Consider the following 72,089-nt stretch of genomic DNA (forward strand, 5'->3'; position numbering starts at 1 on the left):
GAACAATGAATGAGCTAAAAGTTTTATTTTTTAAATATTCAACATATGGGCAAGGGCCATTGTTTGTAATGGACTAAATATCCATGATTTTCTCTTTTCAATTGTAAACTTTACCTAGGGGCTTCTAATGTATACTCTTTGTGTATTTGAGTTTTGCCTATTTTTGTGAATAAAACTTCTTGATTACCTATATAAAAAAAAATTACTATATATGAGTTTAGGAAATACAAATCACACCCTCATCCCATTATGATGAGGTGGCATTGCCCATTAACTTTTAAATTTCTTCTTTACAAAAAAGAAAAGATAATCTAAGGGTGATAAAAGTGTCAATATTTTGTATAGTAAAATGAGAGTGGGATGAGAGTGTGGCTTGTAGTGTTACTTATAAATTTATTAGATATGGTCTATGATGACCACAAAAAATATTATTTATATATATATAGTAATGTTAGATACAATCATGAGTTGTGCAAGTAATGTGCACTCCTTTTAAAAAAGAGTGGAGTCCGTTGTTAAAAAATTAATTTTTTTATATGAGCCTCATATTTACTTATTCTTTTCAAAAGAAGTGCATAGCGCTTGGCACTATATGACTGCAAATATCATTATATATATATATATATATATATATATATATATATGCGTGTGCGGATATGTAGCATACTACTAACATATATGTTTGAAATGTGATTTGTACATAAGGGGATGCTAGGGGAATAAGATGATATGAGAAATCTGTGAACAGTAATGAAATGATTTGAAAATAGTAGTTAAATAGTTTGAATAATGATGTTTTATGAAATTTTGGAAAATGAGAAAAAATTGAATAAAAATATTATAAAATTAAAATATTGTTAGAATATAATTTTTTAATATGATATTTATTTTGAAATTTGAAAAAATTGAATTATTTTTTGTATTTTATTTGAAAGTTTAGAAAAATTATAATGATTATTTCGAAAGTATTCGTGTTTGAATGACGTTTACGAAGGAAGTGAAATGAGATTAAAAAAAATTAAAAAACAATAAAATTAAAAAAAGAAGAAGAAGAAGAAGAAGATTACCAAGAGCCCGAGCATGCAGGTTAGCAAGAACTTCAAATCCTATTTATTACGGGGGTGTTTGAACCTTATCTTTGGAATGCAACATGGATCCTATTTTGTAGCTATTATGAGGAAATCATCATGTTGTGTTGTTGCTTTGATGAGCTTCTGATCTCTAATTCTCATGTCCCAAGCCCAATGGTTCCACCGCTACTCATGTGGGATTGGTAGGACCCCAAGAAGAGAAGGGACAACATAGCCCACCCATGGGCTCATGCATGCCATGGGTCAACTCGACCCATGCCAACTATGTTATTTCTTATTATTTATTTTAATTTAATTATTTATTTTACAAGTGACCTATTGGGGGTTTCCAAGTTGTAATCCTAATAAATAGAACCCTTAGTCTTTACATTTTCATTTTTTGACAAATTTCCTAGAGGATGATTATTTTATTTTGGAGATCAACAATCGATGCTAGGCATTTGGGATTTTTGGATACAATTCGTGAATCCCAAAGAGAGGATCACACCTTACAATTCGTGAATAGACGTGATTCATTTATCTTGATCTTGCAACTTAGTGCAATTCCTGAATCCAAGTTATTATTATCCTTGTTTTTATTAAGTTATCAATTCATGAGGTTTATTTTAACTATTGTGCAATTCATGAATTATTAGTTGATTTGTTATCTTTTGTTAATTCAAATTCGTAAGTATTTTACTTCGTTCTTAAGTGTTCATTATTTTGTTCTTGGTATTCATTCTTCTATTGCCCATTTGATCATTCCATACCCTCATTCTCGACCGCTAAAGTGTTTGCCAATTTCCATAAATTCTTCCTATCATTCCATACACATCTCTTGCCTTAGTTGGCAACTCTAGCCTCCCTTCATCTAATCTCACAAACCCTAGCCGAAACTACCTAGATTCCCACAAGGTAATTCCTACATTTTAGAAATCCTTATCTCATCATCCAAATCTCATCCTATCCCTTCATCTCCATCTTCGGCCAACCACTTTTCCAAATTCAAACTCAAATTCAAATTCTAACATTTTAGGAAATCTAATCCCTAAACTCACTCAATTTCTAGAATTACTCAAGTCGACCAAGACCCTCTCCACTTGCCAAAACCAAAACCCTATCTTTCCTTGATAGATTCCTACAATTTAGAAATTCTCCCTCAATCATCTCCATCTTTTCAAATCCTATCAAAGATCCTCATCCGCTTGTCATATTTAAATCATATCATCTCAAAATCCCTAAACTCTAGGAACAACTCTAGACTTATTCAAACATCATCCAACCTCATCCTCTTACCATATCCAAATACTACTTTTCTCATCTTACCTTAGCCAATCCCTAAAGTTAAGGAACAATCTATCCTACACTCTAACCCTAATCCATCACTTCCCAATTTCGTAATCCTACTTAACCACCACCCAAAACTCTAGCTACACTTCACCATACCCACCCTAAGTATTATCCAAGTGGCGCCAACATCAAGAACAACCATCAAGTCATTCCACATTGCATCAAACACACCAAATCATCATTTAGATTACCCTACTACTACATCATCATCATCTTCGTCATTTCGTCACCCAAACACTAACCATTTGTGGAAGGCCAAGCAAGTTGGCAAGGTCACTCGATCATCATCCTCACCAAGGCAAGCTCATGGTCCTTACTGTTAGGGACAAGACCGGGGTCCCTAATATTAATTTATGCTTTCATTGAGAGGGCTACCTTGCTTGTGAGCGTGCTGATGGGTTGCTGGACATTCTGATGGTGCTGGGCATGCTGGTGGCCCATGGGGCTGTCAAGGCATGTCAGTGACAGTGTCAAGGCCATGCCTGTGGGGCTGTCAGGGGATGCCAACAGCCGTGTCAATGGGCTATCAAAACTGAACTATGGCTTAGTCAAATGGAAATATGTGAACTATCTTCCAATTGACCCGTGCCACTCCCGCAATCTCCCTAGGGTCTACACTGGACTCCTAGAGGAGTCCTCCAAAGTTAGGCTCGACCCCATATGTGACCCAATATCCGATATCCATGCATGTCTAGGACCATGTCCTAGGGCGATTTTTGTTGGGGTCTCGATAGGGACCTTCCCCTCACTATGCTTCAATCACCATGTCCATCCTTTCCCAACTCGCTCATAGCGTCAACATTTTTGTTTTTATTTTTTTGTTAATATTGCATTTAGCTAGTGAAATGATTTTAAATATTTTTGTAAATAATAGTAAAAAAAATAAAAAAAATATTAAATAATAATAATAAATAATAGTAAAGCGTTGTCAGCTTCTTTGATTACCTTGGGTGGCATATTTTTTTCCCTTATTTTTTTGTCATTTCTCAGTTGTCCATTTTCTTTCACTTCTCAATTTTCATTCTTTCTTAAAATTTCGGACTAGATTTTCTCTTTTTTTTTTTGGTTATTCCAAGAGGACCAATCACTTGTGAATAGATAATACATTGACTAATAAATTATGATTCCATCCCATTGTCACAAGCATGCAAATAAGTGGTAACTAATAAATTATGATTCTATCACATTTTCACAACCAAGCAAATAAATAGTAACAAGTAACCTGAGTGTTGCCACCAAGAAAAGAGGGTGATTTGACTTGTTTTAAAAAATTAACAATTATAAATCAAATAAATAATATAAATTCTGCTTTAAAAAAATATAAATCATAAATAAAATATTAAACAACAGTAAATAAAAGAGTAAGGGGGAAAAAGATGCAATCTCAATATTTTAACGAGATTTAGCCCCATTGTTTACGTATTCACTTGAAGCTATCCCTTAAAAATTTTCAAATTCACTATTTAACATCTTTTTGGTATATATAGAAATTTATTACACATTTAAATAATATCGCTTCAAAGAATCTTTATAGAACACTTTCTACACTTACAATCACATTATAAGTGGTGATTAAGTTATTTCTTGTGCATAACTCATACTATACTCACAAGGGTTACACAGACACTTTTATTGTTTGTGCGAAAGTTGATAATGAGTAGGTTATTAAAGTACACTCCTCCATGAGTGAAATGAACAGTACAACGTAAACTATATCTTTATCAAAATGAACAAATGTTAAAGTTTAAAACTTAGAGATTGACTTTGCTATTTAAGAAAAACTCTCATGTTGAATTATGTATCTTTGAATCTATTATTATTAATTTTTTTTCTAAAATTAATTTTTTTTTTTATATTTGCAATTAGTATTCACTATAAATTCCATCATTTAACATGTGCTCAAAAACATCATTTTTTCACTATTGTGAGAGAGAGAGTGGGAGGAGAGAGAAGACTTCAATAAAATAAAATTTAGAGAGTGAGTAGTACATCTGCAAAGATATAATGTTACTGTTTATAACTGTCCATAAATTTATATATGCATAATTCGATATATTCAATTTAATGATATATTTATTCAAATATGTGTTTACATATGTATATAAATAAGAAAAAAGCCACTATGCCCCCTAAGAGTTACTGCTCTAGTTGACTGCTCAACAATTTATTTATTTATTTTTAACTTAGTAATTAATGAAATGATTTTAAGTATATTGATGTATTTTTTTATTTTTAAAAATATTAAAAATATATATGAATACGCTAGTGGTCAGTACTACCCAGGCAGAGTAGCCCACTCCTATAAATAAACCAATGCCAATTAAGGATTCCGCAAGGAAAAAGGACAAGTTGTAGGGATCTTCGAATATTGGAGTTCTGTTAGAACCCCTAGGAAAGTAGCCTCGGGCCATGCCTTAACACGACCACTAACATGTCTTGTCAGCCCAACTAACGCGCCAAAAGCATGCCATAGCAATTGGCATGCCCATGCTGCAATTAGCCAGCACGCAATAGTAAGCCAGCAACACGGTCAGCATGCCAACAAAGTTGTTGGCCTAGCCCACGTGCAGCATAGCGTGCATTAGCAAGCTGGTGAGGTTAATGGCCACGCAGGCCAGCCTAGGGAGCATGCATGAGCAGGCCAGCCTACACAGCGCGTAGGCCAACAACTTGACCAGCACGCAGCCCATGCCTACCATACTTGCTGCCCACCAGCCATACAACCAAGCGAGCCACGCCAATGACCCATGGCATGGGCCATTTCAACTTAAGGCTAGCCATGTGACCCATGGATTTAATCAATTTATTTATTATTTTATTTAATTTATTTATTTTAAGTATTTCATTATTTATGGGACCTATTTAAGGTTTACACTTTGTAAACCGATAAATAGGACATTAGCTTTTATTTTTACATATTTTGGCAAATTCCTTTGTGGATGGATTATTTGTTTGTGAGATCTCTTGTCGGTGTTTAGCACTTGGGCTATTTGGGTGCAACCTATGTAAATCTCAAATAGAGGATCTTTACCTTGATGTTTGTGGATGGGTGTTGATTCGTTTATCAATCTTATTATCAGTTTTGTTTTGTTTTTTCATTGTTGAGTTACTTTCTTTGTTATTTACTGTTTGCATCATTATTTCTTGCAAATTCATCATTCGTCACGTCATTCTCCATTCCATTGGTTCATTCATTCATCTAGCACACTAGATCTACTTTTCCAAGTAGTTATAGCCGTGTTGGCCAATTCCATACACTTTCTTACTCACCAAACACTATTTTGGCCTCCATTCATTCATATTCCATTTTAGATCCATTCCATAAAATCAATAAACCCTAGATCTAACTTAGATCTAGTGCTTCCAAAAATCCTAGATATAAACTCTAGATTCATAAGGATTTCCTATATTTTAAGAAACCCTAAACCCTAACCTCACTCCCATATTTACCATATTACCCTAGGTAAGTGAGATCCCACAATCAGTCCATTTCATTCCTTACACCAAATTCATTCCATAGATCTTTCAATACAATCCATCCATATACACCAAACAGCATTACTCAAGTTTCATATTCACATAAAGGCAAGCAAGAAAAATAGGCACTTCGGTTATAGTTGAAAGAAGCAAAGCTAAAAGACCTTAATATTTAAAAATGGACGATGCTAGAACCACCACTAATAGCTCCCGTTGGGGCCACCGCTAGACTTAAAAAAACTTTTTTTTAGTTTTTTTTTTAAATCATTTTTTAATACTTTTAAATATATAAAAAATTTATAATAATATTAAATAATTTTTTCTTAATTATTAAGAAAAAGACAAAAAAAAAAAAAAAAAAAGCCAACGATGGCCCCACTAGCTGTGACCAAAGCATTTTCCTTTAGACCGAAGTTCCTAAAACTTCACCCGCGTTGAAAAGCAAAAGCAACAAATGCCTAATTTCTCTTACCTTTTTATTTTTTCCGTCTATTTTGCGACCATAAAACTACAACGTCCTGCGCTGCGTGTATCATTGTCTATTTTGGTTACATGTGAGCAAGAACCTCGTGTTGGCCAGACCTCACACTTGGGAAGGGTGTTTTTTGTTTTTTGTTTTTTGTTTTCTTATAAAATAAAAAAGATTATAAATATAATTTTATTTATTTTTCAAAACGCACGAGGGATATTTATGAATTTTTTAAATAAAAAATAAATCTAACATATCACATGAAGATACATTAATTTATAAATTTATTTTAATAAAATCTTTTTATAAATATAACATTTATTTTTTGATTAAATTTTATTATTTACAAATCTAGTTTGCCAATATAGTGAACTTAAAACCTTTTTTTATCGTTATAGAATCCATGGTGGTAATGTTTTGTGTATATTAAAAAAGCATACATTCTTTTTTCTCATTTTTCACAGCTACTCATAAGAGTTTCAATTTATTTTATGAAAAATAATATTTACAGTCTTAAAATATATAAGTTTCACATTTTCTTTAAAAAACAAATAATTTTTTTTAAATACATAAAATTTACACACAATAAGACTGTATAACATTATTGTTATTTGATTGTATCACACTTTACACTCTATTCAGGCATGGAATGTGATATTGGATGTTGCGTATTGAGAGGAGGAGTAAGGACTAGTTTGGTTTCATAAATATTTCAAATCATCTCATCATTTTTTCTTTCATTTTATATCATCTTAACATTTAATTACTATTCAAAAATACAAATATTTTTTATTTTCAAATTTTTTATCTAATTATTATAATTTTTTAAATTTATAAATAAAATATAAAAAATAATTTAATATTTTCAAATCTCAAAATCAAAATAATATTAAAAAATTACATTTTAATTCTTATTTTATAATTTTTTCTTTAATTTTCTCTCCCTTTAAAAAAAAATCATAAAAATTCTAATTCAAATGATTTGACTAGATTTTTGAATTTTTCTAAACAAAGTGGCCCAAGCATCAGTATTTCAAAGCAACGGAATTTTATCTATAAGAGGAATCCTCCCTAAGCGCCTCAAGGCCGACTTTTTTCATTTTTAGCCCTCTCTTTCTTGGTCTGTTTCTTTCAGTCAAAGCACAAACAGTTGCATAGAGAACAATTCCGCAGAGGACTTTTTAATTTGTTTAATCAGAAGAAGCAGCGGCCCGCGAAGAAGACGAAGAAAGAAGAATCGGATGCCGATGGCGGTGTCCATACAGGCAGTTGAGGAGGCGTTTAGCCTTTGGGATGGCGTGCTGGAGTTGACCAAGTCGGCGCAGGACCAGAACAGCGACGCCGTGCTCTGGGCGATGCGGCTCAGCACCAACCTTAGCTCGGCTGGCGTGGCCTTGCCCTCCGTCGAGCTTGCCCACATACTCGTCTCCCATATCTGCTTCGCCAATCACGTGCCCATCACCTGGAAGTTCCTCGAGAGGGCCATGACCGTCAAGATCGCTCCCCCCATGCTTGTTCTCTCTCTCCTCTCCACCAGGTTCCCTTACTGCCACTCCTTAAATTTTTTTCTTACTTTTTCTGTATTTTTTTTCTAGTTTTCTTGTTCTTATGCTTAAGGTATTGGGCTAGATAAATACGCCTATTTTTATATGCATGTGTGTAAGTATGGTGTCTATATTTCCGGTACATATTACGTGTATGTCTGGTATTTTTTTTAGATGTTATATACTCGAAGTGTGTGGGCATGTGAAGCCACTTGGGATATTTGGTAGAGTAATTTGAGTTTCTGGGGCTATTTAAGGATGATCTATTCTTCAGTTAGTTTTTCTTTGCTTTAAGGAATTTCCGTTATAATTTTGTGTAGTTTATAAATCATCGGTATGGGTCATGAGCCAAACCCGACGGCTATGGCACTAATATTCCCAAAAGTTGCAGATTATAATAAATAGTAACCTGAACATCATCCTAACCCAAAATAACCATTTGTATCAACGTCCAGTTTCATAAAATTAAAATAAATTATCTTTATACATATCAGCTCAGATAACCCACATTATGAAGAAAAACACATAAGGAACAAATATTCGAACTAATTTTAACACCTCAAACATTCACCAAGTTATAGCTCATCAACTGTATACAATAAGTAGAGTTGCTGTTCTTGGATACCTAGTGCCAATAAAAAAAAATATAATAAGTAGAGTAACTAAAAACACCACAAGCCCTTGTTCCACCAAAAAACTTAGAACCTTCTGAAAATTCTATCTAGAATAGTCTCCATGCTATCTGGAACTTATGATAAGGCTTAATGAGTCATCACAGTAAATAAAAAAATTAATATAAGTGTGAAGTTGAGCATAGAGAACTTATGTATTTCCTTTATCAAACAAAAAATTGGCAAGCTTATCAAATGTGATATTTAATAACATGAAAATATATCACGATGCAAATAGATAATATTTTACTGTGAGTAACACAATTATTCTGTCATTCTCTTTGTGGTCTATTACAGGGTCATTCCAAATCGGCAGCACCAGCCTGGGGCGTATAGGCTATATATGGAACTCCTCAAGCGACATGCATTCTCATTTACATCTCAAATCCACAGTCCCAGTTATCAAAAGTAAGGATCATTTTTTTTCCTATTTTGTCTAGCTGATGGTCTCTTTTGTTAGTGTGACAAATCAAGATGTTCTGTCACCAAACCTTTTATATGTGTCAACGTCCAATGAGAGTTCAGCTGGCTTAAAAGCTAAACATAGAAAATTTCTTACGATGACATTGTTGGTTTCCCTAAAGCGGCAGTGGCAGCTTTCAAATGTCAATTAACGTTGAATAATATGTGTTTGATGTAAACCTTTCCAAGCCTAATTCGATTCCAATAACCTATTAACTTGAATATATAAAATATTGCTATAAATTATGCATCATGACTATCAGAGCATTTTTACAGTATGATTGCCGGTACTTGGTTAGATATTTGTTTATGCTAACTAAGCTTGTATATAAAATAGAAAGACAATGGTAGTTGGGTGTATCCTTTTTGTTTACTTGCTGTGTATTAGGGTTGCACTCCTATACACAATTAATAAAATTGCTTTTTTTTTTTTTTTTTTTTTTTTTTTTTTTTTTTTTTTTAAAAAGGAGAATATTTCTACCCTGTGCATTCAGTGCTACTGTACTGACAACCCGAAGGTATCTCTGATTGATGATGAACAATCATGTCCATGCTCTAGATTTTGTTCTTGATAATATTATGTTAAAAGATATTTTAATTTGGAGAGTTTCATCCCTCGGAATCAGCCTCCTGCCCCCCACAAGAAAGGTAAAAATAAAAAGAAATGCCAAAGCCAAAGCCAAACAAAAGAGAGGCCCTTTGTTTTCCTCTTAACCTTTCTCTGTTTGAAAAATTGTTTCATGTTAGAGAAGTTCATTTTAACATAAACCCTGATCTTATTTCTGGCACTTGTTACCTATCGAAAAAAAAAAAAAAATTCTGGCACTTCTTGCTGGAGGTAATCTTCCTTTTGAGGTTTTTCAAAAGTTTTTTTTTTTTTTTCCCCTTCTCTCATTTTTTAATCTTTCTCTATCTATTTCATCTTTACTTTATCCATGTGGTGTGGGGGCATTATGTGGAGTTTACGGGTGGACACCAAGCTGTTTGTTTTCTCTGTTGAGGACTAGGGGCTTTTTAAAATCAATGAGAAGGGTAAACGAGTGACAAAGTCCATTTTTTTTAGAAATTTGTTGGTGGTTTGGCTGGTCAAAACAGTGGATGCATGCATTTTGATGGGAGGCCAAAGGGAATTTCTCAAAACCACTCGGGAAGGTAACCGTATCTTCTTAGTTTAGTGTCATGCTAACTCTTTTGGTCGCTTCTTGTCATTTGAGGTTTATGGAGGTGATGTTAGACGTAGTTTTATGGTTCTACTTGAGGGAACCCAAGGTAGAGGGTGGGTTTGTTTTGCAAGAACACATAGGGATTTCTGTCGCCTACCTCCCTTTGCTATGGTGAATGGTAACAAAGGAGTCAAATCATCCTTCGGAGGGCTTGCCGAAGGGAGGGGAGCAATCCCAATTCAAGAGGTTGTTGTCTAGCTCTTCCTTGGGTCCAGTGGTGTTGTATAAGGCTGCGCCGGTTTAGCCAGTGCCTTCTAAGGTGATTGTCGTTGTTGTGGTGGTTTAGGGAGGAGTGGTGAGTCTTTTGGTACTGGGTTTGGTTTACCAGTCACTCAAGCCACACGCTCTTGTTCTGGTTCACGCAACGATTGGCGGTGCTCTCCTACCCTAGGGAGCTGTGTCAGAAAATCCTAAGAAGAGTATTTTGCTAGCAATGAAAACTGAGTTGCTCGATGTGAAGGGAAGATCAACCGTCTCCTTTTCATAGTGGATTCAAGTCTAGGATTGCCTATGGGCTCAGCCCTTTCTAATCTGAGCCATATGTTTTTATCTAGGCCAAATTCATTGGGCCTCTCTTCTGGGCCTTCTGTAAAGGGACCCATTGGTGGTAGGAAAGAGAAGGATTTGATAGGGACCTATTGGTGGTCCACAATCATCGAGACCGATCCAGAATCAGCAGATGAGTGCTTTTGATCATTTTCCCATAGTTGTCCCGCCAGTGAACGAGATTTTAGAGAAGGTGTTGCGGGAATCTTCTCCCTCGTTTGGTAACGACCTTGCTGCCCTTTATGTTGTTGCCGTTCAAGGTAGGCAATAATATGCAGAGACATGATTTTCTTTCAAGATTTGGGCCTTAGAGCATATTGCGGTAGGAGGAGACTGCAATTGTGCTTCAGGGTTCAATTGGCTCTAGGAGCGTTGATGTTGACTCACCCCTGTAGGTTTTGCTCATTCTTAGTGATAATTCTATTATCACTGCTAGGCCCTTGTTTGTGGTTGCCCTTTTGTAGGACACCTTGGTGTTGGGTTGTAGGGAGTATTTATGCTCTTTTGTTTCGAAAGCTACGGTGGACAACAGTGCTAACCCAGTGGACATTTAGCTTGTCCAAGTTGTTGAGGTGTTGAGATTGGGCTGGGGGATTATGGGGAGGAGTCAGTGCCTTTGTGCACTTCGCCTGCAATATAGGAGGATGGTCGCAATTTATAGTTGGTGCCTAGTGAGGATGTTGTGGATCCAATGCTGTTATGCACTTTGTCACCTTGGCCTTCAATGGGTGGCTTACCCTCGGATTGGGTGATTCAGAAAGTGAAGGAAATTCATAATTGTGTGGGGATCTCATGCGAGGAGGGGTTTGAGGAGTAATTGAGGGCATTACTCATTGTTATTGAGGCAGGTCATATTCTCTCCCCCAAAGCTTCTTCTAGAAAAGATAGAGAGCTTAAGCATCTTACTTGTTCTATTAATTATGATACTCGGAAGGGAATGCCAGTCGAGGAAGATCTAAGGAAAGGGTGGCATCTCTCCATGAAACCTAAAATCCTTTCTTGGAATGTTTGGGGTCTTAATGATCCCAATAGGCAACTTCAGGTTAAGAATCTTCTCAATCATTAGAAAGTGGGCATTGTTTGTTTGTAGGAAACTAAGCTTGAGTCTATTGATTGAAGCATCGTTGGTAGCTCATGGGGTTGTCTGTATGTTGGTTGGGTGTTGCTTGCTTCCAATGGAGTGTCTGAGGGTATTCTTATTATGTGGGATACGAGGGTGGTTGAGTCTATTGAGAAGTGTATAGGGAATCATACGGTGGCTTGTTCTTTTAAGAATGTGGAGGATGTGTTTATTTGGGCTTTTGTTGGAGTATACGTGCCAAATGTGGACAATAATAGGAAGGATTCGATAAATACTTCCAATTTCTTGAGTATGAGTAAAGGATCCATAGATAAACAAAGAATGCCACAAAGATAGCCAACTCTATTATCGATTAGCTGTGAGAAGCGGACAAACCATAAAAAAAAAAAAAAAAAGACAATTGTTCGTGAAGAGGGTTAGACGAGTGGGATGAGGGAAAGCGGCTCAATTGACCAAAAAAGAAGAGTAGCCCCCCTAACTATGGGATGAGTTGGTTTGTGCAGTTGGTGGAACTTACCTTGGTGTATTTGGCGTTGATTTTAATATCACTCGGTTCCCAAGTGAAAGATCGGGAGAAGCTCGGCAAAGTCTTGCAATAAGAGAATTTTCTGAATTCAATTTTGATATGGACTTAGTGAATTTACCTCTAGTAGATGGTATGCACACATGGTCCAATAATCGGGCCTGGTCTCGTTTGGACAGATTTTGTTGTCTCCCTCATGAGAGGCTCATTATCCTATATTGCTCCAGAAAAGATTACCTAGGGTCTGTTCGGACCATTTTCTATTGTGTTGGATTGTGGGTGCATTCATGAGGGTAATAGATACTTCAAGTTTGAAAGTTTAGGGCTTTGTGGAGAAGGTGAGCTTATGGCGGACCTTGTATCTCTTGGAGGGCTCACCAAGTTTTATTTTGGCTAGTAAACTCAAAGCCTTGGAGAAGGCTTTGAAGATGTGGAATGTAGATGTCTCTGGACATATTGATTGTCAAAAACGGACCCTCTTTGAGGATTTGCAGGTTTTGGGGAGAAGGGAGGTGATTGTTCCTCTTTTTGTGGAGTCTCGCAGGAAAATATCTATCACCACAGAGTTTGAGAAGTTACTTTTATTGGAAGAAATCTTGTGGAGACAGAAATTGGGAGCCCTTTGGTTGAAAGAAGGGGATAGATGTACTAAATTCTTCCATCAAGTGGCTAATTCTTATCATAGGAATAAGGCTATCAAGATGCTTTAGGTTGATGGCCAGGTTTGTTCAGATCATGATGTTATTAAGAGCAATATTGTCAATTATTATGTTGGTCTCCTCTGGAACAATTCCCTTGGAGGTCTAATCTTGATGGCTTGCTTTCGAGGCCATTGATCAGTTGAGTTCTATTTGGTTGGAGAGACCTTTTGAGGTGGATGAGGTTTATCGGGTGATTGGTGGGATGGCTAAGGATAAAGCTCTTGGTCCGGATGGGTTTCTACTGCTTTCTTCCATGACTGTTGGGGGGTTGTTCAAATGATGCCTTACATTTTCGCGAGCCGGATCGTGGTCATATTCAATATTCGAGGGCTTTATTGCTTTGTTTTGAAGTTGTCTTGATATTGAAGGTGAATCTATTGATATCTAAAATGGTTCCTATAGACGAGATTTGATGAAATATTACTTTGTTCTATTATTCACAGTGTACACACAAGTATATATATATACCCTAAATACAAGAGACCCATATACCCTTATACAAACAAATTATAGACAATATATTCTAACACTCCCCCTCAAGCTGGGGCATATACATCATATAAACCTAGCTTGAAACAAATAGATTTTAATCGACTCCAACACAAGGATTTAGTAAACACATCTGTGAGTTGATCTGCGGACTTCACAAAAGGTGTAGCAATGTCACCACTTAGTATCTTATCTCGAATGAAGTGACAATCAATCTCTATATGTTTAGTCCTCTCATGAAACACAGGGTTAGAGGCAATATGCAGTGCAGCTTGATTATCACAAAATAGCTGGAGAGGGATAGGAGCTGGAAATCCAATCTCTTGAAAAAAACGTTGTAACCATGTCAGCTCACTAGTAGTATGTGCCATTGCCCTGTATTCAGCTTCCGCACTAGAACGAGCTACTACTATTTGTTTCTTACTCTTCTATGTAACCAAGTTACCTCCTACAAAGGTACAATATCTCGTAGTAGATCTTTTAAGGAGATCCTGCCCAATCAGCATCTGAAAATGCTTCAACCCTAAGATGTCCATTTGGTCGATATAGTATTCCAAGGCCAGGTGCTCGCTTGAGATAATGAAGAATATGAATTACAGCATCCCAATGTGAGATCCTAGGCGTTTGTAAAAATTGACTCAGTACACACACTGCATAAGAGATGTCTGGTCTAGTGATGGTGAGATAGTTCAATTTCCCAACAAGTCTTTGATACATACCTGGATCTCTAAACAGCTCCCCTTCCTCTTTCAAGAATTTACGATTGGGATCCATAGGGGTGTCAATAGGTCGTGCACACAACATGCCGGTTTCTTCCAAAAGATCAAGTACATATTTCCTCTGAGATAGGTTGATGCCCTCTTTAGATCTACTGACTTCAATTCCAAGGAAATATCTAAGCTTGCCCAAGTCTTTCGTCTGAAACTAATCATGTAAAAATTGTTTTAGTCTAATAATTCCAGTAGAGTCATTCCCAATAATTACAATATCATCCATGTATACAACCAACAAAATGTGACTTGCATCACTATGCAAGTGAAATACCGAGTGATTTGTTTGGCATCTGTGAAAACCAAATGTCAATACAGCATCAAAGAACCTTCCAAACCATGCTCGAGGAGATTGTTTCAAACCGTATAATGCCTTTTTCAACCTGCATACAGTACCTCGATACTCCCCCTGAGCAACAAACCTAGGTGGTTGCTCCATATAAACTTCCTCATGCAAGTCGCCATAGAGGAATGCATTTTTTACATCCAGCTGAAATAAGGGCCAGTCTAAATTAGCAGCAAAAGAGATTAGCACTCGAATAGAAGAGATTTTGGCAACTGGAGAGAATGTCTCTTCGTATTCAATGCCATAGATTTGAGCGTAGCCCTTTGCAACCAAGCGGGCTTTTAGACATTCTACAGAACCATTAGGATGAAATTTGATAGTGTATACCCATTTACAGCCAACAAGTTGTTTACTAGGTAGTAGTGGAACAAGATCCCATGTGCCGTTATGATGAAGAGCATCCATTTCATTTTTCATAGCTGTCCTCCATCCCGGATCAGATAATGCATCCTGAAGTGTCTTAGGAATAGAGAGTTTTGAAACTTGAGATGTAAAACATGAGAATGAAGGGGATAAGGCATGATATGAAACAAATTGACTAATAGGATGTTGAGTAACACAAGAACGATTACTTTTGCGAAGAGCAATAGGTAGAGAGTCTGAAGTACTGGGCAACTCAGGATCTGAAGATGGAGGCACGACTGGCTGGGGCATGGGAGCTGGCGGCCGCAAGCGACGTGAGTAAACCTGTAAAGGAACTGGGGAAGGTTGGGTAAGGTTGGGTGAGTGTGAGGGAGATAATGTAAAAGTAGGTAATGGTAGAGGATCACACTCAACACTTGAAGATGTATTTGAAAAATAGGGTATGGACTCAAAGAAGGTAACATCAGCACTTGTGAAATAGCGTCTAAGAGCAGAACTATAACAGCGATATCCTTTTTTAGTCCGGGAATAACCAACAAAGAGACACTTGGTAGAACGGGGGTCAAGTTTATCAAAGCCTGGACCAAGGTTATGAACAAAGCAAACACATCCAAAGATTTTTTGCTGAAGAGAAAAAAGTGAAGATGATGGAAACAAGACGGAGAAGGAAGAGGAACCATTAAGAACTGATGAAAGCATATGATTAATAAGATGACAAGCAGTAAGAACACCATCACTCCAAAACCGTTTAGAAACATGCATAAGTAGCAATAGTGCTCGGGTTACATCTAACAAATGCCGGTTTTTGCTTTCAGCCACCCCATTCTGTTGGGGTGTATATGAACATGATGTTTGATGAACAATTCCTTTGTCACTTAGTAAGTAGCAAAGGTACTAGATAGATATTCTCTAGCATTATCAAAACTCAAAATCTGAACCTTTTTGTTAAATTGAGTTTTAATTTGTTTCCGAAACACTTGAAATATGGAAAGAAGTTCAGATCTGGCCTTCATAAAAAACAACCATGTCTAATGAGAGTAGTCATCAACAAATGTAACAAAATATTGAAACTTGTTTGATTCAATGTTGATTGGTCCTCATATATCAGAGTGAACCAATTCAAAAGGATTCGATACTCGTTTATCAATACGAGGAACAAAAGACACACGATGGTGTTTACTAAGTTGACACGCTTCACAAGAAAAGGGAGACACACTTCCCAAGTTCCTAATTTGACACTTCAAAAGAGAAAGTGAGGGTTGACCTAGGCGACAGTGCCATTCAAAAGCAGATGATGAGGGGGTTGTAAGGGCTCGAGTGGGTGACTGTTGAACATCAAGGTAATACAGACCACCAGCTTGATGCCCCGTACCAATCTTGTTCCCCGTCTTGAGATCCTGAAAAACACATTAAGAGGGATTAAAAAATCACTGAACATTGTAGATTTTGAGTAATCTTACTAATAGACAACAAACTAAAAGGAAAACTCGGAGCATGTAGGACAGATGACAAGGATATGGAGTCAGTGAGTTTAGTGGATTCAATGCCATAGATTTGAGTGTAGCCCTTTGCAACCAAGCGGGCTTTCAGACGTTCTACAGAACCATTAGGATGAAATTTGATAGTGTATACCCATTTACAGCCAATAAGTTGTTTACTAGGTGGTAGTGGAACAAGATCCCATGTGCCGTTATGATGAAGAGCATCCATTTCATTTTCCTGGCTCTGATACCATGTAGGGAGATTTGATGAAATATAACTCTGTTCTATTATTCATAGTGTACACACAAGTGTATATATATACCCTAAATACAAGAGACCCATATACCCTTATACAAACAAATTATAGACAATATATTCTAACAGTTCCTATGAGTTCAATGAATCATGTTCAGTACTTGGCTAATATTATGGGCTGTAAGGTTTCTTAGCTTCCCTTGAAATATCTTGGTCTTCCATTGGAGACTGCTTTTAAGGCGAAAACTATTTGCGAGGGTGTGTTAGAAAAAATTGAAAGAAGATAACTCCAAGGGGTTAGCCGAAGTGGTGAAGGCCTTGGTCTTGGGGTATCACTCCCTTCAAGGTCCAAGGCTCGACACCTCATGGGTGCAAACAATCCTTTTGGGCCACACCCCCTAGTGAAAAGCTAGCGATTTAACCTGTTTCTAGAGAAATTTCCTAGGGTGCGATGCACGAGACCGGGGTTTATTCTGCAGGGTGGGTCTGAAGGGTCTTGTCTTGGAGAGGTTCCCTAACATATAAAAAAAAAAAAATGGAAGAAGATTGGCTAGGAAGGGGAGTCTTTGTGGAGAGTAGTTATAGATTCAAGATATGGGAGTAAGAGGAGGGAAAAAGGGGGGGGGGGGGGTCTCATGTTCTAATGAAGTTAGGGGGGGCATATGGTGTGGGGTTGTGGAAATATATTTGTTTAGGATGGGAGAGGTTTACCAACTTTTTCAGATTTGAGGTTGAGAGGGGCCATGGTGTTTATTTTTGGCATGATGTTTGGTGTGGTGAAAAGACTCTTAAGTATGTTTTTCCCACTCTTCACCAGATTTCAAGTGACAGAGGCTATGGTGGCTGACTTGTTGGTTTGTTCCAACGTCTCTATCCATTGGAATGCCAATTTTTTTTATTGGCTCAAGGGAACTTGGAACATTTGCTGATTTCTTCAGTTCATTGTATGCTATGACTTTGGTAATGTGCTAGAGGACGTGATGATTTGGACTTCTGGTGGGAGTAAAAGATTTTCGGCGCATTCCTATTATAAGGCCCTTTATGGATTTTCTAATGATCATTGCATTCCTTGGAAATGTAAGGTTCCTTCCAAGATTGCTTTCTTTGTTTGGACTGCGCCACTTGGGAGAATCCTTGCCACTGACAATTTGAGGAAACGGGGTCTCATCATTATGGATTGGTGCTTCTTGTGTAAGAAAACCAGGGGATCCGTGGATCATTTATTGTTACATTGTGAGGTGGCTAGGTTTTTGGGATGAGATCCTAACTGGACTTGTGTGGCATGGGTTATGCTTGGAAGAGTTATGGATATTTTTAAATGTTGGACAAGTATTAGGGGTAATGTTCACATTGCCACTATGTGGAAAATGATCCCTCATTGTATTATGTGGTGTTTGTGGATGGAGAGAAATAATAGGTGTTTTGAAGACTGGGAGCGCTCCTTGGACGAGCTGAAGAGATTCTTTTTTAACATACTATTTTCCTCGGCTTTGGTCATTATTTGTAATGGGGACAACTTCCATAATTTGCTTGTATCCATCATTAGTGCTTAGTGGTAATTAGGTGTATTTTGTGTATACTTTATGTGGACTTGGGCTAGAACTTTTTCTATAATAAAGTTCTACTTTTACTTTTTTTTTTTTTTTTAAGAAAAACATAAACCTTGAGACAACTATCGAAAGGCATATGTTGACCTTGCTTTTTTTTTTTTGTTAAAACAGAACATTGTTATTCATAATAATAGAATCAATAACAAAGTTAATACCATACAATTACAAATTAGCATCTAGCAAGACTCTTGACTGAATAAAATCTGGACATCGATGCCACCACTGAACATTGTCATCCACAAAACAAGCGTGCCTTGCAAGTAAGTGAGCTGCTTCATTTTTTTGCCTACCAACATGAAGTACATCATACACTGCAAAATAGGAAAGAAGACTTTGAATTTCAGAGATCATATTTCCTTGCCTTGAATAATTAGGTTCCTTGGAAACAATAGCTTCAATAACAGCTTCCAATAGCAAACTGGAAAAACCTAAATTCAAGATCATCTGAAGACCCCTCAAAGCCTCCAAAGCCTCAATTTCATCTACTTCAACTAGCCCAAATTCCTTCCGACTCAGTAAATAAAACATCACCTTCATCATCCCTTAAAATAACCGCAATGCCCACAAAGTTAAAAGATCGAAACAAAGCACCATCAAAATTAAGCTTAACCATACCTTGGTTAGGAGGTTTCCAAGAAAGCAAAATCTCCTTATGTACAACCAGCTGGTGCATTTTAATGGTAGCGTATCTCTCAATATATGCTAAGCAAATTATCAACGACATCTTGAAGCACACAATTATAATTCTGAAATAACTTCATATTCCTAAACTTCCATACACCCCACGAAATAGTAATGAAAATAGGAACTAAAGTTAAATCAAACTGCATCAAGTCCCAAACCAAATCAATAAAATGACCAGCAGCGTCCAGCAAAGGTAAAACTGGAGGACAACATACAGCCAACACCTTTTTCACATCTGGACAGCCCCAAAAAACATGACAGTAATCCTCCACAGCCAACTGACAAAGAGGACAACCCGCATTGGAAAGAATATCCCTCTTCAGCAAATTCAGTTTTGTAGGGAGGCTATCCTTGCAAACACACCACCCAAAATTCTTAACTTTATTCGGAATATTCAAATTCCAGAATTGATGCCAAAAGATTGAAGGACCACAGGAATGAGAACTTTCAGCTCCAACTGCAGAGTCAAACAATGTCAATGCTAAATGATACCCAGACTTGACTGAGTACAAACCATTCAGTTTATCTTCACACTCACTTGAAAGTAGAGGAAGTTGTAGGACTGCATTAGCAACAAAAGCAGGAAAAACAGATTATACCAAATCCACATCCCAAGTGCCATTATCCAGATTCATAAGCAAGTTAACCGTAGAATCAGCTTGAATAACATAATTAGAGGGGAATGTGTGAGGTAACCAAAAGATTGGAACCCATTTATCTTGAACTATCCAGACTTGCTCGCCTTTCTCTGTCCGCCAAATACACCCATTCTGCAAAAGAGGTTTAGCAGCACAAATACTTCGCCACACATAAGAGGGCTTCCTACCCAAATTTGATTGTAAAAAATCTGTAGTAGGAAAATGCTTAGCTTTAAAAACCCGATAAAGCAATGAATGAGGATTTTGAATCAACCACCAACCTTGTTTAGCAAGCATAGCCAAATTAAAAGGCTCAAGATTCTTAAAACCCATACCCCCTCACATCTTTGAAGAACACAATTTTGGCCAACTAATCCAATGCATCTTCCGTTCAGTCCGGCATTGTCCCCCCCAGAATTTTGCAAATAATCCTTCCAACTCCATACAAAAGGATTTGGGTAACAAAAAACAGCTCATGGTGTAGGTTGGCAATGCTGGCACAACCGCATTGATCAATACTACTTTACCGGCTTGTGAAAGCAATTGTTCCTTCCAACCTTTAACTTTTGTCAAACCCTATATTTTAACTCCTTAAAAGTATTACATTTAGAATGTCCAACCGAAGAAGGAAGACCCAAATACTGATCATGATGTTGGAGAGAATGCACGTCCCATATGGCCATAATTGCATCAATTTCCTCTGCTCCAGTGTTTGGACTAATCAGAAGTTTGGATTTATTCATGTTAATCTGCTCTCCCGAAGCCAACCCATAAACATGTAAAAACTGCTCCAAGTTTTCATTTTGAGGGAGAGTAGCTTGACAAAATAATAGGATGTCATCTGCAACAAACAATTGAGTAACGTCAGGAGCTCTAGGACTTCACACCCTTTATCAATTTTCTTTTTGCATGTTTTTATGGTAGTTTTTGCTGTTAGAGCATTGGCAATGGATTCTTTATCTTCATATGTAAAATTACATGTTTTGAAGATTGATTTTGAATATGAAGAAAAATTCCTACATTGAATTATGTATTTTTTGATCAAATAATAATAAAATAATAAAGAGAGAGGAGAAAAAAGAAAAGAGAGAAAAAGAGAGAAGATAGAGTTGGGAGGAGAGAGAGAAAATAATAAAATATAGTTTGAAGAATGAAAAGGTGGTCTTTATATTTGAATAATAACTGTAGCAAGTAATTTAAAATTTTACATATGAATAAGCCAATGTAGATGATTTTAAGGGCATATTCTTCAAATTTAAAAATAAAAATGAAGATGAAGAATCCATTGCCAATGCTCTTAAGTGGTTTTTTTGCATGTTTTTTATGGTAGTGTTTTTCCCATAGATTAAATTACTAAATCACATTTTGGATGAAATTACAGGATCATGAAATCCATTGATGACGTTCTTCATCTATCCCAGATCTATGGCCTTCAAGTGGGTGAACCTGGGGTGATTCTTGTTGAATTTGTGTTTTCAATTGTATGGCAGTTACTTGACGCATCTTTAGATGACGAAGGATTGCTGGAACTTACCCCGGAAAAGAAGTCTAGATGGCCTACCAGACCTCAAGATATGGAAATAGACGGTCATAATAGCTTTAGTGAGATGATAATAGAGCAGAATGAAGGGCTGCAGAAAGTAAATACTGCAATGGCTATTGAGATGATTGCAGAGTTTTTGCAGAATAAAGTGACTTCACGGATTCTTTTCTTGGCACGTCGAAACATGTAAGATATTATATTCATTATTGAATTCCTTTTTCAATTCTGTATGTTAATGGTAATGTGTTGTGTTTGTGGGAGATAAGTAAAAGGCAAGCAGTTTATTGAGTGAATTGTCATTTCAAGCTACGTCAATATCTCACATCGGTGCAGTAATGTGACTAAATTAAGCAAAAAGTATCCAGTTAAAATTCAGAAGTCCAGTGAACAGAAGGTACTTGAGAGAAATCATTTTCAAACTTGAATGTCACATTGCTCTCTCTCTGGTCTTCGATGGACTAGTACAATTTTTTGCAGTAATTTTGTTCTGCTTTTTTGACGGGAAAATCTGGTAATCTGAGAATGGGTATTTTTAGCTGTCTGAGCATTGGAGCCAAGTTATTTTGAGTTTTGGGCAGAGGAAGGAGTCTCTATATTGCACATAGTGGAAAGAATTAGAGTTAAGGTCTGTGCTGTCTCACTTGGAAAAATCACTGTGGAGAGTTTCTTGGAGATGGTGGTAGCTCTGGTCCAGCCATGAGAATTGAAGGGGTCTATAAATCATCTAGGGTTGGCAACACTATCTTTATCACTAAATGTTGTTACAACCGCTATGGTAGGTTCTTGGTGTTGATGGAGTAGGGCAGAGGTGGATGAAGAGGCTTCATTAATATTCCGGTGAATTGCAATGGTTAGGGATGGAAAGGCTATCTGATGAGCTTCGATGAGTGGTGACATGTTTCCAGACTTGATTTGCCTAGGGGTCTCTCCGGAAGCAGCAAGATGGAGTCATATGGCAGAGAAATATTAGTGACTTGAATGAGAAGGTGACGATATGTATGATGGTGGGTAAACCATTGCATGTAGTAGTGTTAGTGGTGCTGGGGAAGAAAGTGGTCGTTAATCCTTGTAATGGAGTGGTTGGGTAGGCTTAGATGAGGCCCAAAATCTAGCTGGCGCAGGACCACTTTGCAAGAAGCCAACAGAGGAAGAAGTTGCAAATTTAAAACAAGAAGTGGATTAGTGCATTGAGTAGATGGATTCAGGTATGGGCTGGCCTAAATTTCATGTATCCCAACTCCATATCAAAGAGAAGGCATCGGACTTGGAAAGCATGGATCTTGATTTGGGCCTTGTGAGTAAAGGAAATGGGTGGCTAGTGGTCCATTAGCAGACCAATAAGGGGAATGCTTGGCCATTTGGCCCAAGCCCAAACCCAGGATCTTTCAGTGGAGGATCTGACATGGCTTCCACTTCATGTACAAAAGCAGATACAGGTTTGAGCACCTCAGACGATGGAGCTCTCTTCTTATCAAAGTATGAGAGGCTTGCCATTGTTATTGCCCTTGCTCGAGCTCTTTGAACCACCCAATTCAACATAAACGGGATTGAGGTGTTTCAAACTAGAGTTCTACGTTTGGAGGCATCTTCAACTGAGCTATTAGTTGAGAAGGCCTTCAGCTGTCGGTGAGGGTGAATTGGGAATTGTTGGCTATTGGGGGGAAAGTTAGTCTAACTAGGGAGCTTTGAAAGTCCCTAGAGAAAACCCTCCAAGCCAAGGGGAATACACAAGGGAGTGTGGCATTAAAACTTAACATGCTAAGCAGAAAAGTGGAGTTGAATAGGGGATTCTTTCATCAAACATGATTCTACATTTTGGGGAGGATTCTAAGCATGAGCTATCGAGAAGGATTGAGGTTTCTAGCGAGTTGGGCCCAAGCATACGGGACATATACAAGAGCATCGCCTTAGCGTGCTAGTTTAGGGATACAAGAAATAAACATGTTGGAGATGGAAATCAATTATAACCAACCAATGAATTAAACTATTGTAAAACAATTTTCTAAGCTCTTCCATTGATCGCTCTCAATCTTCGAAGGTTTTGTTATTCCTTTCCCTCCAAATGCACCACCATAAGCATATTGGGACCATCTTCCATATTGCTGCAATACGAGAGTTACCCTGAAGGCTTTCCAAGAAACTAAGAGATCGATCACCCTTCTTGGCATCACCCAAGTTAGTCCCACTCAAGTGAAGAAGTTGTTCCATAATGTCGTGGCAATCTTACAATGAAGTAATAAATGATCAACTGACTCCCCACTCTTTTTGCACATACAACACCACTCCATGACAATGAATCAACGTTTCCTTAGGTTGTCGAGTGTGAGTATCTTCCCCAATGAAGCTGTCCATACAAAAGAAGAGCACCTTTAAGGGTGCCCTTGTCTTCCAAATGCTTTTCCATGGGAATGGGTTGGTTGCATGTGTGTGCATGGCTTGATAGAAAGAGATGACAAGGAACTTCCCTTTCTTGGAGTGACGCTAGAAAATCTTGTCATCAACTTCCCTTATGCGAGTGGAATATATGAGATCATAAAACTCCAATACTGTATCGACTTCCCAATCATGTGCATTTCTAAAAAAAGTGACATTCCATTGAGGAATCCCATCCTCTTCTTATGTGCTTTCAAAGCCCCACCCCATATGGCCTACTTATCTCATTTGACTACCAACCTCCCCACTAGTTTATGATATTTCTCCACAGGTCCCCGTTCTTAGTGGTTTCTCCACAACCATTTGCCCAACATAACCTTATTAAAAACCTGTAAAGTCTTGATAGTTGATACCCAAACCTCCTTCTAATATGGAGAAGTATACTGTGGCCCATTAGATTCAATCTTGTTAGGGGAGCATATTGTGGCTCATTTTAGCAAGTGAAACTTAAACTCGTCATTCACCCCACCCCCCTGCGCGCGCGGGGGGCCCCCCGGGGCCGATATTTTGTTGAAGTTTCTCCATGTGTTGGGCCATCGTGTTAGAAAAGAGGGAGTAATGACAAAATATAAGTCGGCAAGTTCGATAGAGTACTTCTCCATTTTCTCTAATATATCATCTAGAGCTATAAAAAAAAGATCAGGAAACGGGTGAACCAGTCTGATACCAGTTCTTACTTAGCAAAACCGGTGGAAAATTGGTCCGGTTCCGGTTTTGAATTTTAGAACACCGGTTCGAACTGAACTAGACCAATACATGTGAATATATTATATTTCATTTTTATTTTATATATAAATATTTTTTTATATTATATCTCTAATATATATAAATATATATTTTTTATATTTATGTTATGTCATAATCAAACATTATATTTTTTATATTATATATAATGTTTTATATTATATTATATTAGATATATTATATGTTAAATTGCTAATTAATATAACGTGAAATTTTAAAATCTTATAACATAAAATTAATCTTATAAATCTTAATATAACATTTGATTATGACATAACATAAATTAATCTTATAATTTTTAATATAACATTTGAATTTTGATATAACATAGAAATTTTAATTTTATAACATAAAATTAATATAACATAAAATGAGGGATATGGGTCAATCACTTGTTAAAGTTTTGTTGGATTATGATTTTGTTTATCCGTAAAACCGGAAAAACTAGATCGGACCGGACCATAACTGGAAAAATCGGAAGTTCCGGTTTCAATGGTGAATTGGTTTGGTATCGGTTCTTAAATTTTCAAAACTGGTGAATACTGGTTCAGTTCTAAAAAATATCCAAAATCGAACCAGTTACACTCCTAACATCATCCCAAATTGATTTTAGTTTGAATGGTGCACCCAAGGGGAGGCCAAGATATTTCATCAGCAAATGAGATATCTTACATCCCAAGATAGAGGCCAAGCTGTCCATATTAGTAATATCTCCCATTGGAACTACTTCTGATTTGGTCAAGTTCATCTTCAATCATGAAGTAGCTTCAAAGCAAAGAAAAAAAGCCCTCAAAACTAGACTATGATCATTCTTGGCTCCACAAAATGTTAAAGAGTGTCGTTGGAAAATAATACATGAGATATACTTGCCTCCGCCGCTGAAAATCCACCAAGGAAACTACCCTCCACAACTCCTAAGATCATCTTGCTAAAGGCTTCCATTACAAAAACAAATAGTAATGGAGAAAGAGAATCACCTTGTCTTAAGCCCTGTGAACTTTAAAGGAATCCCATGGGGGTGCCATTCATCAAGATAGAGAAACAAGTTGTTGAAATGCAATGAGTAATCCATGAAAACTGTTTTGAACCGAAGCCACAATGCCTGAGCATGTAGAGCAAAAAGCTCCAATTGACCCAGTCATAAGCCTTTTCCATATCTAGTTTGCATAAAATTCCCGGCTCTCCCAACTTAAGTCTACTATCCAAACATTTGTTCACAATAACTACCGAGTCAAGAATTTGCCTTCCTTTAACAAAGGCATGTTGGGGCTTGGTTATTAGCTTATCCATCACCAAGCTCAATCTATTTGCCAACACCTTCGACATGATCTTGTCCATCCCACTGACCAAGCTAATAGGTTGAGGTCTTCATATCACACACATAAGTTAGGGACCATGTCAATTTTAAACTCTATGTATTCTAAACAGTTTCTTTGGAGATCTCCAAGTTGGATGATCTTAGATTTGATTCTATTGTTGAAGAGAAGATTGTGTGGCTAGAGTGAGGCTTTGAAGAGGTTGAGGTATTTGAGGTGGTGAAGGCTATTAATGGTGCCCTTATGGTTGCAAGGTTAAAGACAACCTATTGAATGTTTTCCATTAGTTTCGTGCTCAAGGCAAGTTGGAGAGGAGCCTCAATGTTACTTTTTTATTCCAAGATTAAGGACTTTCGCCAAAGTTTTTGTTAATAGGCTGAAGGCAGTGTTGGTGATGATTATATCAAGCTTATGGAATGTTTTCATCAAGGGATGATAAATTTTAAACTCTCTTCTTAATTATGTCTCGTTGGCACTATTACTTATCAAAAAAAGTTTTTAACTCTGTTCTTTTAGTAGACAAATGCCTTGATAGCAAACTTAGATTTGAGATTCTAAGCGTGCTATGAAAATGAGTAAGTATTACATGCTCTTGGGGTGTGATCACGTTGTACTTCCATCCTTTCATGAGATGTCATGTCATTAAAAACTAGTACCTATGTAAGCAAATTTTATGGCATAACATTTTGTGATAGGATAAGAGTACTACATTATTTTATTTACTAAAGAGATGCAGAAAGTTGGTGACAATGGATAGCATATTATATCTACTGTGTTTTTTTCAGTCTTCATAAACGAGGCACCCCCTCTACTCTTTGTTAGTGGTAGTGGAGGCATTGAGTGAATCCTATTAAACGCAGTGAATATGGTGTTCTTGTCAGGTTTTTGGTGACCTACTGAGAGAATAAGAGTTTATTTTGTCACATCTATTGTTAGCTGATAATTAGGGGTGTAAGTTTACTGGTCCGAACCAGAAAACCTGATTGGATCGAATGGTTCGGTCTGGACCAATAAGCATGTTGGTCGGTTTCGGTCCATATAAACTTAAAATTTCGGTTTTCGGTCTGGTCCCGGGGTGTGGTTTTTTTGGACCTGGCCGACCGAAGTATATATATAGTTTTTCAAAATATTTTTTGTATATATTATTTTATATGTAGTTGTATAAGTTAATTATGTAATTTTTATTTGACCTATCACCATTTTTCAATTTCATTTTCTCTATTTTTTGTTTTAAACTTCTTTATGATGATTGCTAATTCTCATGGATGGATATGGATAATTTTGATAATTTTTCCAATTTTTCTGGGCTATTTTCAAGTACAAAATGTGCAAATAAAGTTAAATAGTTGATATTCAAAAATGTATAAATTGTGGGCTTTTTTGTATAATTGGGCCAAAAATACACATTAGAAGTGATTTTGAGATTTTTGTATGTTTGGCTCAATTCACATTGGCTTGAACCGAATTGGACCGACCAGACCGATGGCTAACAATCCGGTCTGGTCTATAGGGGTAATCGGTCCGGTCCCAAAAACCCCCTATGGACCGAACCGAACCAAACCGATTACACCCCAACTGATGATACTCATCTTTTGTGAGGCAATCAAGGAATATATCCTTCATTTATGTAGTCTATTCCTATGTTTTGAAGTTGTCTCAAGGTTGGCAATAAACTTACCGTTAGAGCCAGTACCCGTTGGAGCAGTGTATAATATTGGTGGTTTGGCATACATCCTTGGCTGTAGTGCCATCTTTAGCCATGAATTATCCAGGTCTTATGTTGGGGGCTCTGTTCAAGGCAAAGTTATTTGGGACAGAGCTTTGAAAAAAGATGGAACACCACTTAAATGCAGGGAAGAGAGGCTATAATTATCCAAAGATGCGCTGGTCTCCTTGATTAAAACTACTCTCTCTAATCTACCAACCTGCTTAACTTTATCTCTGGAAAAAGATGGGCTGGTTAAGTGTACCACATATCCATGTTGGCATAGCCGAACGCCTCCTTCACCTGGTTAAGTGGTCTAAGATTTGCACCCAAATCTTATCCAATTGCTTGGTTCTTAGTAATTTTCTTTTGGTTAGTAGTTATTAGAATTTTTTTTTACTCAACAAATCTCTCTTGGGGAAACAGTTTTGGTAGTACACCACTAAGAGGGAAGCCTTGTGGCGGTTGGTAGTGAAAGCCAAATATGGTTGCACTTGGGGGAGTTTGGTGTTCTAATGAGGTTAGTGGGGTCCTTTTGGGGTCTGGGTGGGGAAAACATCAGGAAGGTTTGGGGGATTTCTTTCATTTTTCTAGAGTTGGGTGGGATGGAAAGATACAATGGAGTTGATGAGGAGGTACGGGACTACTTGTTGGTGCCTTGCATGGAAGAAAGTCCAGAATTGGGAATGCAATTGGTTAATGTTTTTGAGGATAATGTTGCTCCCCTGGTCTCTTTTCCTCCGATAGCGGATTGGATTCTGCCTAAAGTTAACAAGATTCTGCCTTTTGTGGGGATTTCACATGGAGGATGCGAAGACCAGTTCAATGAACTAATCACCGCGATAGAGGCAAGCCATGGACTTGAAACCAAAAGTTTCAAGAAAAATAGGGAGTTACAGCGTCTTTATTGCGCAATTAACTACGACACTAAGGGAGGTAGCTCAGTTAGAGGGAAGTCTAAAGGAAGGGCAATGTGAAGACAGGAAACACAAGGGGTTGGGGTTGGGGTTTGGCTTGAGTATTAGTTATACAGGAAACAAGGGGTTGAGGTTCAGTGTAATTTTTTGGGTATTTTGGGTAGTTTTGGGATTAGTGTATTTTGGGTTGTTTTTCACGGGCTTTTTTGAGTCATTAGGGGCGCTTTATTATGGGCTAGGTGTTTTCTTGTATACGTTTAGTGTACTTAGTTACTCCTTTTGATATATAAAATATTTTTATTTATCAAATCAAAAAAAGATTTGTGGTGGGTAATTGGTCTGAAATAAGATTTTGGTAGGATATTTGGTGCGGGCACTAGCCCTTGCAGACAATCTACATGGAGTTGTTTCACTTATCCCTTAGGAAGGAGGTTTTGGTTTCAGAACACTGGCAGCTTTCAAATAATATGCCCCAATGAAATGTTATTCTATTAGATCAGCTCATGGTTGGGAGATGGAGTTGTTCTCTTCTTTTTTTAAACTGGTTATGTTCTTTTAGGTAGGTAAGAGGCAGAGATTATCATATGCTAGATATCCTAGAGTTGAAACTTCGTGGTAAATTCCCTTTTCAAAGCACTCATCCCTCTAGTGGGCTATTCATTTTCCTGGGAATGCATTTGGAGAAATAAGGTGTCTTCAATGGTAGCTTTCTTTGTTTGAATGGCTGCCCTAGGCAAGATTTAAGTGTTGGATAATTTCCATAAGAGGCATATTTCGGTATGAGAGTGATGATGTATGTACAAACTAAATGGGGTGAATATTGATCATCTTCTGTTACATTGTTAATTGGCTTGGAGCTCATGGGAGGTAATATTGAACACTTTTGAGGTTGAGTCTGTTATGTCTCAGAGGATGGTAGAGTTATTGGCATGTTGGCACTTTTGAGGTAATATGCTTGTTGTGCTTAATATGGTGCATTTGGCAAAAATGCAATGCCTGAACTTTTGAAGGCCGTGAGAGGACAGTGTCAAAATTAAAAGCAATAATTGACTTTTGAGGAACTTTGTTGTTTTTCTTTGTCTCTGTAGTTGGATGTATCTTTTGTATACTTCCTGTGGACTTGGGTTTCACTTCTTTGCACTCTTAATAAAATTTGCATTACTTGTCAGAAAAAAGAAGTTACTTGAAATGTAAGCAGTTTCCCCTTTGTAGGCCATCACATTGGGGAGGTTTCATTCTGCGACTGCAACTGCTTGCAGCAAAATCAGCAGTCTTGAGGGATTTAAAACATGTAACTGCACAGACCCTTCTGCAGTTGACATCTGATGCACGTCAAGTTATGTCTCGAGAATGCAAAACAATGTCGGGGCGAGAGTTTCATGCTGTCGTTGCTTCTGGATCTCTGACATCTCAATCTCAGGGAATTGGTTGGTCTGCACTTTGGCTTCCTATCGATCTGTATCTGGAAGACTCTCTGGATGGATCCAACGTGACAGCAAATAGTTCTGTTGAAGTTCTTACTGGTAGGAGTCAATCCTTGTATCCTAATGCTTATGTCCTCGATTCATCTAGAGGGGATGAGATTATAATTCTTCTATGCAGTCTTATTAAACCATAATTACTGTTACAGGTTTAGTAAAGACTCTGCAGGCAGTTAATGGTACCACATGGCACAATACATTTTTAGGCTTATGGATTGCAGCTCTACGACTAGTACAAAGGGTATGGACTTATGTAACCTCATTTGTTATTTTTTGTTGGGAAAAAAATTCTTAAGAGATATACAAACTAATCAAGCCTTTTTTTCACATCTTTGGGAGTGGGGTGGTTGGAGTAATACTCTCTAAGGCCTCATTTAGATAGTGAGATGAGATGATCTGTGAATGATAGTGAAATGGTTTATGAATAGTAGTGAAATTATTTGAATTGAGATGTTTTCTAAGGTTTTGGAAAATGAGAGAAAAATGTTGAATAAAAATATTATAAAGTTAAGATATTATTAGAATGTTATTTTTTTAATATTATTTTTGTTTTGGGATTTGAAAAAGTTGAATTGTTTTTTGTACTTTGTTTGAAAGTTTGGGAAAGTTGTAATGATTAGATGAAAAAGTTGAAAATTTGAAATTAAAAAGTATTTGTGGTATTTGGATATCGAGATAAGAGGGGTTGAGATGAGATGAGATGAGATGGGAGGCTTTTGCTTTCCAAGTCTTTTTCTCGTCTCTTTTACTGGAACATATGTTGCATGGCTTTGGGGGGAAAAGGAAACCACAGTTGTTCAACTCCAAGCTATTGTTCTAGCTAAACTTTCTCAAGGTATTACTATTTAGGTTTTGACTATGATTCCTTGGGAGGAATCATGACTTGGTTGGTCCGAAATCTATATATTCTTAAAGGTCTAAAATATTTTCTATGACTAGCGATTTTAATAGGAATTAAAGCTAAAACGGAATACCTGCTTTATTTATCATAAGCAGAGGAAAATGTTGAGGGATCTTTTTTCTTTTTTGTGATAGGTAATGTTGAGAATTGATAAAGCTGATTGTGAAACAGTTTCATGTGACAGTAATTTAAGCTTTGGTCTGTTGATACTTTTCTCCTGTGATAACTAGGCATGCTGAACATTTGACAAAGTTGTTATCCGCCTTATAGAAGTTGAGATTTTGAATATTTCTGATAAAGTTGTTATCCAACTTGTAATATCCATTTTGAATGAGTATCGGTTGTGAATGGGATCCCGTGTTGCTTGGGAGGTAGAAGTTCTTGCTCTTTGTAATGATTGCAACAGGCTTTAATGTACTATTGACTAGTTTTTTGTGTTAAAGGTAGATTCAAGCATTGCTAATGACCCAAAATTGTCCAAAGCCACGTCTTAGTCAAAAAGACTAGTCATTGGTACGATTAGAGCCCCTCAAAATCATTCTAAAGAACAATAACATCTCCCTCCCAAGCAATGCAGGATCCCATTTGTCACCTATACTCACTCAATATGGGCTGTTACACACGTATTCCATGCCACCCGACATTCATGCATGTTTAAAATTTTTTAAGTCTTATAATTCATGAAGACACATATTTTGGATCCTTGTCCAGATTTTCGTGTTTTGCTGTGTCCAATACAAATTTCAAGTGTTGAAATACATCAATTGTGGCCATTTCCACAAATTTTAGTATTTGATTGGTTCATACGATTGAGTCTGAGACTAGAATGCAGTTGGCACTTAAGAAGCATCGTTGTAAAGATTCCCTTATTGTCTCTATAACTTTTGTTTTCTATATATTTACATTGATCTGCTTCATCTTTATTCTTTTTAGGAGAGAGATCCAAGTGAGGGTCCTGTTCCTCGCCTTGATACATGCTTGTGCCTGTTATTGTCTATTACGATACTTGCTGTTGCTAATATTATTGAGGAAGAGGAGTGTGAACTGATTGATGAAACCGAGCACAGCCCTACCAATCAAAGGAAACAAAAACAGGTTCTTGGAAAGCGTCGAAAGGATTTAATTACTAGCTTGCAGTTATTGGGCGATCATGAGGGCTTGTTGACTCCCCCTCAGGCTGTTAGTTCAGTAGCCAATCAGGCTGCTGCCAAAGCAATAATGTTTGTTTCAGGCCTTCCAGTTGGTAATGGATACTATGAATCTATGAGTGTAAATGACATGCCCATGAACTGTTGTAAGTGATCAATACGTTTTTGCATTGGTATTTGATTTTTTGATGGCTTTCAGTTTGGAAAGAAGAATATAGATGTACATTGATAAATATACCCGGGTGGGCCTTCGCATTTGTTTTAGTGCAAATCAACCTGATTGTTTATTTCTACATTCTTCCTGGAGTTTTCTTTAGAAACAAAAAGATAGGTGGACTATGCTGTTTGCATCACCTTGGTTGGACTGGATTCGTGATGTCTTCTTAAATTCTGTTTTTTCTTGCAGCTGGAAACTTGCGACATCTAATTGTTGAGGCTTGTATTGCAAGAAATTTACTGGACACGTCAGCATATTTCTGGCCAGGCTATGTCAATGCACGCTGCAACCAAGTTCCTCGGAATGTTCCTGGTCAACTGCCTGGTTGGTCATCTCTGATGAAGGGGTCCCCTCTAACTCCACCATTGATCAATGCTTTGGTTGCCACTCCAGCTTCTAGGTATAATTCCAATCCCCTCTCTCTCTCATACCAACATTTGTTCGCTTTTGAAAGTTCCCCTGTGGGGGAGGGTGGGAACCGAGCTCAAGTGGTAGCATTTATTCTTTCGGCCTTTAAAAATTTATTGTCACTAGAAAAGAGATGATATGATGGTTAAAACCCACTATCCCAGTCCCAACCGTGCCTCTCCTAGAGAGATTTCTTTATGATCACAGCAGAACTTAAGCATACACAATGAGTCAAAGAATTGCCTTCCGCACTTTATTTCATTTAGAGCCACACACACACGTTATTCACTTTCACAATTAGCTGATTGAACTTTGGTTTGACTAAGGCTTTGATATGCTGGGTGTGACATTTCTCCCACTTAATTAATAAATAAAAAAAAAAAAAAAAAAAAAAAAAAAAAAAAAAAAAAGAAAAAGACTGGTTATGATGCTTCCCATAAAAGAATATCTATGTACCATAACTAGTGAAAACACACTGGTCTATTCATATGCATGCGTTTCTTAGGAGTTCACATATATACACCCATATGTATGTTTGAAGGTGGTAGCTGCTAACTAGTTATAAGTCCTAACTAAACCTGATCTTCAGTTAAACCTTTCTTTTTTTTTTTTTTTTTTTTTTTTTTGAAGCCATGTATATTAGATGCTCTTTTTTTGTGTAAATTTACCCAGTTTGTAAGGCAACTGAATTTAAGCTCATGGATTTGATGCAAGCTTAGCAGAAATTGAGAAAATATACGAGATTGCACTCAGTGGTTCTAAGGATGAGAAGATATCTGCTGCTACCATTCTATGTGGGGCGTCTCTGGTTCGTGGTTGGAATGTACAGGTAATTTTGTAAGGTCATTTTGGCTTACTTCTAGTTTCGTGCAAGGCAGACTACATTTGTGCTTTATAATTCATTGCTTCAGAAGATTGTCCCTCTCCCCTCCCCTTGGAGAATCTCCATTTATATTAGTTTGTTATGATTTTATTCATTTGCAGGAGCACACCATTCTTTTTATTACGGGGTTGCTATCTCCTTCAGTCCCTGCAGATTACTCTGGAAATGATAGCCATTTGATTGACTGTGCTCCATTTCTGAATGTCCTTCTTGTTGGAATATCAACTGTGGATTGTGTTCAGATTTTCTCCTTACATGGCTTGGTAGGTTGCAGTTTAAAATTGCCTAGTAACCTGGATATGTATATGAAGATGAGGAATGTTTATCAATTAGGAGAACCATATTCTTCATGTTACTGGTGGTAAAAATGGTAGCAGAGAGAAAAGATTACTTACTACATTTCTTGATAATTGTTCGCCAAACACATCCAGGGACAACCAAACTCTGCTTCCTTACTTTATAGTTACATACATGCAGGTGTGGAGCTAGATATGCCTTTGGAGTGGCTGAACCCCTCCCCCCAAAAAACAAATTGAAAAAATATTAACAAAAGAACCAACAAAAAAAATATCGTATTTATGCATCTCAATTCTTTTGTTATATCATTTTAATGATAGTTTTAGTCATAAATTCATCTAGTTGTTGATAGAGAATTATGGTTCTAGTTCTTTGCCAACAAATTAGACTGGTACAACTAGTTTAGAAAGATGTGCACCAAAAAGTGGATATCCATCTGTTTATTCATCAAAAAATGGATATCCATCTGTTTGTCCTATTGCCTTCTTACCCCCGCAAGGCAAAATTCCTTCATCTGCCCCTGCATTTGCGCACACAAGTGAATAGATTTATAGAAGCTTTATCTAAACAGGACAGGATGACATATGTGGACCATACAAAGAAATGAATAATCCAATCCCTTCATGTTCTCTATGAACTGATGTTGTTTACCATTCATTGCTAGGTTCCATTGCTTGTAGGTGCATTGTTACCCATCTGTGAGGTTTTTGGGTCTTGTATACCGAATGTGTCATGGACCCTTACAACAGGGGAGGAACTATCCTGTCACGCAGTGTTCTGCAATGCATTTACTCTTCTTCTGAAGCTATGGAGGTTTGATCATCCACCCCTTGAGCACGTGATGGGAGATGCACCACCAGTGGGATCCCAACTGAGTCCTGAGTACCTCTTATTGGTTCGGAACTTACGATTAGCATCTTTTGGAAAATTACCCAGGGACCGGATGAGATCCAAAAGACTGTCTAAATTAATAAAATTTTCTCTAGAGCCTATATTCATGGATTCCTTTCCAAAATTAAAACTCTGGTACCGGCAGCATCAAGAATGTATTGCTTCCACCCTATCTGGTCTTGTACCTGGGACCACTGTTCATCAGATTGTTGATGCACTCCTGAATATGATGTTCAGAAAAATGAATAGAGGTGGTCAGCCTTTGACTCCTACAACATCAGGAAGCAGTAACTCATCGGCATCTGGAGCTCAAGATGCCTCTATTAGACTCGAAGTGCCTGCATGGGATATCCTTGAGGCAACTCCATTTGTGCTTGATGCTGCTCTTACAGCCTGTGCACATGGAAGGCTCTCTCCTCGTGAACTTGCCACAGGTTATTCCCCATTCTCTTAGAATCTTTAAATGCTTCAAAACATAAAAGCAGGCATCCATGCAGATGCGTGCAATACATGACGAGCCATAAAAAGAATTTCTCAAGGGCTTGGGAGGGATGGGGGGAAGTATTTTCTTGATTGGTTAAAGTTTATCTGTTGCAATAACGAAAATCATAAATTAAATTTACAGGCAAAACAGTGGACCTGAATCTCTAAACCATTGACTGCCTACTCTTGTCTTCAATGACTTTACCAATAAAAGCCCCCACCACCCCCCACCCAAGAAAAAAAAAACAAAAGAATTTTGAAACAAAGTTTGGGAAGGACCAAATCCTTGCCTGCCTAATTTTGCCTCTTTCTTTGCAATATTGGACAAAAGTTATATTCTTTTGTTAGATTGTTGATCGGCTTCCTTGAATATCAGGACTCAAAGATCTTGCTGATTTTCTTCCGGCAACTTTGGCTACCATTGCAAGCTACTTTTCAGCTGAAGTAACACGAGGCATATGGAAGCCAGCTTTCATGAATGGAACTGATTGGCCAAGCCCTGCTGCAAATTTATCCATTATGGAACAACAGATTAAGAAAATTTTAGCTGCCACTGGTGTTCATGTCCCTAGCCTTGCCATTGGTATTTCCTTGTTTCTATTTATCTGGATTATCATTCTTGTTGGTCAAATGCATGGCTAAGAAAATCTCCATGCACGCTGCTTCCATTGTGAAGTTCAAGTATTTTACCCCTGGTTACTTTCATCAAAGTTGGCACTTGGATCTGAACCTAATAATATACCATGTATTATGTGGTTTTTTATTTATTTATATGGCAAACAGTTCGTTGAAGATCAATAGATTATTGTAATATAGGTAGAAACCAATAATTATTGATGGACAATGATCTTCTCAGGTTGATGATGCAGGAAACAGGATTTTTCTGAGCTTACATGCAATATAGAAACGTTTGACTAGAAATCTTGGGATCCTCAAATCAATCTCTTGACATTAGAGCTCTACTGTTTTGTTTGCAGGTGGTAGTTCTCCGGCTTCACTTCCTTTGCCCTTGGCTGCCCTAATAAGCCTCACGATAACTTATAAACTTGATAGAGTAACTGAACGTTTACTCACCATGGTTGGCCCGGCTTTGAATTCCCTTGGTGCTGGTTGTCCCTGGCCATGCATGCCCATCATATCCTCATTGTGGGCCCAGAAGGTAAAGCGTTGGAGTGACTTCCTTGTGTTTACAGCTTCCGGTACTGTTTTCCACCATAGCAGTGATGCTGTCGTCCAGCTCCTTAAGAGCTGCTTCACATCCACTCTTGGGCTAAGTTCCTCCCACATTTGCAGCAATGGTGGGGTCGGTGCCCTCCTTGGTCATGGCTTTGGTTCTCACTTCTCTGGCGGAATCTCTCCAGTTGCTCCTGGAATTCTTTACTTAAGAGTGCATCGGTCTTTCAGAGATGTTATGTTCATGACAGAAGAAATCGTCTCTCTTCTAATGCTTTGTGTTAGGGAAATCGCAAGTGGAGGGTCACCTAAAGATAAGGTAGAGAAATTGAAGAAAACCAAGTATGGGATGAGATATGAGAAGGTTTCTCTTGCTGCTGCAATGACGCGTGTCAAGCTTGCGGCTTCACTTGGGGCTTCACTAGTTTGGATATCAGGTGGATCGAGTTTGGTTCAATCTTTGATCAAGGAAACCCTACCTTCTTGGTTTCTCTCAGTCCATGGGCTAGGCCAGGAAGGTGGAGAATCTGGAGGTATGGTTGCGATGCTAGGAGGTTATGCACTTGCATATTTTGCAGTCCTTTGTGGAACATTTGCTTGGGGAGTAGACTCAACGTTGCCAGCATCGAGACGACGGCCAAAGATACTTGGATGCCACTTAGAATTTCTTGCAAGTGCACTAGATGGGAAAATATCTCTTGGTTGTGATTGTGCAACTTGGCAGGCATATGTATCAGGGTTTGTAAGTTTAATGGTGGCTTGTACACCAATGTGGGTGCTGGAGATCAATGTAGATGTGTTAAAGAGTCTGAGCAAGGGATTAAGGCAGTGGAATGAGGAAGAATTGGCTCTGGCGCTGCTGGGACTTGGAGGCATAGATGCAATGGGTGCTGCAGCTGAATTGATTATTGAATGCAAGTTTTAATGGTGGCATTAAGCAAAGCATGTTGCAAAAATGCCTGATAGACTTGTATGTTTTGTATCCTTAATGCTACAAGTAGGGGCATTGATGTTTGAAAGATGCACTAGAGTCCAGCATCCAATTATTATGTAGTTTTCTGTTCAATCATATGCCATGTAAATTCCATCTAGAAAAACAGATATCGTGCTTCTGTACGTTGGAAGACCTTTTATGCTTATTTGGTGTATCTTGCGGGAGAGAATGTAAAACAAAACTCATCGCAGGATGCTCTTGCCAAGCATAAAGCTGTGTACATATCTATTAAAATCTTTTAAAAAAAAACATATCATGCATCTTTAGTTTATTCCCCTTTTCATGGTCCCCATGTTTCTTGGGGAGCGGAATGGAAGAGGTTGTGTACTTAAGAACAGCTCAAGCAGTTCAACATTCAAACCTCAAGCACCTAAGAAAAAAGAGACTACAAGCTCTTTATCTATAAGAAATATTGCAAGTGCAAATTTTACATTTATAATGGAGAAACAGCCAATTCCAGCTTTTTAGAATTTTGAAGTACGCAGCCGTGTTATATGTATTATAATAAGATATTTTCCTGATATAAAGCAATGAACTCGAGTACTGCTACATTGAATAGAATTTTTTTGTTTTCCACCTAATTTTAAGGTTTTGGAAGCGTGTTCACTAATGAGAGCACCATACCCCAAGTCCCTTCCATGCTTTCTGGGTATAATCACTTGAGTCAGTTTATAAACAGAGATTTTATCTATGGTTTTGAACATGCAAGCGAACGTGAAAACGAAATTATGGTGACATCCGTTGCTAAGAATAAAACAACAATCTTATTGAATATATTGATGAATTTACACAGGTTTTCGGCAGCCATTGCTTACTAAAGGGCACTCGTATCTACAGCACTTGAGCTTTATTATCATGTTATTGTACAAACAACGGGGCTCAACTTTACATATTCAAAGAGGGAGTGGTTTGGGTACTTGGGCTGCAAGCTTCAAATAGAGCAGAACTGTGAGACTTCATCTCATAAGCAGCTAGTCCCTCCATCTGCTCAGGAACGGGCTCGCCATTGATTGAGAAATACCCTGGGAATGGAAGAGCTGTGTCAACTAAACGCCACCATGACATCCCTTCTGGAGGCTTGGGTAGAATAACACCCTCTGAATGATCAGCTGCATTGAAAGCAATAAATAAATCCCCCCTTAGATGTGAAGATTCAGAGTTCAAGGGGCACTCCACTTTGTCAGCCTTCAATGTCACAGACAGAAATTTGCAGGATGGATCTTCCCATCTAGGTGGAGATTGGTCATTTCCATGCCAATCAATATTTTCTTCTTTCAAGAAGCTCCCTTTCTGAAGTAGGTCACTTCGCCTCATTCTGAGTGAATTCAAAAATGAGATGAATTGCGTAGTTTGAATACCAAAACCTGTTCTTAGAGCATTCCAATCGAAAGGTTGTCTGTCAGCATATGCAGGGGAACCACCAGAAGATTGGCCACACTCGTCTCCCATGTTCAATATGGGGACACCCAATGAAATATATAAGACAAATAGAAAATTACGAATTTGTTTAAGTCGCATTTCAAGGATGGTGGTGTTGTCCGTAGGCCCTTCTTCCCCACAGTTCCAACTTAAGTGTGAAGCTAATGCATCAGTATTACTGAAGCTGACCAGGTCCACAAGAGTGAGTCCAAAACTTCTAGCAGTAAAATTAAAAGAGAATGCTGGGCCTCGGCCGTCTGAAAAGGTGTCCCCACTCCCACAAAGCCGTGTTGCCAGGCTACTCAGAAGACCCTCGCCCCTCCAAAAATTTCTCACATCATTACAAAACTTTGTATTGATTTCTGCCCATTTTTTCCAATGTGGAAAACGAGTTTCCTTTGGTAGCATGTCATGGGGATCCCAGCAATCAGCAATGATCTTGACTTTAGAGAGAAAAGGGTCAAAAGCTATTGCTTCAACCAAAGGAGGGCGAGACAATTGCTCTCCATGAAACCCCTTCATTAGAGATGAAGCATTTATAAAACAAAATCCATCAACATGAAACTCAGTCACCCAATAGCGAAGACCATCCAAAATCAATTGTAGCACAATGGGGTAGTTGCAATTTAAAGAATTGGTTGCTTTTGAATCCCCAACCCCATTAGCATAATAATATGATAAATCATCAATACCCTGTAGTGCTCCTCCCACAGCAGTATGAGTGAAAGCAACTTCCAGTAAAACCTCTATTCCATTGGCGTGCAATTTTTTCACCATCTCCTTCGTTGAATTGATAGCAGATATAGAGCCCCCAGAAGGTCCATATTGGTTTGTTGGTGAGAAGAAATGACAAGGAAAATATGGTCCATTTTGTTCATGGAATGAGAAAATTGGCTCCAATAAAACAGCATTCATGCTGAGATCTTTAAAATGCTGCAGCTTCTCAGTCAGACCAGAAAAGGTCCCTGCCACATCTTTAGGTAGCTGACTAGACCTGTGCTCAGTAAAATGTCTCACATTTAAACGATAAACCGCTAGTTTTTCCATCGGTAAGTTAGGATGCACATCATCTCCCCAGTCAAAAGCAGGTTCCTTGCATAATCGTCCAAGATAACCAGATCCACGATTACTAGGAATTGAATTACCAATGATCTTAGCATATGGATCTAGAAGGATTTCCCCAGCATCAGCATTATCTTTATTTCTCTGAGTAAGAGGCCCTTTGCATCGATAACCATAGCTCACAAAGGTCCATGCACTCTCGAGTGAGGCATGCCAGACATCACCTGATCGATTGGTGTATGGATCTAGATCAAGCTCTAAAGTGGGTTCATCTGTGGTCATATCATCATACAAGCATAATACCACACTCTCTGCATTTCTTGAAAATATTGCAAAGTTCATGGAACCATCAGGTGAAAAGGTGAGACCCAAAGGAGCTGGATAACCGCTGCCAAAACCAACCGGCACACAAAAGTTTGTCTTCCTATGACTTCTAATTTCTGAGCCACTTGGATCAGAACCTAATGATGATTTTAACAGAAATGAGAGATAGAAGGGAATTTGTTTTGGTTCAAACTCCAACTCAAGCACAAACCTTCCCTCGGTGTTTTGTATGAATGGGGTTTCCCTGGTTGTGGCTCTCCCATCTAGCATCGAACTCTGAGCATCCAGATGCATGAAACATGATGAATCATCTCTGTATATACCCCAACTCAAAAACAGTCTATCATCACTGCCATGTAGTTGCAATGATGAAACTTCAATATACACAGCATGTTTGACATTTTTCTTTCTAACAGAAACTTTCACCTGACCACCAATTTCTGTCCAAAATAAATAAGTTAATGACTTTAACATATCTTCAGCTTCTGGTATTGTTGTGACTCTCTGTTCCATTTCCTCGATAAAAACTCGTGATGTAGCAGAAACTTTCGAATTAAGATGCCGGCAAGAAGTTCTAGCAACATTCTCAGCAACTTCTCCACATATTAGCTTTGTTTCCAAATATGTGTTTTCAATGCCATATCTGATTTGGTTTCTATATATGTAATGATAGGCAGGGGACGATTTCGAAGATCGACTGGCTCCACAAGTTAGACAGCAGGGGCTTATTGCAAGTGATGGTGGAAGAGTTGCCATTGATTGTCCAAAAAGCATATAATCCCAAACCAAAAGGCAGGATAAGATCGTCTGCAAGCGACAAGGAGATTATCCCCCTAGATCTCAAACATTGTTCTGTTCAAACTAGAAAGAAGTTAGCTTATCAAATACATGGATCAAAGTAAAAAAATTAATATAGTGGCCAATTTCCACAATGTTAGGATATAGAAAGAAACAGACTGAAGAAATCATGTATGATTTGAATGACTTAGCTGCAGGACCATACTTAATCAGTGATGTTGGAGAACAATTACAGGTAGTAACAGAAGTAAACTTCGCATATAGCTAAAGTGAAGCACAAGTTGGACGTATAGGATCAACCAATTATCACAGAATTGTTTCCATGATAAAAAATTATAATTCAAAAATTGTAGACTCGATTATCTGCTACCATAACACTCAAAGTAGTCATTTTAAACTTAACATAAAATGCAAAGAACTAATCCAATGTTCTAAACAACCCAGAAACTGATGAGAAACCAATTTTAAGTTGGCCACGAACAGTGCCATCATCAAATCTCGAGTCTAGAAAAAAACATACAGAGAAAAAAAATCCAAACCAAGACTACTAAAATTAAATGCATGAGAATTTAAATGAACCATCACAGCAAAGCTTCAACCAAAGAGAAGAAAACTAGAATTGTACGCACGCACGATGGAACTAAAATCATACCTCAAAAACTTAACGCATAATCAATGGAATTTGAATGACTGAAATGACTTCACAAGATATGACAATTAAATTTTGAAAGGAATAATATAGGAGGGAAAAAAAAAAAAGGCAACCCACTGAGAACGCCTAAAGGCTGTTCCCTGGTCATACATAGAACCATTGACAATCCAATCAGTAACAATTAACAAGTCCATCAGAAGCTCACAAACACATAAATTATATTATACCCAGTTGAAATTTGCCCAAAAAAGCTAAAGCGCAGAACAAATACTTCAAATCAAATGAAAATTGATACCCAGAAGCCAAAGACCAAGAATAAACATTCAAGCACAACCAAGGAATGGCAGTGATACTTACATCATCAGAACCTCCGAGTGGCAGAAGCTAAAATTCGACCCAAAGAGAAGTTGAAAGGAAGATAAAGAATGCGTGGGCAGTTTTGGTAGTCCTCGCCAAGTGCGGCTAGGGAGTGATAGAGATAGGAGAACATGGAAGTGATAGTGTTCGTTGATCGTACTTCCTTCCTTGTCAGGACACTATGTCTGCTCCATCCTCACCGTTTGATCGGAGATCTACAGAAAAGTTTTGTGTCCAAACATGTAAAGTAAAATTCAATTTTCAACCAAACAATCAAAACTTGTTTTCATTTTCAATCCAATCATTTTCCAACAACACTATATTTTCTCCGTATATATCATCAAAATTTACTCTCTTTTTTATTTTATTTAAAGATTTTTACAATATATAATATATTAGTTTATATTTTTATTTAAATATTTTTTTATTTTTTTAAATATTTTTTAAACTACCACTAAATTTAGAATATTATCAAATTTTTTAATATTTTAAGTATTGTTATGAAACTAAAAAAGAAATGATATTACAAAAGAAAAAAGATATTGCAAGAGAGAGTTATTATTCAATGCAAAACTTAATCATATACAATTAAATGATACCCATATATATATATATATAAGTACAAAGGAGTTTAAGTATAACTTAAGTCTTAATTGATGGCTAAAAATAGGTCTTAATTGATGGCTCAATAGTCTTAATTGATAGCTAAAAATTGGTTTTAATTGATGGTTAAAGATGGTCATACAAATAAGTTTATAACACTCCCCCTTTGGATGACTATACATAAAAAATATGCATCGTTAAAATCTTGCTAAGGAAAAAACTAGTGGAAAAAACTAATGGCGAAATAAAAAGAGTACAATATTCATATGTACTACCAAGTGTTTTGAGATTGTCTCATTAAAACCTTGTAAAGAAAAATCCGGTGGGATAAAACCTTAGCAAATGAAAAAGAGTACAATCAGCACAAGTTTTCAAGATATTTACTCCACCTGAAAAGTGCCTAAGAATAGGTCTTCAAGTTTTCACATTCTAATGTTCTGCACAATCTTCTTAAATGTTGCAGTTGGTAATACTTTAATGAATAAATCTGCCAGATTATCACTTGACCGTATCTGTTTGACATTAATGTCACATTTCTCCTAAAGTTCATAGGTATAAAAGAATTTAGGTAAAATATGTTTGGTTCTATCACATTTGATATATCCTCCTCTAATTTGAGTAATACAAACAGTATTATTTTCGTATAAAATTGTTGAACTATCATTAATAACTAAAAGACCATACTTTTCTTGAATATGTTAAATCACTGATCTTATCCAAATACATTCTCAACTTGTCTCATGAATTGCAATGATCTCTGAGTGATTTGAAGAGGTAACAGATAGTGTTTGGTTGACAGATCTCTATGATATAGCAGAATTTCTATAAGTAAATACATATCCAGTTTGAGATTTACCTCTGTGTTGATTTGAAAGATAACATGCATCTGCATATCCAACTAATTGTAGACTTAATCCATGTTGATAAAATAATATCATATCAACCGTACCTCGGAGGTATCGAATGACATGTTTAATGTCATTCCAATATTTCGAATTGGTGCAGAACTATCTCTTACAAGTAAATTAATTGAAAATGTAATATCAGGCTAAGTGCAATTTCTAAGATACATCAGGGCTCCAATTGCACTGAGATAAGGTATTTCAAGACCAAGAATTTCTTTATCGTCTTCACAAGAATGAAATGGATCATTCTGCATATCAAATGATAGAACAACCATTAGAGTACTCAGGAGATGAGTTTTGTCCATGTAAAAGTGCTTTAAGACTTTATCTGTATACTTTGACTAAAGAATGAGAATTCTATTTTACAAATGCTCAAACTGTAGGTGAGATAAAACTTCGTTTTGCTAAGATCTTTTATTTCAAATTCATTCTTTAAATATGTAGCGATTCTTCTGATCTCTTCAGGAGTTCCAACAAGATTTAGATTATCAACATAAACCGCAATAATAACAAATTTAGAGTTTGAGTTTTTAATAAAAACACATGGACATATTGAATTATTCTCAAATCCTTCTTTCAATAGATATTCGCTAAAACGTTTATACTAGGAGTGTCAAATCGTGTTAATGGATCTTATTCGTGTCGTGTCAAAGCATGTATATTATACTACATAGGTCAACCTTAACCCAACCCGTTAAACTTATCATGTCAAAATTTCAAATCCTAACACAATTCATTAATATAACATGTCATGTCATGTTAAGCCGTTTTAACCAATTAGTAAATATTGCAAAATAGCGTTTCAAATTGTTTATATAATGGGTTGAATAGGTTCAAAATTAACTCGTTTGACCTAATTAAATTTAGTATAATTTTATATAAATATTAAAATTACAATATCTATAAAAATTATTAAACTAATTACAAGTCCAAAATTATAATCCAAACAATCAAAATATCAAAATTAAAATTCTAACAATTTTACATTTAGATAGGAGGGTATAATTATAACTTAAACTTTCTTAACGTGTCATAACTGATCAAAACGGGTTAATCCGTTATCAACACATTAAGCAATCGTATCTTAACAGGTCAATCCGTTTTGACCCGAACCCGTTAAGACTAAGCACTAACCTACTATTATCGTATCATGTTCGTGTTAGGTTAACGAGTCGTGTAACATATTGCTACCCCTAATTTATACCACATGTGTCAGGATTGCTTTAACCTATATAAAAATTTTTGAAATTTAATAGAATAAATATTTCTAGATGTACTCAAATTAGAAGTTTCAGGTATTTTATATTCTTCAGGGATTTTTATATATATATATATGTCATGATCCAATGATCTATATAAATATGCAGTGACCACATCCATCAACTGCATATCCAATTCTTTTGTAACTACCAAACTAATCAAAAATCTGAATGTGATTGCATCAATAACAGGAGAGTATGTTTTCTCATAATCAATCCCTAGTTTCTGTAGAAAACCTCTTGCAACAAGTCGTGCTTTATATCGCATAATTCTATTGCCCTCATTACGTTTACGTATAAATACTCATTTATATCCAACAGGTAATATACCCTTTAGTGTTTAAACAATTGGTCCAAAGACCTCTCGCTTTGCTAGCGAGTTTAATTCAGTTTCAATAGATAATTTCTATTTTGGCTAGCCATTTCTACGTCGACATTTTTCGACAGTTCTTAACTCAATTTTTTCATTACTTCTGGTAATGTCAATGGCCATTTTATATGAAAATATGTTGTCGACAACAATTTTATTTCCATTCAAAATTTCTCCAGTACTCATAAAATGTATCGAGATATCGTTATTTTCATATATATATGTCCCTCTTTAAGGGAAGACATTTCATTAAATACCTCTTCAGGAGGTTCTTTTTTCTTTCAGGAGATTTAATCTTTAGGAGCATCAATTACTCTTATGGCCTGTGTTGTGGGTATAGACTCTTCAAGAGTACCAAATTCATTTTGTATTTTTCTCTTTCGAGAAATTTTGTCCTTTGCACCAATAGGTCATCCACGCTTCAGACGTATTTTAGACTCACTTATTGCTGTTTTGGCAACTTATCTCTCAGGAACTGCAATCGTTGTTAGAACATTCACAACAGGAATATATGATTTTATCACATCTTTGGTGTCAGTAAATACATCCGGTAATTGATTTGCAACACTTTACAAATGAATAATCTTTTGAACCTCTAGTTTACATTCATTTGTACGAGGATCAAATTAGGAAATGGCTTTATTTTCCTAAGTAATTTCCTGTCTTGTTTCAAGTACCGACTTTCCATTACCCAATGTTGGAAAAATGGATTCTTCAAATGACATTCCTCAAAACGTGCTTTAAACATATCCCCTGTAAGAGACTCAAGATATCTAATAATAGATAGAGAATCAAATCCAATATATATCCAAAGTCTACGTTGAGGACCCATTTTTGAACGTTGTGGAGGTGCAATTGGAACATATATGGTACATCAAAAAATATGAAGATGAGAAATATTTGTTTGTTGACCATATGCAAACTGTAATGATGAATATTTGTGATATGCTGATGGTCTAACTCGAATCAACGATACTGCATGAAGTATAGCATGTCCTTAGGCAGAAATATGAAGTTTTGATTTCATAAGTAAAGGTCTAGCAATTAGCTGAAACATTTTAATTAATTATTCAACTAAACCATTTTGAATGTGTGTGTGGGCAACTGGATGTTCAACATCTACTCCTATTGACATACAATAATTATCAAAAGTTTGAGATGTAAATTCACCTGAATTATCCAATCGAATAGTTTTAATTAGATAATCAAGGAATTGTGCTCGTAGTTTAATTATTTAGGCAAGAAGATTAGCAAATGCAATATTTCTAGTGGAAAATAGACAAACATGTGACCATCGACTTGATGTATCAATTAAAACCATAAAGTATCTAAATGGTCCACTTGATGGTTGAATAGGTCCACATATATCTCCATGAATCCTTTGTAAAAATTACAGAGATTCAAAAACAACATTTGAGAGAGATGGCTTGATAATCAATTTACCCTGAGAACATGCAAAGTATGGATATTCATTGGGTAAGATAATTTTCTAATTCTTTAAGGGATGCCCATACGAATTATCAATTATTCGTCTTATTATTATTAATCCCGGATATCTAAGGTGATCATACCAAGTCATAAATACTTTGGAGTCAATGCACTTCTGGTGCAGTACGACATGTGATTCGATTATTTTCATTTCTGTATAATACAATTCAAATGAGAGAGTAGACAGTTTTTTAATAAGAGTTTCTGACTTGAAATTATTTTAGTAATGAAAAGATGCTCTTTATTATCTTCGTTAGTAATTTCAATATGACAACTATTATGACGTATATCCTTAAAACTCAATGAATTTTTTCTAAATCGTGAAGAAAATAGAGTATTATCAATATAAAATTTGGTATCATTAAGTAACACAATATAAGCCCTTCCGGAGTCTTTAATTAGATTCGATAAACCAGATATGATATGAACATAAGCTTTACTCAATGTTAGATTTTGAAAATATTTTTTATCTTTAAGAATTGTATGAGTTGCAACACTGTCAGCCAGACATACATCTCTATTATTTATTTCGGTGATAAAAAATTCATCAGTAAGACTCATGATTTTACAAAATATATAAAACTTTTATTACTACAAAACATTGCACAATATAAAAAAGTTTTACAATAAGATAAAGAAAATACATTAATTAAAAAAGAATATTTCCATCACCAATCAAATGATCAACTCTACCACTAGAATCTTAAAAAAAATCAGAAACATTAATGTTTATAATATCTTCTCCATCTATAGATATTAAAGCATCTGATGGTTCAGCAAAATTTGTTTCAAACATTTTTGTTTTTTCTTTTATAGAAGCTTGGTATAAGTCAACCAAGTGCTTAGTTGTACGACAAGTATGAGACCAATATCCATTCATATCACATCTATGGCATCCATCTTCATTTTTATTTAAAAATTTGTTTTGATGACTTTTACCATTCTCTGAGTTGAACCACTTCTGGTGGTACGGTGTATATCTATTATTATCTTTTTTAATGTAGTCGCTCATAGGACCTCAACTTCTATAGTTTTTTCTATCATGTCTACGCCCTCGGTTTCTTTAAAATGATGCATTATTCGCTTCTGGGAATAGTGTAAATCTAGTATCATTCACTTCAGGGAATGATATACAACCAGTAGAACGTGATTGATAATTTCTTAACAAAAACTCATTATTTTGCTCAACCACTAGAAGACAAAATATAAGTTCAGAATATTTTTTAAACTTACGCTCTCGATACTGCTACTGCAAGAGCACATTTGATGCATGAAAAATAATATATGTCTTCTCTAATAAGTCATCATCAATGACTTTTTCACCACATAATTTTAATAATGAACTAATTTTGAAGAGTGTAGAGTTATATTCACTAACACTCTTGAAATCTTACAACTTCAGGTACATCCAATCATGACGAGCTTTTGGGAGGATTACAGTTTTTCAGTACTCATATCTCTCTCTTAAATCATTCCACAAAATAAGGGGATTTTTCACAGTGAGATACTCAGTTTTTAATTCTTCATGAAGTTGGTGATGAAAGAAAATCATTGCCTTAGCATGATCCTGCCAGGACCCTTAATTTCTTTCTTTAATTATATCTCCCAGGTTCATTACATCCAGATGGATTTTAGCATCAAGGATTCAAAATAAATAATTTTTTCCAAAAATGTCAAGAGCAACAAATTCTAATTTTGTAAGATTTGACATTTTCTACATATATAAATTAGGAACATAAGTATGTTTATATTATAAATAAGAAATACATTCATAAAATCATGAGAATAAACATAGAGTTTCATCAAGTAATAATAAGTACTGTAACATTTCATATTCATTTTGGGAACTACAAATAATAATTGAAAAACTTACTTTCATCAAGTATAAGACTACTAGCTTCAAAATTGTCAGAACTTTCGTGCTGATAACGTATTATGAAACTAAAAAAGAAATGATATTGTAAGAGAAAAATGATATTGTAAGAGAAAAAGTTGTTATTCAATGCAAAATTTGATCATATACAAGTGAATGATACCCATATATATAGGAGCAGTGGCGAAGTCAGGAATTTACTATAGGGGGCCAAATAAAGCTAGAACAATATATATAATATATATATATTTTTTGTTCTACTTTTATATAATTTTTTTACGACATATAATAATCTGATAAGAAGATTTACAATAAAAATAAAATACGTTTAATACAACTTATATATTAAAAAAATATTTGATATGTCAATAACAATATATCATTAAAATAATATAAAGACATCCATACAAATATATTAAACAAAAGAAATACAAAATATCTAAAATTGTAATTTACGTTCTTTTAAACAAACAAAATCATCAAGTATTGAATCTAAATCAAAATTCTTAACTATTTCTCTTTCAATATAGACAGTTAAATTATTTTCTAAGAATTCATCTTCAATCTTGTTGCGAAGTCTTATTTTAACAATCTTCATAACTGAAACTGCTCGTTCACTGGTTGCTGTAGACACTGGAAGAGTCAAAATTAGACGAACTAATCTATCAATAAGATAGTATGTCTTTGATTTCTCTATCTCTATCAATTTTTAACATAAATTTGCAATGGATCTCAAATTTTGAAACATCGGATTACTAAACACATCAACTTCAAAATACTTCATTTGAAACCTTAAATTGATTTTCTCATTCTCAAAAAAATCAATAGGATAATAATTTTCCATAAGACAACATATATCATCAATATTAAAGAATTTATATCCATCCTTTGGATCTAAAGCTGAGCTAAGGGTTAAAAGCCTTGTTGTTCTTTCACCAAACCTATTATCAAGCTCGTGCATTTAAAAATCTATAGTAGCATTAAATATTTCATAATAATAATGATGCTCTATCGTAATGTGATCTCGTTGATAATGACTACGATTTTGTTCATAACAAGAGCTCAAGTCTGGAATGTCAATATCAAATTTCTTGTAAAAAGAGACAACATTCTCAAGCAAATTTTTCCAACCTTCATTTCTCAACTTTTGAATAAGTTATTTTATAATAGAAACCATATTCATGGCATTCAAAATATCTTGAGATTTTTGCTACAAAATTTGACAAAAAAATTAGTAATACCCATGATTTCCTTCATTAAATGTAAAATAAATATGAATTTGAATGTGGTAATCATTTTATAAACAACATTCGCATCCCCGTGTTGAGCATAAGTGGATCTTTCTTTTATTATGGTTTCAAGCACCGAGCAATTGGTTTCAAACATTTGCAGTAGACTGCAAATAGAATAAAAATAAGAACCCCAACAAGAATCACAGGCTCGTTTGATAGTGCCAATTTGGTTAGCTTCTTTTCCACTTTTAAGTTCATCAATAGCTATCATATGTGCAATATGTGTTGCCTGAGCTGCTTGCAATGTATCATGACTTTACATGAAGAGCCCACCACATTTATAATAAAGTTTAAATTTGAGAAAAATTCATGAACAAAAACCACCTCTCTAAATGCAACAACTAATGCTAATTATAATCGGTGAGCACAACAATGAACATAGTATGCATATGGGCAATATTTAAGAAATAATGTTTGCAATCCATTCCATTCACCACGCATATTACTAGCACAATCATATCTTTGTCCACGAATATTTTGAATCTCAAGACAATGAAGAGAAAGAACTGCAGATATTTCATTCTTTAGAGTCAATGCCGATGTATCTTTAACATGTGTAAGATCAAAAAATTTTCTTGTATAAAACCATCAACATCAACAAATCTCAATATTATAGCCATTTGTTCCCTCTTAGACTCATCTTGTGCCTCATTAATAATAATGCAAAATCGAAAATCCTCAACATCTTCACGAATTTTATTTCTTACTATCTTTGCAAGAACTTCTAAAACCTCTTTTTGAATTTAAGGTGAAGTTTACTTTGAGGATTTAGGAGCATTTTCCAAAATAAGTTTTCCAACTTTGTCATTATACGAAGCCAAGAGTTTAAGCATCTCCAGAAAATTACCTTTTTCTTTTGAATCAAGGGTCTCATCATGACCTCTAAATGCACATCTTTGAAATGCAAGCAATCGAACAACATTAATAGATATTTTTACTCGGAGTCGATTGTTGATAATTTGTTCAAAGTTTTGTGCATTCATTATTTTATCAATATGCTGTAATTGTTTCAATAAATTCTCACAAGATTTTACAGCATTATTATGACAAGAACAAGCATCCTCCCCAATATGATTCAAAAAGGCACAATATTTTCCATCATTAATCTTCTTCCAATTTCTAAATCCCATGACAGTAAATACATCACATCTAGAACGTTGAGATGTTTTCATTATATAAAGATAACAAGGTAAACAATATGCAGCATCCTTTGATGGAGAATACTCTAACCAAAATCCAAATTGTACGAACCATGAAACTTGAAAGCGACGAGAATGCTTTACAGAACCAGAAAATGGATATTTTGATAGACGTATTTGATATGGACCCATTTTTAAATAAGATTTTCTTATTTTATCACACTAATTGACTAAATAATCCCATATAGGAGGGTGTAATCCCGGATCTCGTTATAAAGAAAATATATCAATTTATTTAGAATTAAGTGTTGACAATGTAAAATGAATTCTTTTAGATTCTAAAATTGGAGAGTTAATATCATGATTTTTCTCATGTTCAATTTTTGAAACTTTAGAAGAATTTTTTGGAAGATCAATTTCTTTTCTTTTGAAGAATGAGTCGATAATTTTTAACTTAGATATCATTCATGAACCTAAATTCAAAATCAAATTGAAACATATAAAATGAAGTTAGAAACTTAGATAAACTTTATAGATTCCAACAATAAGGTCTCAAATTAAAATCAAACAATTTATTAAAACACATAATGCTATTAAAAAAAAAAAACTTAAATCAATACATACAACCATACACAATTAATCTATGTAATATATATAGATAATATGATTAATACCAATATAAAATTTTTATAAAGAAAAAAGACATACCCGCGTGCAGATAAAGGAGTAAGGTGTAAAGAAATGGTGCTCCGTGGGATCGTGAGATGAGAATTGGTAGTCTAGCAATGGCTATCAAATACGTCTGTTAATTTACTAAAAAACAAAATGTTAGTTTGCTATATAAAAAAAAAAAAAATCATTAATCTACTAAATAAACAAAGTATTAATATATTAAAGGTATTAATCTATTAAATAAATAAATAATATTTTGAATTTGTAGTGAATGGTGAGGCTGTGAGTGTGATGGCCTAGTATCCACTATCGAAGATTTAAAAACAAAAAAATGGTCAAAAAGTAACCGAGACAAGACAAAATGCCATTCTTTAGTTTTAAGCTTGGACAATTTGACGCTTTGACCGTAACTTGTAAGGCTTCCACTGGAAGCTTCAAAAATCAAAAGTCAAAAAGATATAAATGACGATTCAGGCAAACCTTTGTATGGAAATGCGATGGAATGAGAGCGAAAGCAAGAGCAGAGCGAGGTTGCGAATCGATTCGGTCATATGAGAATGTGAGAATTGAGAAAATTTTTAGTCCTTTACAGATTAGGAAAATAGAAATGGGTCAGTCAACCAGTAGTTATACCTCATAGGTAAAGCATGCTTCTTTTCTTCTTCGTTTGAATCGCTTTGATGTTGAAAAATGAAGAAAACATTTTGTAAAGGACAAGAGGTGTTATGATGTTGGAAAATGGAGAAAAAAATGTGAAGGATGAGATGTGAAATATTGTTCTGCTGTGTGTGAAGGCAATATAATCTGTAAATCAGTAGATGGCAGTCTAGCAGATTGTCGTAAGCTATAACATAGAGATTGAAATGCTTTAGAAAATGAAAAAATGTTAGAAATTATACCGATTATAGTTAGAAATTTTTAAAAAAAATTTATTTATAAAAAAAATATGTATTTTATTTTATATGAGATGTGTTTTATTTATTTCATTTTTATATCATATTAAATTTTATAGAAGGATCAAAATAACTTTTAAGGGGGCCAATATATTATAAATTAATATTATTTTATTAAATTAAAAAAATTAACATGTATAATTTTTTTTCCGCCATTGTATAGGAGTACAAAGGAATTTAGGTATAACTTAAGTCTTAATTGATGGCTAAAAATATGTCTTAATTGATAACTCAATAGTCTTAATTGATGGATAAAAATTGATCTTAATTGATAACTAAAAATGATCATACAAATAAGTTTATAATGAGTATATTAATTTCAATGCAATGATTTTTAAGATTTGAGATAAGCAAACTTTTTAAAGGATCTTATTCTTTTTAAAATAAAAAAATAAAATAAAAATAAAAAGGCAAAAAAGGTATTATGGCCCCAATAGGCAAAGAAGGTATTAGACCTCTAAGATCAGGCCACCCATGCATGCAATTGGACTTTTTTAGAGAGTTTAAAAAAAGAGATGAGATAAAAATTTTGTAAATAATAATAAAATAATGATAATGCATTTGCTACCCCCTTACTCTCTTTTTACTATCCTAGTATATTTGAATTTTTTATTTTTTTATTATTTTATTTTAAGTATTTTTTTAACATTCTTAACTATTAAAAAATTTTTAAAAATATACAACCTCATTAATAGTCACTTTTTTAACCATTAAATAAAAAAAATAAAAAAGAGTAGTATGAAGGTAGTAAGTATATCATTATTCGTAATTAAAATAGTTTGTAAATAGTAGGGAGATAGTTTGAGTTAAGTATTTGATAGGTTTTGGAATATGAGAGAAAAATTTGAATAAAAAATATTGTTAGAATATAATTTTTTTAAATTAATTTTATTTTGATATTTGAAAAAATTGATTTTTTTTTTTTTGAGTTTAAAAAAGTTATAATGATTAGTTTAAAAGTGTTGTATTTAAATAATATTGTTTGGAAAAGAAATGAGATGACATAAAATTAAATAAAAATTACTTCCAAACATTCCGTTAGTTCTTTTTTTAAAAGGTTAAAAATATTCCTATAAAAAAAAGTTAAAAATATATACGGTTAATTTGAAAAGTGGAAATCACCTTTTAATTTTTTAGAATAATTTATTTTTTAATTTGGGTCTATTTTTTAAAAATAAAAAAGGTTAGATTTTTATGTGATAGTAATACTTCTTAGCTGTGAAATATTATAAATATTTGACTCTTGAGGGATCGAATTATAAATATTAAAAAATATTCAACTGCATGTCAACCTAGCTAATCAAATTATAAAAATTGTCAAGAGTCTAATGAGCTAATGACATGTGATTTGATTTTTCAAATAAAAGATTTGGATTCGAAACCTCCCACTCTCTTTATAAAAAATTATAATAATAAAATATTATAAATATCACGCATGTACGTATATAGTAATATTAGGTACAAGCATCAAATAGATCAATTTTGTGCATACTCTTTATAAAAAAAAACAAAACAAAAAACAAAATGGATCCCATTAAAAAAGAATGGCTTTTTTTACACTTTTTTAAGGTGTATCTTTTTTTTATAAAATTTGTGCATGATTTGTCTATTTGAGACTTATGCAAATTATTTTTAATACTTATATTCGATTATATATGCACAAACTCTCCAACTAATTTTCTCTACAATTTCATCCTTGATCTCCTTATAATATATAATATAGTCCTTACAAATTATTCATTATTTTTCTTCTTCATTCATTTGCACGTGTGTGTACACACACACTACAAGAAAAATAAGAATTTATGATTTGTAGAATATACAAATATATATATATATATATATATATATATATATATATATATAATCATTCTTTTTGGAATAGGATGCCTAATCCACTCTAAAATTTTGTTCAAATGTTTATAATTAATAATTAGGCGAGGTGTCTTCCTCTCAATCTCGATATTTTTTTAGACATAAAAATAGCACACGACTAGGGAGATTTGCTATGCCAAATAATATTTTTGGAAAGCAAATCTTGAATTTCTGTCTTGCAAAGTTCTAAAGTCTTACTATTCATCTAAATAGATTGAGATTTAGTGGGAATATGTTTTTTAGAAAAATATTTAATATAAGGTAAAGTATCAACATGTTTCTTTCTCTACCAAAAAACATTTGAAAGTTCAAAACAAACATCATCAACTAGTTATTTATTAAAATCACTAATTTTTTATTATAACCATTTACCAGATAATTGTTTAGCAATCTGTTTATATTTGATTTCCTATTGTGGGAAATTCAAATGCTTTATTTTAGCAAAGACCAGAGATTTTAGGCTATATCATTCGTATTAATATCAAATTTGGGAGCAAATTTTAACTTTGCTTTTTGACTGAAAGAGTCAATAGTAATGCCATCATTTTTCAAGATGAATGGATATAAAAATAAAATAAAAGAAATTCTCAATATGACCTAAAATAAAAGGAATTCTCAATATGACCTTATCAATCGTATTTTTAACAAATACAAAATGAACTTTTAAGCAAACATTGTCTTGGCAAACATAAGCCTTATTAAGCTCATATTTGATTTTATCTAAGATCTCTTAGCAGAAAACAATCTTCCAGTAGATTTTTTTTAATACTTTCTTTACTTTTGCTATTTAAAGCATTGGTAGAGGGTTCTTTTTTTTTTTAATAAAAAAGAATTTGATTAATTTTATCAAGAGTTTTTGCTTGTTTGGTCTTGGGACCTTGCCTTATATTTGGTAAAATAATCAAAAAAATTTCAAGTTTAGTAGTAGATATAGGGCTTTCAACCTTTTTTTAATACAGTTTAATTGTTGACAGATAACATGAAGAGTTTTGTTAACAAAATTGTTTTGTTTAATAATCCTCTTTGTTTCGATAAAAGTAATAGTACTAAAATCAGCATTGGGTAATTTAAAAAGAGAAGCATTTATATCTACTCATTTATGGGAAATAATAATTGTCTATAAAGGGGGATGACTAGATCTTACCACTGTTTTTCCTTCTTCCTTGATAAAATTTGTTTTAACAACATTCAAACTATTTTTATAAACATAATAATTTTCAACAAATTCAAAGAATAATATATATGTTTTTGCAAAGCATACTTTTTTCTTTCTATTTTCATTTAACACGTAACTTTTCTTAATTAGAAAAAATAGTATGATAAGATTTTCTCTCATCACTATTTTTAATAGAATTATGTTCATTATATAAAGTATGGGTGTAAAAAAAATTGGTGAATCGGACCAGACCGGACCAAACCGGTGGGATCGGTCCGGTCCCGAATTTGGTTTGATCTAGTACCAGTTTTATTTTTCTTAAAATTGGTCAAAATCGGTCCGGTTTTGATTGTTCTTTTTCTAAAACTAGACCGGACCAATTTACATATATAAATTTTAATTTTTTTCTATTGTATATAATTTTTATATATAATATATATCATATAAAAAATAATTTTGTATTATATGATAAATTACTAATTAATATAATATTAAAACTTAAAATCTTATATCATTTTGTCTATTGTATTAATAGTTATACTAACCGGACCGATTACACCCCTAATATAAAGCAATCAAATTAGTTTCAAATGTTCTATTGATCACAGTTAATTGGTTGTAATGAATAAAAGCAACCATATTTAAAGTTATTGGGGATAAAGAATAACCATCTTTTTATTCTTTATCAGCTTTGTCCTTTATGGTTTTACCTTTAGATACTTTTGTATGTTCGGTAGTATAGTAAGTTGAAGTAACTTGAGAATATGTAGAAACACTTTTTAATTTTAAATCAGGTTTAACAGTTTTGACTTATCAATCTTCCATAAAGTTTCTGAGATTTTAGATTGAGTTTGGTTACCAAGCCCATTTCAACTCATCTTAACTAATATTATCTAATCATTACGACTTTCCTAACTTTCAACATAAAATATAATAAACAATTCAACTTTTTTAAATTTTAAATAATGATAATATTAAAAATAATATTCTAATAATATTTTATTAAACTTTCAATTTTCATATTAACTCAACTCACTATCCAAACCGGCTTGGTAGGTTTGGGCAGTGAGAAGCAGGGCTGTAAAACGGTCGGTCCGGACCGGAAAAACCGACCGGACCGATCGATTTGGTCCGATCCGAACCGGACCCAAAAATATAGGGTTAGGGTTCAGTCCATGATTCCTTGGACTGAACTAGTTCGGTCAGGTCCACGGTCCATTATTCTACGGACCGAAGTGTACCAGACCGACCGAATTAAAAATATATATTTTTATTTTATATATATATATTATTTTATATAATTAATTATGTAATTTTCATCTAACCTATTCCCATTTATAATATAGAATTTTAAATATGTAATTACAAAATAATATTCTATTAATTAAGTGGTGTATATTATCAATTAATTATAACCAATTCACCATTAACAAATTACTAACATCTACATTTATATCTAATTAAAGTTATTAGATAAATGTTTTGTAAAATACCTAAATTGTAAGTAAATATAAAACAATTGGTAAATTATAAATTAACTAACCTAATACGAATTCCCCGTTATGTATATATGTATATAGTATATATATTATAATTTATATATAAATATAATTTATAATTTAGAATATGTACTATGTATGTATATATAATTTATAATATGTATCGATGACCATATAAAATTTCTTTTTAATGAGTTAATTGCATAATCTACAATAATAATTTACTTAATTTTAATCTAGTAATTTAAATAAAATGTTTAATTGATTTATTTGAAAAAAATAATAATTGGATCGGACCGAATGGACCGACAGAATGGGACCGGACCGAACGGACCAACTAGATGTTTGGTCCGGTCCGGTCCAGAAAAATGATAGACCAAAAAAATGATGGACCGAATCGGACCGGACCAGACCATTTTCACCCCTAGTGAGAATTGTTGAAAAGTATTGAAAAGTGTAGAGAAAAATAGATAAAAAGTAATAATAAAATAATAAATCGTAGTAGAGTATTCTGAGAGTACCTCGATACCCAAACGTTAGTCTCCTTAGTCTCTCTTTTCTAGGTTATCAACAATAGATCTTGCAAATGAGCTTTTGGTTCCAACAAAAGAATTTATTCTTTCGTTGTTTATTAGAGGTTGATCAAAACTAATTTTAACTATACCATTCAAATATTATTGAATATAGTCAAGATTATTTGAATAAAAAGATTTCGTAAGCGTGATGATTTTTATAAAAAAAACCTTCTAATTTTTATAACAAAAAATATTCTTATAATAAGAAAAACCTTCTGAATCCTAAAAAAGGAAAATGTTTTAATTGTGCCAAGTATGGTAATTTCTCCAAAGAATGTACCAAAAAAAAATCCAATAAATTTCAAAACGAGCTTAATTAATTAAAACTTGATAACAATGATCATGAGGAACTAATTCAAATTTTAGAATCAAAATCTTTTTAATCATCTGATATCAATGAGTTTAGTTCAATTGATTCTAATTATTACTCAGAGACTTAACTATATGAATCTTCAAATATTAAACTTAGATGTAATGATTCTTGTTGTAAACTTTTAGGTAAATAATTAATGTTTTAACTAAGGCCGAAGAACAGGAAAATCTGTCGTTAGCTCTAATTAGCCAAATTACTAATTTTGACCTCAAAGAAGAGTATATTCAAAATCTCAAGAAACCATGGTTCGATAAGAACCTGGGATTTCTAAACAAAAAATTAGTTTTCAAAAAACTCAAAGAAGATTTGAAAAGAAATAAAATCAAAGATGTGTCTACTAATGATTTACAATGAGAAATCATTTTTGTTAGCCAGATGACTAACACAAGAGGAAGGGTGAATTGAGTTATATTTAATAAAATAACAATTATAAATCAAATATACAATATAAAATATAATCAAATGCGAAACAATAATAAATATAAAGAGTAAGGGTAAGAGAGAAGCAAACTCAGTATGTTAACGAGGTTCAGCCCCACTGCCTACGTCATCGCCTCAAGCTACCCCTTGAGGATCCCCAAATTCACTATTCAACCTCCTTCAGGTGGAGATAGAAACCTATTACACCTTTGAACAACACCGCTACAAATGATCCTTGTAGAACACCTTCTACACTTGCAATCACATTACATATGGTGATTCAACTATTCCCCGTGTAGAACACTTTCTACACGCACAAGGGTTATACACACATTTTTTTCTGATACAAGAGCTGAAAGTGGGTAGGTTATCAGAAAACACTCCTCAATGAGTGAAATAAGAACAATACAGCGCAAACTATATCTCTCAAAATGAACAAGGATTAAGGCTCAATGCTTAGAGAAGAGAGAATGAAAGCTTTGAATGAGTGTTGTATGCTCTGGATGTTGTGAATGTGAAGCTCTCAAATGATCTATTTATAGGCATATGAGACTTCATATTCAAATTTAAAAAGATTCACATGTCAAAGACAACATCATTCACTTTTTCAAAAAAATCAAACCTAATCTTTTACTTTTGGCATATAACAAAAGGAGCACACTTTCCTTTCCAAAAAATTCAAACCTAATCTTTTACTTTTTGCATATGACAAAAGGAGAACACTTTCTTTTTCAAAAAATTCAAACCTAATCTTTTACTTTTTGTATATGACAAAAAGAGCACACTTTATTTTTCAAAAAATTCAAACAAAATTATCTACCTTTTGTATAAGTCTAAAAAAGTATCAATCACTTTTAAAAATATTTAAATAAAACATGCACATGTGAAATATGACAATCAATCATCTTTAATATTTTTAAAGTTCAACCTTTTAATCAAGACATGCACATGTAAAAGATGACAATTAATCATCTTTAATATTTTCAAAGTTCAACCCTTTAATCAAGGCATGCACATGTAAAAGATGACAATCAATCATCTTTCAAAATTTTCAAATTTAATTTTCAAAAATATTCATGCACATGTGGAAAATGTATTTTAATGCTTTATGATAAAATATTAATTTTGAGCATTAATCCTAATTTTGAATTTTAAGAGATTTACAACATTACTCTATGACTTTAATGTGAACTTGTTTCCTTCTTGCTCATGCTTGGTTCTTTGATGTGTTTGACTCTATTGTGTGGACAACTTGAGCTTGAAACTCCTTTATTCTTTGAATTCATTTGTTATCATCAAAATCGATGTGTAGATTTATAATCACATGAAACTTGAAACCTTGCGTTCAACAATCTCCCACTTTTTGATGATGACAAATACTTGATAGAACTTGAAACCTGTATTAATACTTAATCTCCCCCTGAAAATATGCGTTAGTTTTTCAAGCAAAAATATAAATATAATTCCAAGCATATATAACAAGTTTAGCAATTTAAATAATGTTAATGTTCTAGTCTAAAACTTTTCCCTCTTTTGGCATCATTAAAAAGGATCGGCAGCAAGTAAATGGACTGAAAAAAACGATACGTTTAATAGTCACTATAGATAGTTGAAAAAGGAGCCATCCGTGACCCAACAAATACTGGAAAGTCTCGAGGCCTAACTCTATGAATTTAGTGCGGCTGGAGATTTAAACAATCGCTTGATGTTGTTGACAAACGTGATTGAAGGCTCTGAGTTTCTATAAAAAAAATGATCATTTTCATCTATCAGATGCCAAAAAAATACATCGCTTCTTGACCTGAGTTCTGTTTTTCCACATGATAGAATAGCTGAGCAATTCTCTTCCACTAATGTTCCAGACTTGAATCAAGAACCCTTGACGCATCAATCATCAATCTTCTTTCCTGAGGCCGTCAATACCATGATAGGAGCATAGAACTGTTTTTCTAGTAAGGCTGATTCTGAGATTATTGCAGAATCAAGAATGCTCAGTAGTCAATATGCTGCCTCTGTTACGATCATATCTCGGAGGTTAATGGCAATGGTGGGTGAGATTGATCATCTTAACATGCAAATATCTGAGTTACGACAGAAGTTTGCTAATAAGGATAGTGAGAATAAAAGGCTAAAGCAAGAAAACCAAGAGTTAAAAAAATTTACAGATTGGTATGCTCATGATCTGCAACCACGAATAGAGGAGTTGGAACGAGAAAGGGTTCAGATACAAGGTCAATATCGGCAGATAACAGCAGAGGTTTATCGTTTATTAGAAAAATAGGGACAATCTACTGTTAATCTCACTGGCTTAGTAAGAAAACTTTTGACAATGTGTATCCAGCATATCTTGTATTTCTTTTGACTAAATAAGATTTGAAGAGACAATAGTTTGTCTTATTCTTTATACTATCTCTATAAAATCAGTCCTGAAGTTCATCCATTCCGCATCAAATTTTTTTCTCATCTCTATAACCCATCTGCATTCTTTCAACATTCTCGTTTTAAGCCTTCTATTCTTTTCTCAATGGCTCATTCTTCTAACATTTTTCTAGATCCATCTATGAGGCATTCTGCATCTCAACCTCCTGTCCTTTCTGCAGCTGCCATTGGTACCATGTTGCAGCAAGAAAATAATAATCTGACTAATAAGTCAGATTCTGATGCTATTTATGACTTGGTGAGTCTTGGGACTCGCTACTCTTCTTCTATTGTTGCTTTTTCTCAGTGGCTACAAGCCAAAAATCATGAAGTTGAAAAGCTCAAAGAACAAATTATTGTACTTCAACGAATTGTTCAAGAGTCTCACACAAGGGAAGAAATCATTCAGCAGAAGAATAAACAGTTGAAATCTTTATTAAATTCTTCATTCCGCTTGCCGGTTCCCATGGATAAGAATGACATGATATTGTATGAAGAGAATGAGCGTCTCAAACATGAGGCTAATAATCTCAAGTTTATGTAAAAGTATTTAAAAAATATATCTCTATTTTTATTGACTCTGATCTATCTTTTAAGAGATATTCATAGCATGCATCATACCTATTTCTTTTCTGATCATAGATAATCTATCTTCTGATAAAGGCTTTGTGAAAATATCTGCTAACTGATAGAAAACTAGTGCATGACCTAAGAAATGGCATGCTCCACTAGTACTTTTTCGATCTATTTTACAGCAAGCATAATCTGCATCTGTGTAGCTGATTAGATCGAAAGATGTGTGCTTAGGATACCATAACCTTAGGTTAATTGTACCACTAAGATATCTAAGAATGCGCTTAACTGCAATTAAATATGATTCTTTTGGAGATGATTGAAAGCGTGCACATAAGCACGCACTAAACATAATATCTGGTCTACTGGCTGTTAAATATAATAAGCTACCAATTATACCTCGATATATCTTCGAGTCAACTGGCTTACCGAATTCATCTTTATCAAGTTTAGTTGATGGGCTCATTTGTGTTCCAATTTCTTTAGCATTTTCCATCTCAAACTTCTTCAGTAATTCCTTAATATATTTTGATTGATTGATGAATGTCCCACTTTTTGCTTGCTTAATTTGCAATCCGAGAAAGAATGTAAGTTCTCCCATCATGCTCATCTCAAATTCTTCTTGCATAGTCTTAGCAAAAAGTTTACACATATTTTCATTAGTAGCACCGAATATTATATCATCAATATAAATCTGAATCAAAAGAATATCATCATTTTCATATTTAATGAAAAGAGTTGTGTCGATTTTTCCTCTTGAAAAATCTTTTTCAATCAAGAAACCACTAAGTCTCTCGTACCAAGCTCTAGGAGCTTGTTTAAGTCCATATAGTGCTTTTGTGAGTTTGAAAACATGATTTGGGGAAATATGATTTTCAAAGCCTGGAAGTTGCTCAACATATACCTCTTCATTTATAAAACCATTTAAGAAAGCACTTTTAACATCCATTTGAAAAAGTTTGAAATCTTTATAAAAAGCATATGCAAGTAGCATTCGAATAGCTTCTAATCTTGCGACTGGTGCATATGTCTCATCATAATCGATTCCTTCTTCTTGATTAAAACATTGGGTTACAAGTCGAGCCTTATTTCTAGTAATGACTCCGGACTCATCTTTCTTGTTTCTAAAAACTCATTTTGTTCCAATAATAGTATGATTTTTAGGTCTAGGATCAAGTGTCTAAACATCATTTCTTTCAAATTGATTCAACTCTTCTTGCATAGCTAGAATCCAAGATTCATCAAGAAGTGCGTCATCAATATTTTTGGGTTCAATTTGAGATAGAAAAGTAGTATGATTGCAAATATTTCTAAGAGATGATCGAGTACTTACACCTCGTGAAGGTTCTCCCAAAATTTGTTCCATTGGATGATCTTTCACAAATTTTTACTGTTTGATTGCATCTTGTATTAAATTTTGATGATCTTTCCTGATGGCTCCATGTTGAACTTCCTCTATTGTTTTCTCTTTGTTGAGATTGAGACTTTCCGTGTTATTTATACCTCCTGTTTCTTCATCAATAGATTTTTTGGAGAGTGGAGAATTAGATTCATCAAATACTACATGCATAGATTCTTGTACAGTCAAAGTCTTTTTATTGAATACTCTATAAGTTTTATTATTAGTAGAATACCCGAGAAAGATACCTTCATCAGATTTTGCATCAAATTTGCCTAAATTATCCCTGTCATTTAAAATAAAGCATTTGCATCTAAATACATGAAAGTAACAAATATTGGGCTTTTTCTCATTCCAAAACTCATAGGAGTTTTTATCTAATTTCGATCTTAGCATAACTCTATTTATAACATAACATACAGTACTTACCGCTTCGGCCCAAAAATAACTAGGCAAGTTGTTCTCATTGAGCATTGTTTTTGCCATCTCTTGAAGAGATCTATTTTTTCTCTCTACTACCCCATTTTGTTGAGGAGTTCGAAGAGCAGAAAAATTATGCACAAAACCATTTTCATCACAAAATATTTCAATATTTTTATTAACAAACTCTTTTCCCCTATCACTTCTGTTGAACCAGGTTTCAAGTTTCATGTGATTATAAATCTACACATGGATTTTTATGATAACAAATGAATTCAAACAATAAAGGGGTTTCAAACTCAAGTTATTCACACAATGGAATCAAGCACATCAAAGAACCAAGCACGAACAAGAAGGAAATAAGTTCACATTAAAGTCATAGAGTAATGTTGTAAATCTCTTAAAATTCGAAATTATGATTAATGCTCAAAATTAATATTTTATCATAAAGCATTAAAATACATTTTTCACATGTGTATGAATATTTTTGAAAATTTTGAAAGATAATTGATTATCATCTTTTGCATGTGCATGCCTTGATTAAAGGGTTGAACTTTGAAAATATTAAAGATGATTGATTGTCATCTTTCACATGTGCATATTTTATTTGAATATTTTCAAAAGTGATTGATGCTTTTTTAGACTTATACAAAAGGTAGATGATTTTGTTTGAAAATTTTGAAAAGTAAAGTGTGCTCATTTTGTCATATACAAAAAGTAAAAGATTAGATTTGAATTTTTTGAAAAGGAAAGTATGCTCCTTTTGTCATATGCAAAAAGTAAAATATTAGATTTGAATTTTTTGAAAAGAAAAGTGTGCTCATTTTGTCATATGCCAAAAATAAAAGATTAGATTTGATTTTTTTTGAAAAAGTGAATGATGTTGTCTTTGAAAATTGAAAAAGAAGAACATTTTATTTGAATTTTTTGAAAAAGTGAATGATGTTGTCTTTGACATGTGAATATTTTTAAATTTGAATATGATGTCTCATATGTCTATAAATAGATCATTTGAGAGCTTCACATTCACAACATCCAAAGCATACAACATTCATTCAAAGCTTTCATTCTCTCTTCTCTAAGCATTAAGCCTTAATCTTTGTTCATTTTGAGAGATATAGTTTGCGCTGTATTGTTCTTATTTCACTCATTGAGGAGTGTTTTCTGATAACCTACCCACTATCAGCTTTTATATCAGAAAAAGGGTGTGTATAACCCTTATGCGGGTAGAAAGTATTCTACATGGGGAATAGTTGAATCATTACGTGTAAGGTGATTGCAAGTGTAGAGGGTGTTCTACACGGATCCTTTGTAGCGGTGTTGTTCAAAGGTGTAATAGGTTTCTATCTCCACCTGAAAGAGGTTGAATAGTGAATTTAGGAATCCTCAAGGGGTAGCTTGAGGCGAGGACGTAGGTAGTAGGGCCGAACCTCGTTAACATACTGAGTTTGCTTCTCTCTTACCCTTACTCTTTATATTTATTGTTATTTCATATTTTGTTTATATTTTATATTATATATTTGATTTATAATTGTTATTTTTTTTAATACAACTCAATTCACCCCCTCTTGTGTTAGTTATTTGGGCAACAACTTCGGATACTTGAAATAGTATAACCCTTTTCATTTTGAATTCTCTTGCATAACTTAGTAAAGGCATTATGTGCCTCATCTTTATGAGCAAGAAAGATGACCCAAGTATATCTAGAGAAATCATCAACAATAACAAATGCATAATATTTTCCTCCTAGACTTGCAACTCTATTTGGTCCAAAAAGATCCATGTGTATCAGTTGCGATGGTCTAGTAGTGGAAATATGTTTCTTAGTTTTAAAAGAAGTTTTTGTTTGCTTACCAAATTGGCATGCATCACAAATTTTGTCTTTAAGAAAATTTATTTTTGGTAAACCTCTCACAAGATCATTTTTTGAAAGTTTGGAAGTAAGTTCCATGTTGGCATGACCTAATCTTCTATGCCATAGCCAACTAGTTTCATTTTGAGCTTAAAAGCAAATAGTATCTTGTGAGGTAATTTCTTCAAAATCGATTGTATAAACATTTTTGTTTCTAAAAGCAATAAAACAAATATTACAATCACGATCATTCAAAATAATGCACTTATCCATTTTGAAAGTAACTGTAAATCCTTTATCACATAATTGACTTATGCTCAAAAGATTATGTTTTAAACCTTCAACAAGTAGAACATCTTCAATTATGAGAGAAGATTCATTACCAATTTTACCTATTCCCACGATCTTCCCTTTCGAGTTGTCTCCAAATGTCACGTGTCCTTCTTCTTTAGATTTAAGATCAAAGAACTTAGTCTTGTCTCCCGTCATGTGTCTTGAACATCCACTATCTAAAAACCACTTGTTTTTGCTTGTGGATGACTTCATGCATACCTATAAAAACAATTAAAATGATTTTTCTTGATACCCAAATTCTTTAAGTCCTTTATTTGCTAGTATTAGAAGAAACAAGATTTTTAGGTACCCATATGGCCCTAATAGTCATTGTATGATTTCTTCTAATAGGACAAGTATGATAATTATGACCATTTCTATTACAGAAATTGCAAATAGCATGTGACATATATAAAGAACTTGAATGATTATAATAATAATTTTTTTTGACAAAATTATTTTTATGAGAAGAATTTTGATTATTGATTTTTGATGTAGAAGGATTATCAAAGAAATTTTTATAAGGTTTGTATTTTTGTTTTGGCATATATCCCAAACCTGCCTTATCAAAAACACATCTTTGACTACCAAGAAGTTTTTCAAAATTTCTTTTTCCATTCGTAAAGTTTTCAACAATATTTTCTAAATCGGTTTTCTTCTTATTCAATTCAAGATTTTCATCGTTCAAAATGATACTTTCTTTTCTTAAAATATCAATTTCATTTGTTAAAGAAGAATTTTTCTTTTTCAAAATAGTATATTTGATACCCAATTTTTCAAATTCCTCATAAACCTCTTTTAAAACATTTTTCAATTCTTCATATGAAGGATCTTTAATATTATCAATATTTATTACCTCAATGTCATCTTTAGCCATAAGACAAAGATTTGCTGAATCTTCATTGCTTGATTCACTATCTGAGCTACTTGAATCATCATCCCATGTAGCTTTCATTGCTTTCTTGCCCTTGTTTCGATCTTTCTTTAACAGAGGACAATCTGGCTTGATATGACCAGGCTTATTGCATTTATAACAAATTAAAGTGTCATTTTTACCTGAATTTTTGTTGGAAAACTTTTTGAAGGATTTCCTCGGAGGAATTTTATTTTTCTTTAAGAACTTCTGAATTCTTCTTGTTATCATCGCAACTTCTTCATTTTTGTCTTCATTTTCCTCATCTTCATCACTTTCACTTTCATGAGGAACAGTTTTAAGTGTCAAGCTCTTCTTTGGCTTTTCTTCTTCTTCTCCTCATTTCAATGTGTACTCATGAGTGATAAGTGATCCGATAAGTTCATTCACTTCGAACTTTTTGAGGTCTCTAGTTTCCAGAATCGCTGTCACTTTTGATTCCCAGCGTTTTGGTAGAGAGTTGATAATTTTTCTTACTATCTCCACCTTGGAATAAAATTTGCCAAGAGCTGTCAAGCTGTTTATGATGTTAGTAAAACGAGTGTGCATACTAGAAATAGATTCATCATCATTCATCTTAAACATTTCATATTCATGAGTAAGAATATAAATTTTTGATTCCTTGACTTACGAAATTCTTTCATAAGTAATTTTCAAGTTATCCAAAATTTCTTTTGCCGTAGTACAAGTCATTATTCTATTAAACTCATTTCCATTGAGAGCATTAAATAATAAATTCATAGCAGTTAAATTCAAAGTATAAAGTCTATCGTCTTCACGATCAAACTCTTCTTCTTCCTTTTTGACCTTTACTCCATCAACCACTTTTGTTGGAATGTAAGGTCCATTTACAATGCATTTTTAGATTTCTCGACTTTGAGTTTGAAGGAATATTCTCATTCTAACTTTCCAGAATGAGTAATTATCTCCACAAAAGAGTGGAGGCTGACTGCTAGATTGACCTTCAACAAATGAAGCTGAAATGTTAGCCATAAGATCTTAACTCAAAATATATTTAATCTTATAATAGAGCTCTTAGCTCTGATACTAATTGTTGCCCAGATGACTAACACAAGATGGAGGATGAATTGAGTTATATTTGATAAAATAACAATTATAAATCAAATATACAATATAAAATATAAACAAAATGCGAAACAGTAATAAATATAAAGAGTAAGAGTAAGAGATAAGCAAATTCAGTATGTTAACGAGGTTCGGCCCCACTGCCTACGTCCTCGCCTCAAGCTACCCCTTGAGGATCCCCAAATTCACTATTCAACCTCCTTCAGGTGGAGATAGAAACCTATTACACATTTGAACAATACCGCTATAAAGGATCCGTATAGAATACCCCCTACACTTGCAATCACCTTACACGTGGTGATTCAACTATTCCCCGTGTAAAACACTTTCTACACGCACAAGGGTTATACACATCCTTTTTCTGATATAAGAGCTGATAGTGGGTTGGTTATCAGAAAACACTCCTCAATGAGTGAAATAAGAATAATACAGCGCAAACTATATCTCTCAAAATGAACAAAGATTAAGACTCAATGTTTAGAAAAAAGAGAATGAAAGTTTTGAATGAATATTGTATGCTATGAATGTTGTGAATGTGAAGCTCTCAAATGATCTATTTATAAGCATATGAGACTTCATATTCAAATTTAAAAAGATTCACATGTCAAAGACAACATCATTCACTTTTTTAAAAAAATCAAACCTAATCTTTTACTTTTGGCATATGACAAAAGGAGCACACTTTCCTTTTCAAAAAATTCAAACCTAATCTTTTACTTTTGCATATGACAAAAAGAGCACACTTTCTTTTTCAAAAAATTCAAATCTAATCTTTTACTTTTTGTATATGATAAAAGGAGCACACTTTACTTTTCAAAAAATTCAAACAAAATCATCTACCTTTTGTATAACTCTAAAAAAGTATCAATCACTTTTGAAAATATTCAAATAAAACATGCACATGTGAAATATGACAATCAATCATCTTTAATATTTCCAAAGTTCAACCCTTTAATCAAGGCATGCACATGTAAAAGATGACAATCAATCATCTTTCAAAATTTTCAAATTTAATTTTTAAAAATATTCATGCACATGTGGAAAATGTATTTTAATGCTTTATGATAAAATATTAATTTTGAGCATTAATCCTAATTTTAAATTTTAAGATATTTACAACATTACTCTATGATTTTAATGTAAACTTGTTTCCTTCTTGCTCATACTTGGTTCTTTGATGTGCTTGACTTCATTGTGTGGACAACTTGAGTTTGAAATTCCTTTATTCTTTGAATTCATTTGTTATCATCAAAATCCATATGTAGATTTATAATCACATGAAACTTGAAACATTGGGTTCAACAATTTCTATTAAAACAGAAATTGTTGATCTCAATTAAACAAGTGACAAGGAAATGAGAAGGAGATTACTCAATGAATCTAAATGAACAAATATAAATCTTCTATCAGTAGCCAGAACGAGATAGCTCTGATACCAAAAGGTGCGAAAATAAATCAGATTAAGTACGAGGACCAAATAACTGGGAAGCAAATGATAATAAAAGCAAGACCGCATAACTGGAATAAAAAAGATATAAATAAATGATAAATGAAATATGAAAGTAAGTACTAAGTAAGACAAATAATGTTTATTCAAAGTAAAACAACTCACAAAATATTAGAAAAGTAGGAGAAATGGGATTCTTATCAACTCAAAGGCGTAAGAATATTTTAGAAAAGCAAGTGGGATGAAGGAAAGATGGAAGAAGAAGCCGATGCCTCTTCTGAAGCCAAGTTCTCCTTTTATAGATCAAGGAGACGCTTTTACAATTATTTCAATAGCAGTAAACCACTAAAGCAAATAGTAGTAAAGCAAAGCAAAAGCATCATAGTCTTTTCAATGCTCTTGCAATAATAATTATTGACCCACTCAGCGGCATTTGTAGGCGGGTAATTGAAATCTGTCAAAAAAGCATGAGACAAAACATCATCCTTTCAGTAGGGGCGGGTAGCGGGGTACGCAGGGAGAATGCCCAACAGTATATATATATATATATATATATATATATACAATTTATTAAATACTTGAAATTGTATTCAAGTTATTGGATTGCCTTGGCCTCTTAGGCCAACCTTTATATAGGAGGCCAAGGCAATCCATAATATAACTCAAGTTCATTTAAATTCTTTTTATATTTATCAATTTTAATTTATAATTTAATTTATATTATAATATTTAATAAAAAATATTTTGTTAGACCCAATGGGTTGGCCTAGGCAGGGGGCGGGGTGGATGGCTTTTTGACCCCGCCCCTCAACTACCCAGGCTAGGGGCCCCTTCCCTGCCTCTTGGGGGCAGGGGGTGGGGTTGAAAAGCCATCCCTGGCATGGTGGCGGCAGGGTGCAAGGAATGACCCCCTCTGCCAAGCACCATGCGGGTAGCACCTCTACTTTTCAGAGGCGGTTGTCTTTCAGTGGTGCTCTTGACAGAGCAAATTGTAGTTGCAGGAAAGTAAATCTATTGGCTTCTGCCTACAGATTAGTCATCTGATAGCCTTGGTGTCTTGGTTCTCTTAACTATATTGCTGGATTTTACAAGAATATGAAAAAACAATGTCACCCACTCTTTCAGCAACTACATTCCAAACTTCATCCTTTGACTAATATTCATACTTTTCTTATTAAGCCAATCAGGACACACATCAAAACTCTACCATGTCTATTGTCTCTTTCAAAATTGTTAAAATAGATACTTCTAACATTAGTTATAGTGGTATTTTAAAACAAATTGTTTTACTAGATTCATCTGAATAAATTGTTCGTTTTTATTGTGGAATCTGGAATACTGCACAAATTAATTATAGTACTATTAAGAAAGAAATTTTATCTATAATATTATACATTTCTAAGTTTCAAGGTGATGTACTAAATTGGAAATTCTTATTAAAATTTGATTGCAAAAGTGCTAAATATGTTTCAGAAAAAGATGTTGAAAATATTGCATCTAAACATATTTTTACTAGATGACAAGCTATTTTAAGTGTATTTAATTTTGATATTAAATATATTAAGGGAGATGAAGATTTTATTCTTGATTTTCTCATTCGTGAATTTTTACAAATTTCATAAATAAGAAACAGGACAGGAAAAGCTGTTACTCCCTTAGATATTGCTAACAGGTTTACTACTCTTGGTAGTATTTCTATTATTTAACCTGCTTCATTTTCATATACTCTTAGTACACTTTATAACCCTTTTGCTAAGCCAGTTACTTCTACCCAATATTACCCTGCTTCAAAAACAAAATATATTAAAAACCTCCAATATTGCGAGAAAGTAAATGTACTATAGCAAAACAGTTAATAGCCTTTGAAGTTTATTAGGAAATACTTTAGGAACAAGGCTAAATTGGTGCCACCACTCTGGAACCAAAGTGGGACAACAGCCTTGAATTTTTTATTTTTTTATTTTTTTAAGAAAACATGAGTGTGTCATCTCCGGGGTTTGAAACGGCATCATGAACTTGAACCAGACATTGGTGTAATTATGGTAGCAGCAAATAATGTCAGAACGAGGGAGTCTTTTCAAAGAATAAGGATGAGTTCCCCATTTTTTTAGTAACAACGTTTAATATGTAAGTAGTACGGTAAATCAGTTTCTTTCTATCAGTTTTATTAAAAATTGGCTTAATAACTAGAGCTTCTGTTAGTACCAGGATAGCAGAATATATATATATATATATATAGTATTTAATTAATTTAGTACCGCCTGCCTCGACAGTACTTCTTGAGATCGATCATTTTCTCGTGCACGTACGTACGTTACATGCAATATTGCAAGTAATCAACTCAATCCTAAAAGTACTGCACGTATGGTTGCAGGAGCATCTTATTGAGCCAATACGCAATATGCAGGATGCACAAAACCTACCTCCTTCTATACATCCATCTATCATCAATCAAGCATGAAATTTATACAAAAACAAAACAGGGCATCGTGACCTCATGACCAATTAATGCAAGAAGAAAATCAATCACTCTCTGAAAATTCCTACCTACTCTCCATTAATTCAGAACTTCACGTTAGCCTCATTACGTGCGGTCCACCATTAATTATATGTCCAGCCTCATGATCCACCAAGGGATTTATTCATCTCCATTTTTGAACCTGTTAACTCATGATTACTTGATGATCTGTTACTGATCGCCTTCCATCCCAGTCTGAGTATCGATATTCCCGCCCTTACTACCGTTGTCTTCATCGTCGCTGTTGGTTTTATCCTCGTCGGACGATAACGGCACCAGCCAACATGTTCCATGCAAGTGCCCATTCACACACACGAAATACTCCAAGCCCCCATCGTGCGAGCCTAGCCGCCTTGCTGCGCTCTTGGGCACCAACCGAGCCGTCGTCATGCTCCACACGCGAGCCCCACAATAAGGACACCTCACTCTGTCCTCCAGCGCCGCCTGCCTTCCGATCAAGCTCTCCCTCGTCGTCGACCTGGTGAATCCCTTGAATACGCCTCTGTAAATCCCCAGTTGATCATCTTCCTCGCCCGTAGTGGGATGCTCGCACGGGTCACTCACGTACAACAAGTCTCCCCGACACTTCTTGGTCAAGAAGCTCCGTCCCGAGGTTTTCGAAAACCGAGTGGTCTCCACGAAGTGACCTGGCGAGGGCTGATTCACCTTGAAATTCCGCGTTGATTCGCAACCACAGCAGAAGAACATTAGCTTCGCGAGGGCCTGCCACCCGCCGCAGAACCGACCGTGGGGCGTACCGTTGGCCAATGTGTCCACC

General features: G+C 34.5%; 3 protein-coding genes across 5 annotated transcripts in view; 1 reads left to right on the top strand and 2 right to left on the bottom strand.

Annotated features, from left to right (window-relative positions):
• The first annotated feature begins 7,427 nt into the window (after positions 1-7,427).
• Positions 7,428-37,625, top strand: LOC122318792 (mediator of RNA polymerase II transcription subunit 33B). Of its 2 annotated transcripts, XM_043136417.1 has the most exons (12): positions 7,428-7,903; positions 8,879-8,989; positions 21,136-21,483; positions 29,625-29,935; positions 30,043-30,134; positions 31,728-32,088; positions 32,349-32,559; positions 33,282-33,396; positions 33,552-33,713; positions 34,412-35,072; positions 35,498-35,704; positions 36,099-37,625. In XM_043136417.1, exons 1-12 carry the CDS (start codon positions 7,608-7,610, stop codon positions 37,217-37,219), a joined length of 3,996 nt encoding a protein of 1,331 aa, XP_042992351.1. In that variant the 5' UTR covers positions 7,428-7,607; the 3' UTR covers positions 37,220-37,625. The 2 variants fall into 2 exon arrangements, with proteins under 2 accessions (XP_042992351.1, XP_042992352.1); XM_043136418.1 differs by lacking the exon at positions 7,428-7,903 and having other exon boundaries at positions 21,245-21,483.
• A 408-nt stretch (positions 37,626-38,033) lies between these two features.
• Positions 38,034-42,117, bottom strand: LOC122318793 (isoamylase 2, chloroplastic). 2 transcript variants are annotated; one of them, XM_043136419.1, is made up of 2 exons: positions 41,901-42,117; positions 38,034-40,945 (listed from the first exon to the last, which is right to left on the bottom strand). In XM_043136419.1, exon 2 carries the CDS (start codon positions 40,865-40,867, stop codon positions 38,174-38,176), a length of 2,694 nt encoding a protein of 897 aa, XP_042992353.1. In that variant the 5' UTR covers positions 40,868-40,945; positions 41,901-42,117; the 3' UTR covers positions 38,034-38,173. The 2 variants fall into 2 exon arrangements, with proteins under 2 accessions (XP_042992353.1, XP_042992354.1); XM_043136420.1 differs by having other exon boundaries at positions 38,034-40,954.
• Positions 42,118-71,141: 29,024 nt separating this feature from the next.
• Positions 71,142-72,089, bottom strand: part of LOC122318243 (EID1-like F-box protein 3) — a 1,221-nt gene continuing 273 nt past the window's right edge. The window contains exon 1 of the mRNA XM_043135449.1: positions 71,142-72,089. This exon is cut by the window's right edge and continues 273 nt beyond it. Within this exon, the coding sequence (XP_042991383.1) occupies positions 71,483-72,089 (607 nt within the window). The 3' untranslated portion in view covers positions 71,142-71,482.

Source organism: Carya illinoinensis, chromosome 8, assembly GCF_018687715.1.
Source record: "Carya illinoinensis cultivar Pawnee chromosome 8, C.illinoinensisPawnee_v1, whole genome shotgun sequence".
Classification (NCBI taxonomy): domain Eukaryota; kingdom Viridiplantae; phylum Streptophyta; class Magnoliopsida; order Fagales; family Juglandaceae; genus Carya; species Carya illinoinensis.

Bases quoted from the DNA above. Each gene is read 5' to 3' on its own strand.
- LOC122318792 (XM_043136417.1), top strand. From the start codon at position 7,608: ATGCCGATGGCGGTGTCCATACAGGCAGTTGAGGAGGCGTTTAGCCTT. The intron at 21,484-29,624 runs GTAAGATATTAT...TCCCCTTTGTAG, and splicing joins TTCTTGGCACGTCGAAACAT to GCCATCACATTGGGGAGGTT. The intron at 35,705-36,098 runs GTATTTCCTTGT...TTTTGTTTGCAG, and splicing joins TGTCCCTAGCCTTGCCATTG to GTGGTAGTTCTCCGGCTTCA.
- LOC122318793 (XM_043136419.1), bottom strand. From the start codon at position 40,867: ATGCTTTTTGGACAATCAATGGCAACTCTTCCACCATCACTTGCAATA.